Source organism: Anabrus simplex, chromosome 2 (genome assembly GCF_040414725.1).
Source record: "Anabrus simplex isolate iqAnaSimp1 chromosome 2, ASM4041472v1, whole genome shotgun sequence".
Taxonomy (NCBI): Eukaryota; Metazoa; Arthropoda; class Insecta; order Orthoptera; family Tettigoniidae; genus Anabrus; species Anabrus simplex.
In genome coordinates this window covers 224,413,805-224,485,893 of record NC_090266.1, presented here as the reverse complement: position 1 = coordinate 224,485,893, position 72,089 = coordinate 224,413,805, and positions in this window count along the sequence as shown.

Genomic DNA, 72,089 nt, shown 5'->3' with positions numbered 1-72,089 from the left:
TTACCCATGAATCTTCTGCGCACGCTAACTTAAAAAAAAGCAAGGCGAAGAGCTCTCGAATAATGTACTTATGAAATGTTCATAACTTTGTGACGACTGAATACTTTATGGCATCGCAGGCAGAGGGAATGCTATATAGACTCTCTGGATGGCAGAAGGAAACTACATGCGACAAATTCTCTTTTGATCTCTTCGTTAAATATATCCTTCCCCAGATTGATACCATAAGACTTGTCTATCGATAGCAGTTCTCTGTACGGTACACAACACACAAGGAAAACAAGATAATCTGTTCTGATCTAGGGTCTTAGAGAATTCCTTTCGTTAGTTTGTATGAGGGATGTGGGACAACGAGGTCAGCAATGCCGAGTATATAGTTTGTATAAAGACTGTTTGGCAGCCTGTGTGGACACAGTGCCTCTGTTAATGCGTGAATGAGTAATTAATTGGTCCTATATTGTGACCTACAGCTTATATTCGTCAAATTTACCTTGAACTGAAGTAGAAAATGAAGGGAAATCACATCTAGGATAGCCTGACGAGGGGTTTTATTTCCCTTTGTTCCTCAGAGTCCTTTCACGACATGAGTTCTCGCTCCCGAAGCTTACACCAGTCTCAAATTCGTAATAATAATAATAATGTTAATGTTATTTGCTTTACGTCCCACTAACTTGTTTTACGGTTTTCGGAGACGCCGAGGTGCCGGAATTTAGTCCCGCAGGAGTTCTTTTACGTGCCAGTAAATCTACCGACACGAGCACCTTCAAATACCACCGGACTGAGCCAGGATCGAACCTGCCAAGTTGGGGTGAGAAGGCCTGCGCCTCAACCGTCTGAGCCACTAAGCCCGGCAGTCTTAAATTCATAGTAGTGCCGAAGTTCGAATTCGTTCCAAACGGTTGGGAGCTATTATTCTAGCCTGTAAAGTACGAAGGCAGGGGAAGGAAGAACTGAGTGCACTTTTTGTCGTGTCTACAACCACAATCAACAACAACAGTTCCTCCACGAATATACTCGACCAATGTCTTGTTTCTGGCAGACGATTTTTCAAATCTAAACCTCGATTATGAACAAGCGTGCACGTGTCTTGTGAACGGGGCAATTCTCGCCCCGCATCGATCATTTGGGAACAATTTATTGAACTGTTGTGAATAATTCTGATCTACAGGAATCTCTCTTGTCACTGTGGAAACAACAGGAAGGCGTGGAATTTTAATTTCGTGTGACTATTAATTCGGAAGTAGACCTTTATAAGGCACACCCGCCGATAAGGGTGGATGGCGTCTGCCATATACGGGAAACAGCGTATGAGGATAGGGTGTAGGATGGAGGATACTGTTGTGCATGGATAGTAAGTTGCGGAAATGTTGAGGACAGTATAAATATTCAGTCTGGAGATGGGAAAATTTACCATTTAGAATTAAAACCCCATGACCCAGCCGGGAATTGAACCTTAGACACCGAGGCCCAAAGTCAATATGCTGGACACTCAGCCAAAGAACTCGTTCCTGTTTAGAGTAAACTCACCCCTTAGATTCCTAACAGTGTGCCCGTAAATTATATTTCATGGAAGCAGCGTTAATGCCAGCCCCGCGGTGTAGAGGAAGCTTACCTGCCCTGGGTTCGATTTCCGGCCAGTTCAGGGATTTTTACTTGGATCTGTGGGCTGGTTCGCGGTTCACTCAGCCTACGTGAATACAATTGAGGAGCTATATGATGATGAGATCGTGGCCCCGTTCCAGAAAGCCAAGAATAACGGCTGAGATGATTCGTCGTACTTATGGAAAAGATTAATCTCAAATCTTATTCAGTCCAAGACAAAGACAGGATCTGTGGCTAATTAATGTTTCCCATATTTTCTAGTCTTAACCAGTTCATTGTTTAATTTTTAGAAACTTTAGATAAACAAGCAACTAACACTTTTTGTATGTCATCTGCTTCAAGCTATAGATGCATGTTTTTTGAGCTGATGTCCAATTATGAGGCCGCATTCTTCCACATGCTCAACATGTCTATAGCAGTAGCTATAATCTTGTATATCAAGTTCTGCATGACGCATCTGAATGGTGGATCAGAAAACGCACAGACCCTTCCTTTGTGAGACTTAATGGGTGATCCCATTCTTCGCAGTTTGAATCCCCGCCAATGCGTGAGGTACAACGGAAATGAATGGTCATACTGAGATTTGAAGAAGCAGAAATGAATCAGACTGGACGGGTGTATTCAACAATCGATAAGATACAGGAAACGTAGAATGCTCTGAGGGCATTTATATCTGTGATGCCAGAAAACCTGTAGTGTAAACCAAGGAGTGACATAGCACGTGAGGTGACGCTATTCAGGTGCGGGACAAACACAATTTACTGTCAAAACGGACTCCTAAGTCTTCTTGATTGTCAACAACTACAATCGTTTGGTACAGTAGAACGGAGGTTTACGAAGTGTAAACGAAGTGGTGGACCATTGCAGTGATGAGGTTTAAGACGCTATGTAGTACAACAACCTGACAGTAAATCAAGTGCAGTTTGCAGTTGGATTGTATCTGTGCGAGAATCGATCTGCTTGAAGAATTTACAATCATTGCGTAGAGTACAAAAATATTTTGAGGTATTTTAACTGATCAATATTCGTAAATAGAACAGAAGTAGCTACTTACAGTGTTAGTTAAATTGAAAATTACCTGGAAAGAATAAAACCATTCCCTTAATACTCAAATGAACATTCCCAGTTCATTGATTTTCGCGGCCTGTGACGTAACCACAAAGTTGCTGTCGCGGAAGCACACACATACTGATTGCTCGCCCGCCCACTTACAGTATATAGTTCCTTAAGAAACAACACAGCGTATCTGACATTGCTCTTCGTATCCATTATATACCTCAAGACTGGTCACGCCTCACAGCCACATATGCATATGCAGTCCACCAGAGCAATTTTCGTTGTGCTCATTTTCCTATGGTGATGTATAAGGTAAAATGAACCTCAAATACATTTTACTGTAGGAGTGCTGGGGGAATAAAATGTACCCGATGCATTTACTGGACGTATTACAAAATGGCGCCTACGGAAGATAGAGGCCAGCCAAGGCAAAGAAATGTGTAGTAGGATATCGATACTTATATATGTCAGAAGGCCATGACTAACTTAAACCTACCACTATGAAGGCGGTGTACAATGGTGTAGAATCGATAGAATTGTTTTAAAAAAATAAGAAGGGTCAATCAGATTATTATAAAAACTGACTTAAAAATTGACCTCGTAAGGATAAGACTTCCTGAACATCGCTCTAAAAAAATAAGCAAGATTTGCAGTATCTAACGTGAATTTAAGCTCAGAGGTCGGTAATATTGAAGAAAACGAAGAGATAAACGTTGAAATACACTAAAGAAGAAATAAAATCCAGAAATTTCGAAAAGGTCGTCAAAATACTTAGACGCAAAATCGTTCGGAAACAAGAAGTTGATTGAGTCGCGAGAGCTTGAAATTGAGCTATATTAAGTGGAAATAATAGCAACGTTAGCCTAAATAAAGAGGCAATCGTTATAAAGTATATATATACTTCGCAGAACCATGATGAATTCACATTTTCCAGTATCGATGGATATTGTCTACTGTGTTCCTGAACAGATAATGGCTTGCTAAATCGGCATAGACCAACCTGGAGGGAGATGTCATCCTAGCAGTTAAAACCACCCGACCCGTGTGGAGGAGGTCACTCTACCCGAGATACCAGTGATGGAGAACCTGCCCAGTTCTCAATCCAAGGCCTGTGACCAGACCGAAGAGCAACTAAGGCCCGAGATATTGAATGGCGAGCTAAGTAATAGTATTAAGTAGTATAATTTCTTATGTAGAGTATTACCAGTATATGCAATAGATCTGAATAGCCTAAACGTGAGATAATTAAGTGTGCAGTGAATACAAGAAAGTGCAGTGTGAAATATTTAAGACGATATCTAGTGACAGATTGGTAACGTATTTACTATATCATCTTATCCAAGGAAGTAAGAATACGATTTAAAAGTGTGACGTAGTGTAACATATGTGTCATAGAATCCCGGTTAGTTAGAAAGATCCATGAATGATGTAATACCAGTCAAACCCAGTTTGCGTCACAGAGGGACGCATGTTTGAATTGGTTAAGTTAAATTACCATACTCTTTGCTGTGTTATTATATTGAAAAAAAATAGATACTGAATTTGGGGTTATATGTTAAATTGTATGACAAAATGCGTTTTGAGGGACGAATTCTGCGCTATTGGAGTGATACGTATCGTTGTGTTTAATTAATATTGGAGGTTAAACGCGATAATTATAGATGTTAAATGAATTAAATATGGGTTGAAACGAAGGTTAGTAATGAAATAGTGAAGTATATATGATACTTTAAATGTATTATTGCGCAGATTAACAGGAAGTAAAACGTATATATATATCTAATGTGCGATATAGGAGCACAAGTAAAGCGACTACGGAATATAAGTATGCCCCAGGGAGGAACTATAGTAAGGTATGGACAATAAAATTACGCATATTTTAATGAAGTGAGAAAGTGGTTTGACTATTATAACAACCGGTGATGGGTATATGAATGCATGACTGTGTCGTATTCTGAATGAATGTTAATGGCGTGGAAGATCAAACTAGGACGTAACTAGTATGGTAATGTAGTGTTGAAATATCTTAATGTAGGCACTTGCACATCCATATATGAAAAAATGCTTATTGGTTACGTGAATATTGAACTGGAATACGTTACATAAGAAATTATATAGCTAGAGTAGGGAAATTATTTGAGATTTACGTAGGATATCATCGATGCTTTGTTAATCTGAAATATTATTAGAGCGAATATTTAGCTAGGAGCCATACTTAAGTGGCAATTGGACCGAGAAGCTTAGTGCGTCATTCAATATTTCATTTTCTTCACTGTAGTCTGCACCAACGAACTCAGATAATTTTGAATGTAACTTAGGTCACTGATATTAGTATTCAGAACACTTTTATTCATATTCAGTTCATTTCCACGATAATTTGAACAATGTAATGATGGTATTTTTGATGACGGTGTATAATTAACACCGTGAGTGATGGAATAATTTACTGATATACCGAATTTTGACCGTGATCAGAAGACTATGATATACTGTATACTTAAATGACCAGATGTAAATTTTAATAGGTAGATGAAACAAAGCAACAATTCATTTCAGGAATACGCGACCCAGAATGTTAAGATATGAAAACTTAGTTTAGGAATAAGTCAGCGCTGACTTAGAATATTTGATTTAGGAATTAGAATATTTATTTATTAGGTTGACAATTGGAAGATCATGAGCAATATTTGACATTAACCATTTCTTTCGCAAGTCTTGATAATTTAATAAATGTGTTTCTTGATTGATTTTTTATAGAATGGAATGAGTTTTCATTTGTAATGGTAGTCTGTAGTTATACTTAGTGAGTAAGGTTCTCGTTATGCAGATGTGTTTGTCGAAAGGTTGACTGAAGTTTGCGTACGCAAAATCCACTACTGAGCGTTGAATTACGTAATGCTGGACCGCAAATGGTGTCATTATTTTCTCTTTGAACGCACGTTAAACCAAAACATAGAAAAATTAACCATTTTTCTGGAGGCATGAATACCCTGAGATATGTAACTGACTAGTTGGGAAAAATACTGTGGTCACCCTGACCCGTAGGGTGCAGTATTCCACATGGCAACATACAGTACGGTATGGTACGGTAAGATTGATTTTCCCTTAAACGACAGTATAGGAAAATGAACTTAACGAAAATTGTTTTCATAGACTACATATCCACATGTGGCTGGTAGGCGTGACCAATCTCAAGGAACATAATGGATAGGAAGAGCGCCGGGCTGAGTGGCTCAGACTGTTAAGGCGCTGGCCTTCTGACCCCAACTTGGCAGGTTCGATCCTGGCTCAGTCCGGTGGTATTTGAAGGTGCTCAAATACGTCAGCCTCGTGTCGGTAGATTTACTGGCACGTAAAGGAACTCTTGCGGGACTAAATTCCGGCACCTCGGTGTCTCCGAAAACCGTAAAAGAGTAGTTAGTCCGACGTAAAACAAATAACTATCATTATTATTATTATTATTATTATTATTATTATTATTATTGGATAGGAAGAGCATTGTCAGATACGCGGTATTAATTCTTAAGGGACGATATGCTGTCAGTGCTTAATTTCTAAATTTTCAGGTGCCGGAACACATACCCACACATTTTGCACCCTTCTCGACCACACGCCGTCGCACACACCCCCCTTTCCCCCACTAATAAAAGTCAAACTTCCGATATTAGAAAAATTATGAGAAAATTGTTTGAATCATGTATGAACATACATGTTCCCATTACTTTTTAATTCAGCAATCCCATTAAGAAAACTGCAAGAAGCATCCCTTGGAGATGCCGGAACGCCGTTCCGATGCTTTCCGGCCAAAATTAAGCACTGCATACTGTGTGCCAGCGAGACAGGAAACCCAGCGTGAGCACCTCTAGGATATTTATTTGTTGTACAGCCAGGATGTTCAGAACGATTCACATTGCTTGGTGTATTGAAAATCAATCGCATTTCATTCATGAGGTACACAAGTTCACCATTCATTGTGATTAACTGGTCATACTTTTGAACAAGTGGACTTGAAGGCATTCATTTCAACACACTATTAAAAAATATACATTGTTTAAGGTTCTTTTTAGTAGTTTTAACCGATACAAAGATATCAAAGCATTCTCGAAGGTGCTCTTTAATGAGCTGGAAACAAACGATACGAAGTTGCTGCATATCAACAAACCCAGCTTCCATCAACTTCAAAAAGAAAACAAAGCCTGTAACACATATACAACTCATTTAGAGTCTTGGGCGGTTAAGATGACGGTCGTGCTGCCAGATGATCTGGAATGTACGTTGTCAATGTGATGTTATCATCAACTCCATTGCGTGATATTTGTAATCGTGACCGCAGCATCTCATATAAAACAACGGCTTAGTTATTCTTAAAGGCTAAGTGATCTCGTTGAAGCCCTCAGCTCAGAAATGAAATACTTTTCATTTGAGTATTAAGGGAATAGTTTTATTTCCAGTGGACATAAATCCAGGTCATTTTCAATTTAACTTACACTGCAAGTAGACTGAGAAAAATATTCAGGATCTCTGAATAAGAGACGTATACGTTGCCCATCTTGGAGCTGACTAGCACTAATATTAACTGCGTTCGAATCCACTACGTTGGTCACAGTTATCGAACGTGTAAATAGACTAGAACCAAAATGTTAAACCCTTTAAAACAACAATCTCATCTTCATCGTCATAATCAACAGTCACCTTCTGAGCTATTTTTTCTACTTTCTTTGTCATCCCCTAATTACCTAGAGTTGGCAATAATGTTAATTAAGTCAGAGTTACGGCCGGATGCCCTTCGTGAAGCCAACCCCATGTGGAGGGGGTGTATTCACACCATTGCGTATTTCTGGCAGGGTGATATGTTGTCTGTAAATGAGGATGTGTATTAATAGGATCAAAAATGCCCCTACCCGAGTCACAATATGTCACTAGACGCAGTTAAATCCCCGACCTGGCTGGAAATCTAACCCTGGACCCTCTGACCGAAGTCCAGTACGCTGTTCTTCAAGCCACGGTGTCAGACAATCATCTTCTGTTATATTCAAGTCAGAATGTTCGAATTCAAACCTAAGCTTGTTATCATTTGAAGCACTATATTTATTCTCCCGTTAATTAATTAAAATTAACTTTACCTCTCCTTTTTCTCGGAATTATCCGGATCACTTGGATTGGCACTATATTTGTCCAGTTTTGCGGTCGTACGCTCATGCTGATGTTAACCGTTTTAGGAGAGATGGATTCACCATTACCCGTATTTGTGATAGTAGTGTACCGGGCGAGTCGGTCACGCGGTTAGTGGCTCGCAGATGTGAGCTTGCATCCGGGAGATAGAGGGTTTGAGCCCCACTGTCGGTAGTCCCAAATATGGTTTTCCGTAGTTTCCTATTTTCACACCAGACAAAGGCTGAGGCTGTACCTTAATTAAGGCCACGGACTATTCCTTCCTACTCCTAGGCCTGTCCTCTCCCATCGTCGCCATAAAACCTATATGTGTTGGCACGACGTAAAACATGTCGTAAAGAAGTCAGTAGCGTGAGTTTTGTTTGAAAATGAATATGATTAGAATATGTGTCTTCAGGCGACTAGGAACATCCAATTCATCGATCCAGAGGAAGTAACGAGACGTTTCTAAAATATCCTGAACCCAAGACCTTCAATGCCTAAGATTGGTTTGGCAGATTTTTCTGTCAAGGAGATGACAATATATTATAAAAGAGCTCTTGGAATATATAAAATTCTTAGCAGATGTTAGTTCCATCTGTACTTCAATATAGGACATTCCCATCGTGCAGTATTCTTCCATCCTCATTCTGTAACAGGATCATCTTGTAAAGAAAGTATTCTGTTTCGCAAATGTCAACAAAGAATATGATAGGCCGCCTTTCTACGAATATAGCTGGGGATTTTGTCCCCCGTTTTTTTATCCGCTCCGTTCTTCCCCTCCTCGCCCCTCTCTCTATAATACAATGTGACACATCCCAATATCACTCTCAACACCTTCTTCAACAAGCCTGTGGTGTGGATCTTGCCTCTCCCCCCAGTTCGAAACGCACATACATTGGTAACGAGCTCAGAATTCCATACACGTTTCTTCAGTTTACCGAGCATTATGATATGCCTCTTTTTATCCCCGCTGTATAGACTGAGATTTCCAAGCCTACAACTTTCTTTGTTCTCCACGTAATATCAGTATCCCGTCGTGTTATTCACAGCTGTGAAACGTAATACTTCAGCCCTCTAGAGGCAGAACAGGAGAAGTCCACAGCTTGAAAGCGGTACACAATAATTGAGACGTTTGTAGAAGAGCTGAGTCGCCTATAGAATTCATGTAGGGATAGACATCAGCCAACTTCATGAACAATTGCGTATGATTCATATCGTGGCTTGCTTGTTACTTCGAGTGGGAATTAACATTTATAAATAGGAACACAGTGAAGACATTTATACAGACACAATATTATTTTTGTCCTACAGAATTTAAAAATGTTTATGTTTATGCTTCATGATGTATTCGTAGTACATACAATATATCATTTTATTGAATTTGTACAATAACGTTGGGTTGTTAGAGTTTGGTGCTTGTAACGATTAGTAACCGTTATTTATAAAAGGAGAATAACAGTTCCTTGAGAGTACTCGTGACTTACGACGATGCATGATGGGCATCCAGAGTTTCCAAGGATAGTAGGCCTACATGGGTAACGAACGTTGAAGCAAATTAGGAAAAGGGATCAATTTCTTCCAAACCGTGATTATATTATTTTGAGAAAATAAGCTTCTATAAAAAGCATTACATGAGGAAAGTCAGGTAATACATATTGTTTTATAGAGAATATGCACGGTGGTCTAGAAAAATGTGAACGGAGTATATGGACGTTAGAGCGTTGGTCATGCTGATAGATAATTGGAAAAAAATAATTAGATATTACGCGCCGTTATCATTTTATTAGCTGCTGAAATTATCCAATCAGATCGCTTCGCTGGTTACTTCAGTTGGGCTTTGCGGGACGGTGTTCCTAAATCTGCACGTGGCTTATAACCGGCTTGAGAGCACCAATAGAAATAAACTTCTCCAGGGGAGGGACTTGAACAAGGACCTGCTTGCTGATGGGTGAAGCGATCTGATTGGCTAACTTCAGCAGCTGATAAAAATACAACGGCGTGAGATTTCGACGTAATTTTTCAAATTACTTATCAGTATGATCAAAGCTCTAACGCTCATATACTCGGTTCACGTCACTTTCGACAATCCTGTAATGATTCCTGTATCGAACCTCTGACAAAAACAAAGACACAATACCTAATCGAATCAACAAAAAAGCAGATATATTTCTGTTTAAACAACGTTCCTAGACCACTCACAGTTTCAGGACCCAGATTAATTATAAAATCAAGATTAACAAATATGCATATTAGGAGATTGGTAAGCCCGCTGAACTTGATAGACAAAAGTTATAAAAGGACATATCGTGGGTATACTGCAGAAAGTGACGAAAGAAGAATTTGACGAAAATAATATTAAATGACCATTTGCCTATAAAATGGTAGAACTATGCCTAGAAAAATGTCCAAGACAGTATCTCAATCAGAAGACTAGGAATAACATGTCGGTGTTCTGACCAAGTCTGAACACCCACAATATTGTTCAAAGAAAATTGTCTGAGTCAACTTAGTCACTTTTATATGACAGAAGACAACTCACAAGTAGTTCTGACAACATCACTTCGGTTACTTTTACATGTGAAATATTTCCGTTTCAATAGGTGACTACCGTGACTTGGTATTTTTTTCTTCAGATCTCAAATGGAGTTTTGAGTTTGGCATTCGTGAATTGTAATGAGATGTTTTTGTAAGCATGTGTGAGAGTTTGTTTCGATATGTTGCAAGTGTTCGAAATAATGTTAAAAGTAATAACAATAGAATACTATGAGTGGGGTATTAAGAATTTAGACACTGCATTACTGAGTGTAAGTACGACATAAATAATTACGCTACTCCTTTAGAAGTTCATTCTAGGTATTATACAAGTACAAACATGAAGACTCTGAACTGAAGTGTATTCGAACTGCTGGTCGAGGTCGTCCTAGAATTATTACCGGCGGAGTTGTCCAATTTGTACAATATCTACTTACCTATTTCTGTTTCCAAAGAAGAAAAATCTGCTTCGATTATCAGCTACCACACTTTTTCCAGCAAAACTCCATCGCTGGTACAAGTCGTTAACAGTTGACACCAACAAAAAGTATCATGCTACAAAATCGTTAATTATCTCAGACTATTCTGATGAATGAATTTTTTGATTAGGAGTGTTCTTTCAAAATGCTTTTGTGTTTGTATTGGGTAACTTTCAAAATAAAATCTTAAAAACAATTACATTTTGATATTCATGTTTTTTCAAGTGTGAATGAACTTGTATTATTCAGTTGTGTTATGTGTTAGGTCTTCGTTTAGTAATAAGCTCCGTTTTTGAAGCACAGCAAGTATCATTAAACGTTGTTCATACGTAGAAAATTTGACTAATTATGAAATTATCTTCACCAGCATTATTGCATTCTCTGTTTCTCATTTGTATTATTAACCGAATGTATTTAAACACCTCAATTAATTTTCTTTAGAATGCACTTATGTGACCAAGTCGCGTTACCTGAAAAATCAATTGATGACCAATTCGTTACCTACGCCCTCATCCTCAAATCCATCGTCGTACGATTTCTTTAAATTTCAGCCTTGAAATAGTACATTATGCAAGAATCCTATAATAACAATAATTAAGACAGGAGTATGTTCATGAAATGAGCGAAGCGAGTTTTAAAATTTTGCATACGAGTGTCTTAATTACCATTATAGACGACTGTTTATGCTCGACGATAATTATAACTCTATTCCTTTAACATTCATCAATTTCTGTCGAGATGTCGCTTGACAGTTGAGTTTACTGAACAGGCGCAGCGCATGCACTGGGTTATTGAGTTTCCGTGACTGGATCAGAGACCTTCACAGCGCCATATGTTTTTAAAGCTTTGATAGACGGCTATCATAACCTAGCTTCATTTCAGATAGAAATTGTTTATTTTACAGTTGGTGAAAAGAATTTGCGGGAATGTGCCTTACCGTTGTGGAATATTGGAAGTAGAAGGTGTATTGATGTTAATATGTGTGTCCTATATGTCTGATTTTGCTATCCTTACCTAATTGGTCAGACAGTTGTATCATAATGCAAATCTAAACTCTGGTTGGTGAAGAAGCTGTATCATAATGAAACTTGAACTATATTGAGCCTCATTAAGATTCAGTTTTCTGGCATATAATACTTACATTCCTGCATCGTAGAGCAACGATATACAGGCTGGTTGGAAACAACAAGTATGTTAGCGTTAGAGCTTTGATCATGCCGATGGGTAATTTAAAAAAAAAAATTATCACCTGATGAAGTTAGTCAATCATATCGTTTCGCGGGCGAATTCAAATGGGCTTTCCGAGGAGCTGTTTCTATATCTGCACATGGCCTGGTTGGGCTTGAGAGCCATGCCGAAAAATGAGCAACAAACACTAACACACTGAATGTTTAACGGAATGCCACCGTAGAGTGCATGCTATGGGCCGTGCCGATCAGTAGGGAGATCCTTGTTGAAGTCCCTCTCCTGGAGAAGTTTGTTTCTTCTATTGGCACTCTCAAGCAACTGGTAAAATGGCAACGGCACGAGATATCTGTTTTTTCAATTATTTATCAGTATGACCAACCGTTTAACGCTAATATACCCAGTTCACGTTGTTTCCGACCGCCCTGTATAACATCTAGGACAAAAGTAAAAAGTGATAATTAGTAGAAGAGGCAATACACACCATTGGATTTAGGTATAATTTAAGGTAGTAATAGATACAATATATCTGTTACAAGGAAATTTCAAATGCATGTGCAAAATAAGTATTGCAATAAATGCTCTTTCCACTCTTTCACTTGATTCGGAAAGTGGGGTATGGGGATATTCTGTTCTAATCTATGCTAGGAATACATCCCTACGCATAGATTTAGGGTCAGAAACTGATCCATATTCGTATCAAGTGATATTGACATTTCCTATCATGTAAATCACGAGTATGTAATGTGCGTCATCAGTAAATTGTGAGAAAAGCCAGGAAAACGAATTAGAAAAATGCATTTTTCAAGGCCAGCGAGTCGGCCTCTTATTCAAAGGGTCGAAGATTTCGTTTCCCAAGCGGGTTGGGGAATTTAGCCGCGTCTGGTTAATATTCCATCCCTAGTAAGAAAGAACAACAACAACAACAACCATACGGAATTGATTGAAGAATTTGAAGACTGTACTCCTCCGCACGCCAAGGAGCAGGCAGTTATATGGTTGAAAACAACATCTTACGTTCTATCAGATAGCAGAGTCCAAACATCTTTTGCTCAACGTGTGAACTCTCCTTAGTGAAGCAACAGACTCTTCATCAGATTAGAGAACTTGTCGTGGAACACTTTTGGAAGAATTAAATTAAATTAAAGTCACCGTAACGTATTAAATAGTTTTTTTCGTTCTCAGTTGGTGCGCGTGCTAAATGCTAACAGCTCTGTCCTGGACCTTAAGGCCGTAATCTCTTAACTAATTATAGAACCAGAACCACCTCGGATTAAATTAGCTTCCCTACAGTTCACAAAGTGAATCTCAAGTGAAATTCTAGATGAGTTGTTCTCATCCGGGAATATCCATTCCTAATGAGAAATGAAAAAGTATGGAATGCAATGTTTGGTTATTCTCTATCGTAGACATAATGAAGACATTAACTTTCCATATCAAGAACAATTATAAATGCCAAGGAAACAATAAGAATATTGTAACTCTTCATCTCCCGCTGCTTTTTTCTACAGGTTGGCGAGTTCGCGGGAACGATATGTCTCCCATATACGTCCCACATATGGCCGCAAATCGGATCTGGCGCTGACTACTCAGCTAAGGAGCCGGACAGGAGTACTTCAACAATATAATACAGTGAACTGGTTAGATATTTCCAGTTCCTTATCTTAGTAGTCCATAAGTCAGAAGTGATAAATTACACAAGGGATACCATTTACTGTACTTTGCAGGTTTTTAATATCCAATCATGTGCATCAAACGAGATTTATTCATAAAATTCTTACTGCTGGCGTGATTCAAGGGAGCAGTTACCAGATTATTTCGCAACTTCTGTGCTCACTTCAGTGTAAGTAAAAGAGTAGTTTAAGACGTCTGAACGACTCTCTTCGGAGTTTGACAAATCATTTGTGCACTTCACATTATAGGACTATGTAAATCACAGTGTAAATATTCAACCTTTAATCTTAGTTATGAAATGTATTTAAATATATATTTGTATGGTATGGTTTGTTGTAATGGCAACCCATAAACTGGGAAGTATTTAAATTAAATATCTGTCTTATCAGTCATCATCAGTCAGTCAGTCAGTCAGTCAGTCAGTCAGTCAGTCAGTCAGTCAGTCAGTCAGTCAGTCAGTCAGTCAGTCCATGCAATACAACAAGGTCAAAGGGTAAATTGTCACAGTATTCCAAACAAGGAAGCCCAGAGCGATTTTAATCCCAGCCCAATCATGCGGGATCTTTGAAATAAGTCGCGTTCCTCTGGTTCAGATTCCATGGAAGTTTGGACTACACGCGGCGATAATTACGGCATCACCTCTCATGTAGAACTACAGGGTAAAAGAAAATCGAGGGTATCTCAGCCAGCTTTCACTATGTTCCTGTTGTTTAATGTCATAAAATCGAATCATATTATATGCTGCCTCTCCCCGTGTCCTTTCAAATACCCCGGACGTGTCAGAAAGGTTATTCCCATGCTTTGTACTCGAGTTATTTAATTTTGTGGGGGTGAATTAGTTCCTGGATATCCTCGTCCCTATTACTAGTAGTTATCGTCAAAATACCCAATTACTCGGATGGAAAAAAGTAGTTTACCTATTTTACTGATGCCGTATACAACACTGCCTTGGTTAAACGTTTTCATTTTTCATCTTAGTTTCGTAAGGCAGAAGCGTTAATTGACATAATACATTCAATTTTCAATGTTATTAATTGTTTGTGAATTCGATCGTGTGAATCGTGGTATTTCATTTACATAAAATAAGTGACAATACAAGTTCGTTTATTTTACATTTAATTCTGGAGAATATAGAAATTTGTTTGGTAACTGAAGAATCTAGGCTAAGATGCATAGTGCATTCTGTCTGATGTTTGTTAATTTTTAAAATCATTAGCATTTACCAATGAAACCTTTGACTAACCATTGGGCTACGTAGTTGTGGAGAGTACGTAAAATGTTCGTATGGAAGGTGTGTTGTCACACACGAGAAGACATGTAGTTAGAGCCCTGAGGGCTCCAGAGACCTGTGCGGGTTCCTTGTCAACCATATCCTGCCGGTCTGGTCGTTGTGGAGTAATAAACCTGTATTTTCGATAAATAACTATCCCCTAAGAGAAAACAGCTCATGTTTCCCGGTCATGATGGGAGCCATTTTATGTCAAGCCAGTCTTATAATATTATCTGTATGTTACTAGTCTTTGATCACGTGTCAGTGGTTGAATGTTGTCATGATTTCAGACAACCTCCAATGCTCATATCCTTTGTGCAGTTCATTTACAAAACAATTACACCAAACTCAGGCTGAATCTGTGGAATGTGTATCTAGTAACTCATTCAGATTCACACCTGTCGAAACAAAATTTAAATGAATTTCTGTATGGACAATAAATGTTACATTATTATTTCATAATGTAATATCGTCGCTGTTGTGCCAAGACAGCGAATGTGATAATACGCTTCCTATATATTATTTTCCTTAAGGATGGTCGCGCCTCCCATCCACATATTGATACGCAGTCCATTAGAACAACTGAGTTAATTTGCCTATGCACGCTCGTAAAGAATAATGGACCTTACTGTACCGTACTGCAGGGTCCGACTCGTTGGCTGAATGGTCAGCGTACTGGCCTTCGGTTCAGAGGGTCCCGGGTTCGATTCCCGGCCGGGTCGGGGATTTTAATCGCTTCTGATTAATTCTTCTGGCTCGGGGACTGGGTGTATATGTCCGTCCCAACACTCTCCTCATCATATTCAGACAACATACTACACTACCAACCACCACAGAAACACGCAATAGTGCTTACATCCCTCCATAGAGGGTTGGCGTCAGGAAGGGCATCCGGCCGTAAAACAGGGCCAAATCCACATGTGCGACGCAGTTCGCACCCGCGACCCCACAGGTGTGGGAAAAGCGGCAGGAAAAGAAGACTGTACCGTACTGTAGGAATGAATGATTCCCTGACATATTTACCCACTCTTAGACTATGATATATTTACTGTAAGGTTCATTTTCCTTTACATACGTGCAAAGGAACTCAACTAAAATTGTTCTGATGAACTGTATGTCAATATGTGTCAGGGAGGTGTGACCAGTCTTAAGGGAAATAATGGATAGGAAGAGCATTGTCACATTCGCGGTTTTGGCACAGCAGCGACGATGTGCCCTGTCTCAGTCTTTAACGCACATTTGTCCGGTGCACACTTTGTCAGCTAACGTGAGTTGTTTTGCTACCTTAGGAAAGTACCAAGCAGTGTTAAAGTAAAATTGGAGCGAATATTATCATTTAAAATAGTTCTAAAAGCATCGATATATCTACAGGGTTGATAAACCTCTGTGTATTAACTGGCCAAGGAATCTCCACGGTAACGTGGTTCTTACAGTTAATCATGATAGTACTCGAGGACTTAGAGATTTTCAGAAATGAACTTTTGTGTGTACTAAGAGGCACCAGAAAACTACGAACCACCAGAAAGTTTCTTATCAATGACATCATATGCAATATCATTTCGCTTGTGCCTAGTAACTTTTAACACACTTTAGTCCTGACAATTAAACACGTATTCACCAAAAGTTATGTCAACTTGGATGAGTTTTTTTTTTGCTAGTGAAAATTGAAGGTTTTCGGTGACGCAGAGGTGGGAAAGGGTTAGGAAAAGGAGGGTAAAGGTCTTGGTCAGCATATCCTGGTGGGTAAATGGGATGCTATCGAAAACCACTTCAAGGCAGCCAACGATGGGTTTTGAATTCACCCTCTCCCGAATACAATCTCACTGCTACGTTACTCATACCCCGAGGCCAAGTCGCTCAGTTTAATAAGGTGTAATTTGAGGTAAGTATTGTTCGCTCCATAGCTAAATGGTTAGCGTGATGGCCTTTGGTCACAGGGGTCCCTGGTTCCCTTCCCGGCGGGGTCGCGAATTTTAACCATCGTTGGTTAATTTCACTGGCACGGGGGCTAGGTGTGTATGTGTTGTCTTCATCATAATTTCACTTCATTACGACGCGTACGGACATCAAATCAAAAGAACAGCACCTGGCGAGCCGAACACATTCTCGGACACTCCCGGCACTGAAAAGCCATACGGCATTTCATTTCATTTGAACCCACCAACTCCCGAATGCAATAGGCACTGACTTCTTTCCGAGGCGATTGCCGTTGGAATCTCGGTCGCTGTATGTAGGAATTTTGAAAAAAAGTGGGGATGTTTGGGAGTCTACGTAAAACTAGACGTCCTTTGGCTATGATCACAATATCAACAGTTACGCAAAACTATTTGTTTGCTTTGCGCGTTTCTATCACCACATGTGACTCTGGAATTTGGGACCTATTTCTCAGCATTCAGGTGGTTCCATGTAATTTGACCAGCCATTCATGCGGCGCCACTGAAGAACTTTCTACGGGGATGCAGGATGGTCGAGATTCAGTGCTAACTACAACACCACGATATCCTGAATCGGATGTCAATGATGTGTCTACATTGGCTAACCAGCTAGGGCATGTTCTAAGAACGTAATGTTTACAATGATGCCTTCAGGGCCCATTCACGCGTCTTGGCTCTTTGCCGTACGAATGAGACCACCTAGACAGAAACTGAACATTTCGCGAAGACTCAGAGTGAAACTCGTTCGACCATGGAAATCCATAGCCTGTTTCCAGTAAATCGACCGTGTCAGCGATGGAATGAATGAAGTCTCATCTAGGGACGAGGATAAGAATTGTGGCGGCCGCCGAAGCATATCGCACTCTTCTGGGGCAATGGTTAGTGACTGACGGATAAAATAAAATGATATTAGAGAGTGTTGCTGGAAGGAATAAATCGGAGTACTCCGAGAAAACCCTATCTCACCTTCGCTTTGACCAGCAGAATTCTCATATGGAGTGACTGGGATTCGAACCACGGAACCCAGCATTCAGAGACTGCCGCTGCCGCCTGAGCCACGGAGGCTCTTTAAAATTACCATGACCGTCCTAATTCGACCAACCATAAGTATTCTAATTACTAAAACTCGATTTGTTAAGTAAATGAGTTACTTAATAGTTTTTAGAACTAATAGTTATTAGAACTAAATATGTATTTAGCAACATATTTCACGTTGCACTGACACTGACAACTCGTAATAATAATAATGCTATTTGCTTTACGTCCCACTAACTACTTTTTCGGTCTTCGGAGACGCCGAGGTGCCGGAATTTAGTCCCGCAGGAGTTCTTTTACGTGCCAGTAAAGCTACCGACACGAGGCTGACGTATTTGAGCACCTTCAAATACCACCGGACTGAGCCAGGATAGAACCTGCCAAGTTGGGGTCAGAAGGCCAGCGCCTTAACCGTCTGAGCCACTCAGCCCGGCACTGACAACTCGTTAAGAAGACGACGGGATAGGCAAGGACTAGGATTGTGAAGGAAGCGACCGTGGTCTTAATTATGTTAGTACCCCGTGTGTTTTTCTGGCGTGGACGTGGGGAATTACGGAAGAACACCTCCAGGGTTGCTGAACGTGGGGTTCGAACTCACTATCTCCCGAAAAACAAGCTCAGAGCTACTTGGCTCAAACCACGTAATTAACTCGCTCGGTAGTAATTAGAATCTTGACGATTGTAAGAAATATGTCGTATTAGTTAAGAGACTTTCTTCTCTGAGCGCGGGGTAAAATCATCGCATAAAGCACAGTTTCTTTATAATTTATTTCTTACCTTCACACTACAAAAATGAAATGAAACCCTAAAGATATCGTGACTATGATAACTTAATTGGTAAAGGAATTTTACAGTGTAACTCCAGGTAAATATTACTTTTCCAACTGAACGTTAATCGAGAATTCCCAGATCCTTTATTCTGTTGTGTCATAATAATATTTATTTACCCTAATATTACGAGAAGAATCACCGACATGCGTTTCGTTCACTGGAGAGGTTTCCTTCTGCTCTTACAAGGCAATAGATATATTTCATAGCTAGGACTCGAGTTGTATGTGTATTTACCGATTTGTCCTGCGGTCGCTATAAGGGAGGCTCCAAGTGGCTGTCTAAAGCTAAAGGAATCCTATATCATGGGGAGGTGCTCGAGGGCTAATCTCTTCCTCGAAGCCTTAACGACAGGAAACTGCACACCTACACCACTCTCCCGCTTTCTTTCTCTTGCTTGCCTTTTGTCTTCCGTCATCCGCTCTTTTTGTTCTTCACTTCGCGGCTCTCCTATCTATTTCTTTCGTGCTTGATCGGACTCACTCGTCTACAGGTCCTTTCTTCCCTCATTTCTCTCAACCTTTGTAAATTTCATTCTCTCTATTCACGTGATATTCCTTGGAAGTAGCTCCATGCGCTGTCACCGCTGTCTGTGGAGGTCTCTACTCTTATCTGCATATGTAAGTTTACACCTCCCTGAATAAAAGTATAACGATCAAGTGTCACGCAGAGGGGGACGCAGATGAAAAGATCTGTCACACAATTGACGATGAATGTCTGCAGTTCCGTGATGTTTGCTGCTAGAAGCACATTTATCACAACCTTGTAGGTTTCATATTTACACATTACTATACCTCTGCTTCTATACTAAAGGTCTAGAGATAAGCGATATAGGCCTATGGTGTGGTTCTTCAGACGATTAGTTGCATCTACAGAGCACTAAAGGCACTCGATGTGAACTTTTCAGTAAATGTCACATTTAAAAATAACATTTGGCTATAGGAGTAAGAAGTTGAAGGAGTATCCGGAGGCCCCGGGTTCAATTCCCTGAAAATTAAAGGATTATTTATTTATTTATTTATTTATTTATTTATTTATTTATTTATTTATTTATTTATTTATTTATTTATTTTATATGTGGGGCCTCCTGGGGGTCATTCTACTTGACACTCATGGGTAGGGTGACCAACCGTCTCGCATTTTAGGGTAGTTTGTAAATGTCCCGCAACTGTCTAGTTTTCTACCTGAACGAATTTTCGTGTTATTGTCACCGGTACGAATTTTCAGAATACGCAACTTTCCTGCCGTCTAGCTTCAACTAAACATAGCTCAACCGCTGCCAACAGTATGATTTTAGAAAGTGCAAAGAATTAGGTTATAGCATCTTTGGAGAAGCGTTCCAGATCTACTGAATGACAAAGAAATTTCGGCTTGTGCAAGAAGTGCCGATAAATACAGTTTCAAGTAGAAATAAATAATGCAGTTGTTTCACTTGCGTTGAGGTTTTCAGTATTTCTCTACTTAGTAGTTATAACTAGAAGTTGAAATTTAGAACAAGTGCTTATGCTTGTTTCCTTGTTGTTTAAATTAGCCTAATATCTAGGTCATCGGCCTAACAAGTGCTGTTAGAAAGTGTTTAATGTAACTGATAAAATTGCCACGAATATCGACGGCTTCCTTCTAAGACCTCGTATGTCCCAACGCTCTTCCTACCCATTATATTCCCTAAGACTGGTCACGCCTACCAACCACACATTGACATGCAGTCCATTAGAATAATTTTAGTAGTGTTCATTTTCCTGTGCAAATGTGTAAAGAAAACTAGGCCTTACCATAGCGTGATGTAGAGATGTTGTTTGCAAGCGAATTTGCGCACTCCTACAGTATAACATATTTTAGGTTTATTTTCCTTTACACTCCACCATAGGAAAATGAACACAACAAACATTGTTCTGATGGGCTGCGTATCCATATGTGGCTGGGAGGCATGACCGGTATTAAGGAATATAATGGATAGAAAGAGCATTGGGACATACGAGATTTTAGATGTAAGCCATCGACATGTAACTTTTCCTCTATTTCCAATTTAAAGAACTTTGTGATTACATTTAGGCTATAAAATGTTCGATGTTTATTTTATTCTTCCAGAATTTGTTGACTTTTACGTTTTCATTTTAATGAAGGGTCTTTAACCCGCAGATTGGAAAATAAATTGTACAATAACGGTGAGTGACATGTATTTTTCTATGTTATTACTTCAGTATGAGTACTGTTTGTCAAAGGAGAGGGATCTGGCAACACAATGCTTTTGAAAAATTTTTAAAGAAAGGTTGGCTTAAAATCAGAGGTAAAATTGTAGCTGTGTTCCAGGATTGTGGAATATCCCCATTTTTTAACATATTGTCCATCATTCCTTCCCGCAACAGTTGATCACTCTACCCATGGATGACGATCACGTCTGTGTGTGAGGTGACGGTAATGTGATAGGGAGAGGAAACCCAGTGTCGGCACCTGGCCTACTCTTGTGGAATAACACTGAACGGTTTGCCCAGTGCTTAACATGTCCGGCTCCATGGCTAAATGGTTAGCATGCTGGCCTTTGGTCACAGGGGTCCAGGGTTCAATTCCCGGTAGCGTTGATAATTTTAACCATCATTGGTTAATTCCGCTGGCATTGGGGCTGGGTGTATGTGTCGTCTTCATCATCATTTCATCTTCATCACGACGCGCAGGTCGCCTACGGGTGTCAAATCAAAAGACCTGCATCCGGCGACCCGAAGTCCTCGGACACATCCCGGCATTAAAAGCCATACGCCATTTCATTACCAGACAAATGATGGGGCTGTACCTTAATTAAGGCCATGGCCGATTCCTTCCCACTCCTAGGCTCTTCCTATCCCACCGTCACCATATGATACATCTGCGTCGGTCCACTAAAAGCCATATGCCATTTCCATTTCTAGTGTTTAACATCTCCATCCGAAGAGAAACACCATCAGCAGCTCCATATGCCCTCACTCCATGTCATAACTGTAGAAGGTTGTGGAATTAAATCTGGGCATTTGGCACTCAATTTTGTGATTAGAAATTCTGTACCACCATCTGTCCTACCCTGCTGGCTAACATTCTAGTGGTGAATTTTTGTTTCCATACCCCAACCGGCTAAGCACGGTTTCAGATCATCGAGATCTGACGCCTTAACAACCAGGGCCACCATATGGGTAGTCCAAGGATTACCTTGTCTCAGTGTTAGATTGTAGTTCACTCAGCCTTCTGAGAGCAACTTTGTAAGTAGCTGTCCGATATGGGAGGCAGTGCACCCGTCACGAAAGAGAAGCAATACGGATTAGGATGTCGTTACGTGGCACTGAAATATCTAGATGGAAAACAGTCGTCCTGGAAAGAAGAAGCCCTTAATGGACTGTATATACCCCTTTTGCAATGATGTTAAGTGGCAGTTTTTCTAACTTCAGTTCCTTTCTATTCGAATCGCACCGGGCGAGTTGGCCGTGCGGTTAGGTGCGCGCAGCTGTTACTTTGCAACTAGGAGATGGTGGGTTCGAACCCCACTGTCGGCAGCCCTGAAGATGGTTTTCCGTGGTTTCCCATTTTCACACCAGGCAAATGTCCGGCTCCATGGCTAAATGGTTAGCGTGCTGGGCTTTGGTCACAAGGGTCCCAGGTTCGATTCCCGGCATGGTCGCGAAATTCATCCATGATTGGGTAATTCCCGTGGCACGGGGACTGGGTATATGTGTCTACTTCATCATCATTTCATTCTCATCACGACTTGCAGGTCGCCTACGGGAGTCAAATCAAAAAACAATTAAATCCACGGCCGCTTCCTTCCCATTCCTAGGCTCTTCCCTGTCCCATCGTCGCCATAATAACTATCTGTGTCGGTGCGACGTAAAGCAACTAGCAAAAAAAAAAACGTTAACATGTACGCGTGCCCAATTTTTCCGAGATGACAAATATGGCGATAGAGTTGAGCTTCTTATCTTAATTCGCCTTATTTTGATGTACGTTTTCACGCCTTGATGAGTATGCTCGGTCAGTTCCGACTACTCGGTTTACCTTAAGTATAATTAAAGGAAATTGAAAGTTCTGACATTTGATAAATGTTGAAAGAACAAGAATCAACTCCTGTGTTTCATTTCGCACTTCGTTCCTAGACTGATGTCTTCCAGGAAACAGGAGATCATTCCGCCTGGATGTAACCACACTGGACGGAAGAGAGTCTTACTCAGTTCTGTGCCTTACGACATGGACAAATTCGTGATGTGGTCCTCATATATTTGTCACTAATTTGATTTTTTTGTAGTAAAGGAATATGCTTCAGCGACAACCGGTGGAACTGCTGGGAGCAACCTCCAGGCGTGGTCCAGCTATTGATCTAGTGGCTGGTGCGTGCACACTGAGGGTGGCCCGCTCGCCATTACCAGCAACAACAACAATAACAGAGCAGAGAAGCAGTAGCCCAGTCACTTGAGGTGATGGATCAGCTCTTCTCGTGAGCTCTCCGGGTGTGGGAAGATCACAGGTGACGCCCAACATCCACCACCTCTTCTTGATATTCAAGATGAAAGTTCAGGTTACCTCCGACCTGGTGGTCATGATCATTGCCATTATTACCTGTCTATCTCTATTTTCCGTGAAAATAAGAGCCCTTCACAAGTATTTCTACCAGTTTGTGTCCTAATTAATCAAAAACCCGATTAATTGTAAGCGGGAAGAGCTACAATTATTTGAGAATAAATATGGTTATAGTACGGTATCTTTATCTTTCCTTAAGAATTATAACATGATATCTCAGTGAGTAATAAATGAAATGTCGTGTGGCTTCTAGTGCCGGGATATCCCAGGACGGGTTCGGCTCGCCAGGTGCAGGTTTTTCTATTCGACGCCCGAAGGTGACCTGCGCTTCGTGATGAGGATGAAATGATGATGAACACAAGACATACACCCAGCCCTCGGGCTACTGGAATCAACCAATTAAGGTTAAAATCCCCGACCCGGCCGGGAATCGAACCCGGGACCCTCTGAACCGAAGGTCAGTACGCTGAGCGTTCTCCAAACGAGTCGGACATCTCAGTGAGTTAAATTCGTCCAACAGCTACCATGTTTTCTGAGATTCAAGGTGAAAGTTTGCTTACCTCCGACTTAGTCGTCAAAATGATCCTTTCTCTCTTCTTTCCTTGAAATTTAGTGCTCTTGAGAAGTATTTCTATCTTCTCGTACATAAATGAATCAACTAGAACTCTAACACTGCGAACATCATCGGAATTCGAGACCTAAATACAATGCCTAGAAATTGCTATTTGTCCATCAAAGATCCTGGTTTGTTTTTCAGAGAATAAAATTTGTTTAAGAGGAGCTAAGTAGTACACAAGGTAGAGCCCAAGTTGGTAGGTACAATCTCAGCTCAGCTTATTAATATTTGATGGAGTCCAAAAAAAACAATCTCGCGTCGGTAAATGTACCGGCACATAAGCGAACTGAGGGACAATATTTCCGGCATTTCGAAGTCGCCAGGAAACAATAAGATTAGTTATAGGGGCGTAAAATCAATACAATTTTCATTATAATCATTCTACCTGAATATTTCCCTTCATGAGCACTTTGTCTGAAAACCAACAGGTATTTCCAATTTTAAGTTACTTCTTGACACCATGTAGCAAAACACACGGAAGCAAGATGACTAAATTTCACAGCAGGAAAAATTAAGAGTTCATTCAAGGCCACTAATTAAAATAGTGTCGAGAACGTAAGATAAGATCCCATCAAAGATGTTTTCGTAGGAATAATGAAACAAAGTAAATAATTTAGAGTAATTCCAGATTCAGATGGGAAGTTTTGATCGCTGCCACACACTCCAAATAATGCAAACCTGCATATGTGTGAATATTGCTGAGGTGATTCCTTTAGTGGGCCAAAGAAAATCACTTTCGTGGCCCGGATGCAACTACCATTGTAACATTACAAATCATGAATTATACTGGTATTTTCTTTAATTGATACTGGTATTTAGTTCGCAAGTACTTTCAATTGCTAGAACTTAGTTGTTTACAAATTCATAATTCATCTTATTTAATAAGCCCAGCCCCAGCCTTTGAATTGAGTGCGTTAGTTGTTTGATTTAGCCCTGATACAACTAATTTTTCAGTGAAATAGAAAAGAGCTAGAATTGTCATTAGGAGAGAATATTATAAACTAATAAAGAACATCTTCAGAAATGCGGATGATGGTGAACGAACCAATCTCTCCCGATTGCTACACAGCCAAATCGCTCCATCACAGTGATCTGTATTGATAGTGATTCTTTACATTGCTTTTTAGTTGCATAAACATTAATGGAAGCCAGTAGCGGAGGCTGTAAGCGTGTTTGCTATCAAATGACCCAGCGATATGTACACCGAAAGCATAAATTACTGGGAGAATTTTCCACGAAGAAACTGGTTGACTCTATACATAGAAACTGAAAATTCACAATTCTCCTGTACCGAAAGTGACGACAATGATTTAGAGTAAGTTTTAGTAAGATTTCGTGGCTTTCCTGCTGCGATCAAAAATATAAGCTTAATCATTCTTATTCTCAGATTTTGAAAAGTCAAGAAGCTAAAGCATAGATGGAATATATTTCTACACCTGTCTTACGAATATTTCTACATTAGGTCGCACTCTCTAACGGTAGTTAGTCTGCCCCTTACCCGGAAATTTCCGGTTGAATTCGCGGCCATGTCATGGATTTCTACCTGGATCCGAGGGCTTGTTTGAAGTCTACTCAGCCTACATGAGAACAATTGAGTTGCTACACAGCGTCCCCGGTCTAAAAAGCAAAGAATAACTACCGAGAGGTTTCATTGCGCTGACAAGGAGTGACTTCGTATAATAGAAGACTTCGGACTGAGCCACGGCCGCTTGGTAGACCAAAAACTCGTCGACGATGTTGGGCCATGGCGTTAGTAAATCTTGTAATCTATGTTCCGTATCAAGGACCTTCAATATACTGGTATTAAATCAGTTTTTCATTACAGACGTTTATCGGTGCAATAAATAAGGAGTGAACATGTTACTTACATGTAGTGAAATTTTTTAAATGCAACTTAATCTTCTTACAATGCGATGGCTTTCTTTTAAAACCTCGTATGTCCAAATGTTCTTCCTACCCATTATATTCCTTAAGACTGGTCACGCCTCCCGGTCATATATTTGTATGCAATCCATCAGAATAATTTTCGCTGTGTTCATTTTCCTTTGCCGATGTCTAAAGGAAAATGGACCTTACCGTACCGTATTGTAGGGATGTTGATTGCACGGCGAATTTACACACTCCTACAGTACAATGTATTTAAGGTTCATTTTCTTTTACAGTTTGGCAGAGGAAAATGACCATAACGAAAATTATTCTTTTGGACTGCATATAAATATGGGACTGGGAGGCGTGACCAGTCTTAAGGTATATAATGGATAGGAAGAGTATTCGGACTTACGAGGTTTGTAAAGAAAGCCATCGAATGTCAATGTATTTGTCAATATGTTCCTTGAAATGTTTTTCATAATTCCCACCAACTGCACATTATAGCAATTTATTCTGATTCTTTATCATTATCCAGTTGACATTCTTTAGTTTAAGAAATAGCTTCAGAAAAGTAAGCACAGAATAGTGAGTCGAGTCCCTGTAATTCGTCTCTGTTCGGTCAAAAGGTCATATCTCACACTGCCCTTCCTATACATTATTTCCCTTAAGACTGGTCACGCATTCAAGCCACATATAGATATGCAGTCCATCAGAACAATTTTTGTATGCAAATGCGTAAAGGAAAGTGAACCTTAAATACAGCATACTGCAGGAGTGCGTATATATATCGTCCCTGTTCTGCCAAAACGGCGAATGTTACAATGCTCTTCCTATGCATTATTTCCCTTAGGACTGGTCACGCCTTCAAGCCATATATTGATATGCAGTCCATTAGAACAATTTTCGTTGAGTTCAGTTTCCTATGTGCATCTGTAGAGGAAAATGAACTTTACTGTTACCATACTGAAGGAAGGCATGTTTGCATGGCATTTACCCACTCCTAGAGTGTGATGTATTTAAGGTTCATTTTCCGTTACACAACCGCATAGGAAAATGAACTCCACGAAAATTGTTCTGATGGAATGCATGTCAATATGTCACTGGAAGGCGTGACCAGTCTTAAGGGAAATAATGGATAGGAAGAGCATTGTCACATTCGCCGTTTTGGCGGAATAGGGACGATATTATTTACACATATATTTCTAGAGTGCAGTACGGTGAAGTTCATTTTCCTTTACACGTAAGCATAGGAAAATGAACTCAACGGATATTTTACTGATGGACTAAATATCCATAGGTGGCTGTGATGCGTGACCAGTCGTAAGGAAAATAACGGATAGGAAGAGCATTGTGAGATATGACCTTTTGCCCGAACAGCAATGAATGAGTCACATTCGTGTTCTGCATTGTAAGATGTACAGTTAGGTGTTTTCAGAATGGCAAGACAATCATTTATGTGAGGCATTACTTTGAAATAGCTTTGCATGGGAAAAGAAGCCAAAGAGGTCGTATTCTCAACTTCCTTACTCACTTTTTGTCAGTGAAAACGGATCAGGATGAGAAGCTCCGGGTAACAATACGAAAACACAAGAAGTTGACTGGACTGATAAACGAGCAGAAAGGTTTTGTGCCTCACATTTGTCTTCTATTAAGCAGTTGCTGACAATCTCTACCAATTTGTCGTCTAGTGCTATCAATCTCAGCTGTCAATCCTTGGATCACATTCGATGCTAATCTACAGTAGAATAAAGAAAGCGGAGCGGAACCTGTGTTTTCAACACCTCGTGGATGATTCCGGTTGAATTCGATGCTGAGAACACCTTGCTGGTGTATGATGCGACTACAGAAGACACTTCATGGTAACGGGCACGCTAACATTGCAAGAAAGTGTTCCATTAGTTAATTTTTTAGTACCGAACTCGATAGCTGCAGTCGCTTAAGTGCGGCCAGTATCCAGTAATCGGGAGATAGTGGGTTCGAGCCCCACTGCCGGCACCCCTGAAGATGGTTTTCCGTGGATTCCCATTTTCACACCAGACAAATGCCGGGGCTGAACATTAATTAAGTCCACGGGCCCTTCCTTCCATTTCCTAGGCCTATCCCATCCCATCGTCGCCATAAGACATATCTGTGTCGGTGCGACGTAAAGCAAATAGCAGGGAAAAAAGGTATTTTAGTGGCAGAATATGTAAAGATGGGGACCATAGTTTACATCTTTAACTGACTTCCTTGAAGTGGTATTTCAGAGTTATAGAAATATTGTAGGGTTGCTTACAGATTACAGTACCTATGCTTAAAAATTGTGATCCCATTAGAATAATGAATAATATCAGGGACGTAACGAATGTGATACGGGACCACCTGCCAAAATAAAAATTCGGGCCCCCACGTATGAAATATAAAACCTACGAATAACTAATTCAAACGTAATTACAGCAATTGGAACTAACGCAATATATCACCGAATTATTGATGAACAAAACGATTATTCATTATAGTAAGATTACTAAACATCAATGGCCTAGAATGAAAACCTCGTATCTCACATTACTTCCCTTGAGACTGGTTACCCCTCTCAGCCACACATGAATACGCAGTCCCTCAGAACAATGTTCGTTGTGTTCTTTATTCCTATGCCGACGTGTGAAGGGAAATGAACCTTACCGTACCGTACTATAGGAAAGTATGTTTGCGTGACGTATTTACTAACTCCTAGAATATAATTTTTATAAGGTTCATTTTCCTTTACGCATCAGCATAGGAAAATAAACCCAATGAACATTGTTCTGATGGACTGCATATTCATGTGTGGCTGGGAGGCGTGACCAGTCTTAAGGGAAATAATGGATAGGAAGAACTTTTTGAGATACGAGGTATTCAATCTAGGCCATCGACATACTGTTTTAATAGGTTTTACTCGACTCTCTCTGAGATCCGACTTTTTGGATGAATGGCCAGCGTACTGGACTTCGGTTCATAGGGTCCCGGGTTCGATTCCTGGCCGAGTCGGAGATTTTAATCGGTTCTGATTCATTCTTCTGGCTTGGGGACTGGATAATTGTGTCCGTCGCAACATTCTCCTCTTCATACACACTACACTACCAACCACAACAGAAACACGAAATGGTGATTACATCTCTCTATGTATAGGGTTGGCGTCATGAAGGGCATCCGGCCGTAAAACAGGGCAATATCCGCATGTGCGACGCAGTTCGGACCCGCAACCCCACAGGTGTGGGAAAAGCGGTAGAAAAGAAGAAGAAAACTTGACTCTCCCTGAGGTTTAACAGCTAAGCTGCTGAACTGCCAACGCAACCGTACACCACTTAGATATCCGTACTTAAAATTGGTTTCATTTTCCAGTAACTACGGAACTACACCCTGTAACCGATACTGAAATCACAGTTATAATACAGTTTTCGATTACAACCCGGAGAAATGCCGTACACGAAGAAAATTAAATCAAAAACTCTTCAAATAAAGTTTGATCAGGCTAAGGTGTAAGTACGCTATGTATAACCTTCGCCCAAAGAGAGTTCGTTCGAAACTGAGTTGAATGACTGTTACTATCGCAGTAAATGCAGAGATGGAAGATCCGCCTAGTCGATACTATGTGTTAAAATTTTTCTTTTATATTTACATTTCACATTTACATTATATCTAGTACATATTTCTAGAATATCGTCGTTGCCGGGACGAAACCTCCTATGTGATAATATTTTTGGAGATATACTGACCCACAACACATACATTATGAAGAGCGAGAATGCCTTGACGATATTCACACAATATTGCACCTTAGATGACAGAACCTTACCGGCCAAAGTTCTAAGCTAAAATATTTCACATAGGATGTTTTGCCCCGGCAACGACGATATACACATTCTCTTCTTCAGCTAATTAGGTTAAAATTCGTGTATAATAGAAGAGCTAATGAAAAGAAATGAAATGGTGTATGGCTTTTAGTGCCAGGAGTGTCCGAGAATAAGTTCGTCTCGCCAGATACAGGTCTTTTGATTTGACTCCCGTAGGCAGCCTGCGCGTCGTGATGAGAATGAAATGATGATGAAGACGACACATACACCCAGTCCCCGTGCCAGTGAAATTACCATTATGGTTACAATTCCCGACCCTGCCGGGAATTGAACCCGGGACCCCTGTGGCCAAAGGCCAGCACGCTAACCATTTAGCCATGGAGCAAACCTAACGAAAATGGGTCATTATGGCCATTATGGTCAAGATTATTAGTAGTGACTTACTGTGTTAAGTTTTGTAGGAATTATACATTGTCGTCAAATAAATGTGTGATAAAAGTTAAATGATAAGCAACTTTTGTGCATAATATGATCTCAGGTACACTACACATGAAGAAAGTATCATTTTATAACTAAAATATTATACTTCGATATCAACTTCTATTGCTGTAATTATGTTTGTTTTATTTGGTGCAGGTCTCTTGTGAGGAGAATGTCACGGTGTTACATTAACACAGTTACGATAACTACTGCTAGATGCAACGGAATGTCAATTTCTCTATGTACAAATGTAAAAAAGAACCCTTTCATGGTGAACATGAACATTTCTGTGCGTATGTATTATTTGCATGTTTTTGTGAGGAGTCTGTGAGGCCCCTTCAAGGTCCAGGCCCTGCAAGCCCTTACGTTACGCTCCTGAATAATATGACTTCCAAACAGACATTATTTGGATCATTTCAACTACTGGTACTCACCTAACTGATTAGCATTTTCGCATGGATTCACAGGGGTGAGAGTCTGTTGTCATTTTCCCAGAGTTGGGATCATCTGCTAAACGTCTTCACGTCTGGTAGTGGATCTAACTGTTGGAGCATGGGTCCCATAGGATTAATAAACATTAAGTATGCTGCGAATTTCGCTCACGGAGCACTTTTAAAGGAGTCACAGTTTCATTCATGGAGTAATTTCCTCCAGTTACTTGTACGTTTCGGGAACGTTTCAAGGTGTTACTCTTCCATTTCCATTCGGCTGAATAAACACATGTCCAAGTAGATTACGTTTACCAGAATATCTTACAGCGTACTCATTGCACGGATGAATGGCGTTCATTCTACATTCACCATATCGATGGCTTGCTTCTAAAACCTCGTATGTCCCAATGCTCTTTCCACCCATTATATTCCTTAAGACTGGTCATGCCTTCCAGCCACATATTTACTGTATATGCAGTCCATGAGGATAATTTTCATTATGTTCATTTTCCTATGCGAATGTGTAAAGGAAAATGGACCTTGCCATACCGCAGGGATGGCGAACCTTTCCCAACTAGTGTGCCACTTTAAGTCTGGTTTATCATTCTCAACTGTCTACTGTGCCACTTGTTATTTTCTTTAGAATGGCTACATCCCCCCCCCCCGAATTCTGTCCCTAATTCCACATTATGTTTCATAATACGTTCTTACATATATATTGTAAAATAATACATTTGATTGCATGTTCCGTGGTCGTATTTAGCCAATACCGCAAAAATACATTTTTAAATATGTAAGTTTTAAGAATACCTACCATTATTTGTAAAAAAGATATATAATAAGCGGCCATTGTAACACACTTCGTCATTAAGTATTATCAGATATAGAAATCAAAAATACTAATATTGCCAAGGGATATTAAGTGAAATACCATTCTCAACTTTAGTGTGAAACTTGTTGCTGAATCTTAGTATCCATTGTCGTTTATGTTAGGTTCACAACTTGTCTTCATTAACACACAAGAAGCACTTAGGTCTGAACCAAGACAGCATCTAACTGTTGACTTCACAGTGTTCATTGTAGGTAATAACTGCTCGCAGGCGTACGATGACCAAAACAAAGTAAGTAGCGTCGTAGTACGTTTCTTCATGGCCGCAAACATTTGTGGCAGGCTGTTCCACTGAAAATATGTTCTCCGGCTTGTCGATTCGATTTTCACGAATGTACGAATTTGTTCACCCATACACTGCTTTCTTGAAATTCAGTCAACTCTATTTGTAAGCTGTCAATTTTTAACCACTCAAAACCACCTTAATATCACTCATTTGTCCAATATGAGGTATTGAAATAAAGTGAGATATTTTCTCCAAATCTGGAAATTGGGATAATCTCTTGGCAACTATTTGTCTTACAAAAAAAAAAAAAAAAAAATGTTACATACTAAGAATAATTAAGCGCTGCTGGCAACCACACACAAGACAAACTTCACTAATTGACTGGTGTGGGTGAGCGAATGGCTCGCCGGGCGCATTTGACATTTACTTTACTTGGCTTCCGGACTTTTCAGTGTTGCAATGTTGCCATAATGCACTTCCGAATGGAACTAGAATTTAGATTTTCGGTATTAATTTCTTAAAACTGAAACACTATGACTATACGATGCACGAGATATGTATTGTCTATAGTATACGACGTACATAAAAACGTCAATATGTGCATGTGGTGTGCCACCGAAATCGTGTTCGCGTGTCACCAGGTGACACGCGTGGCATAGGTTCGCCATCCCTGCCCATACCGTATTGTAGACGTAATATTTGTCGGGAGAATTTACGCACTCCTGCAGTATAATGAATTTAATGTTCATTTTCCTTTACAAATAGCCATAGGAAAATGAGCACAACGAAAATTGTTCCGATGGGCTGCATATTCATATGTGGTTGGGAGGCGTGACCGGTCTTAAGGAATATAATAGATAGGAAGAGCACTGGGACATACGAGGTTTTACAAGTAAGCCGTCGATATAGCGGAAACCTTCACCTCACTTAATATCCGGCCAATGTTCAGTTTTCCCATTACCCACCTTGATGTGACATAATATATACGACATGTTCCACGGGACTTGGAGTAAAAATCTACTTTTTAGTAATAATCTGTGTTATTATCCGTCGTACAATAAATACGTACATGGCATAAAGGAACGGAAATAACACATTCTTAAACGTTTGTTATATACAGTCTTTCGATAGACTTAATATTAACGAAAATATTTGAGAAAATCTTCCTATAAATACCAACTTCAAGTACGTAGTTTCGTTGAAATAAGTCAAGCAGTTTTCCACTTTGAGGAAATGACCAACATATAGACATATAGACAGACAACGTTCCTACGATACTACACGGTAAAGTCTGTTTCCCTTTACATATTAACAAAGGAAAATAAATACAACGAAAATTATTCCGATGGACTGTATATTAATATGAGGCTGGGAGGCGTGACCAGTCTTAAGGCATATAATGGACAGGAGGTGCATTGGGCCATACGAAGTTTTAGAAGCAAGCCATCGATATGGTGAATGTAGAAAGAAGGCCGTTCATTCGTGCAATGTGTACGCTGTAAGATATTCTGGTAAACGTAATCTACTTGGACATGTGTTTATTCAGCCGAATGGAAATGGAAGAGTAACACCTTGAAACGTTCCCGAACGAACGAGTAACTGGAGGAGAAGCTGAAATTAATGTTCCAGCAACTGTTTTTGTAAATCCAGACATTACCTCCGGGCTATTGCGATGGGAAGGTGACATTAGTCAGGCAAGCGTACTGCGTATTCTAGACCGTCATTGGTTCCATCTGTACCACGTCCCTCTCCATGAAAGGTAGGGAACGGTTTTTAGAATCATATCCATTTTTGTGAATGGGTGATACGACACGATACATCGGAGTTGTCAAGTGTGTTGTTTACGAATGAAGCAATGTTTACAGTCAAGTTTAGGAACTTGGTCAATTACAATTGGCTCCGTCAGGTGGAACGTGAGTGTTCAAGGACTGTAACTGTGTGGTGCGGAATAGTGGGCCATATTTCGTTAGACCATTCTTCATAGACGGGTCTCTGAATGCCATCTTTTTATCACAGGAACGTCCACAGATGTTAAATAACACCCCATTGCAGAGCAAGAGGGACATATGGTATCAGCATGACGACTAGTCAGCTCTTCGTGTAAGACGCAGTACATCTTGTTTAAAAAATTACTTCGGATCCGTGGATTGGGTGAAGAGAACTTGTAAGTTGGCCGGCCTCCTCTAACGATTTGACGCCTTTATTTATTTTCTGTGGTAAATCTAAAATATGATGTCTGCAAGGACATACCGACCAGACCGGACGACCTGAAACGCCGTATTTGAGCAGCCCGTACTGGCATTTGGTCTGAAATGCTTCGTCATGTGCAGTGACCTCTGCGGAAATGTTTGGAAGCATTCATTTTGGATAATGGCCATCATTGTGAACACGGCTGTTATAAATACATATACGGGCAAGTAACCAAATATACGGCCCAGTAGAGGCGGCTCGACTGGAACATACAGTACTCACAGATGAAAAAGACTGTTTGGGATACCTTTGTAAAGATCGATTCTGTGAAAACTGCGCATTAATTACACATCTCGTATCGGCAATATTCTCGGTTGTGTTTGTAGGTGATTCGCTCTGTATACAGTGTTATTCACCTAAGATATAAAACCAGTTTGACTTCTAAATCATTGAAGAAATAGATCATTTGTTTTAATATCCTTAAACGATATTCAGGGGCTGGTAAAACATTGTACTACTCGTACATTTTCCGCGGGATTATTAGTAACGGAGATATCAGTAATAACTTCGTAGTTTTAAATGGAACTACATTTCTGACAATAGCATACAAGTCCGTAATGTTAAAACTTCAGACCTGTAATTAATTAACACAATGACCGAGCTCGATAGCTGCAGTCGCTTGTGTGCGGCCAGTATCCAGTATTCGGGAGATAGTTGGTTCGAACCCCACTGTCGGCAGCCCTGAAGATGGTTTTCCGTGGTTTCCTATTTTCACACCAGGCAAATGCTGGGGCTGTACCTTAATTAAGGCCACGGCCGCTTCCTTCCCACTCCTAGCCCTTCCCTGTCCCATCCTCGCCATAAGACCTATCTGTGTGGATGCGACGTAAAGCAACTAGCAAAAAAAAAAAAAAAAAAAATTAACACAATGGACATTTACTTTTGAAATAGCAATGATATTCCGAATCACTATTCTGTAGGCTGAGAGCAGGCACTGGTCTTGACGTATCAGACAGCGTCCGGTGACGCAAGCTGTTTTCCTTTTGTGATTCCAGCCGAAAAAGATTGTACTCGACAGTACCGTCAAACACCTCTAGTAAATTCAATGCACTGCGTTCCGTGGATCATCAGTGTGTTTGCGACAGGCGAAATAAAGACGGGAAACGATGGTTTATGTTTTTAAAAGAAATTGCGTAATAGGGTTGGTTGGTATAATGCAGCAAGTGTAGCAACATTGAGGTAATGGCGGCATCCCTCGAGAAAGGATATCAAATGTGCATTGCCGTTGATGGTTAAGGTTTCGAGCACATAATAGTACAAAAATATCAGTGTGAGAGCACCAGTTGAGGAGCTCCTTTTTGAAATATGCTCTATGCCATTTGTACCCTGCTTACGTTCGGGAGATAGTGGGTTCGAATCCCACTGTCGGAAGCATTGAAGAGGGCTTACCGTGGTTTTCCATTTTCGTGCCATCTAAATGCTGGGACTGTACCTAAATCAAGGCCACTGATGCTTCCTTCCTATTAGCCATTGCCTATCCCATAGTCCCCGTAAGACCTATCTGTATAGGTTCGACTAAAAGCGAATTGTAAAATTAAAAGAAAAAATTGTATCCATTGTTTCTGTGGTAATTCCGCCTACAATCAACCAACGAATGACAGCGAGAAAGGAATCATTGTAGGGGCTTCAACGCACAAAGAAAAAGTATCGTTGCCTACAACATCTCTATAAGCAAAACTCCCGCCAATGGCATAACAATTAAGCAGGCCATACTGTAATATGTTCCCGTTCCCGATTTTCACCACCAAAGTCTAACTCGTATATTATTAATTTGCTTCCCTGAAAGTAGCTGCTCCTTTTTGCTACGTTAATTTCTTTTTTCTTTACGTTTACATGTGCTGTATTCTCAAGACAGAGATAATAAATCTTGAGTTACATTCCTTTGTAACCAACATTCTTATATTTCTTCTTCTTTCTTTCTCAACGAAGGATCCCACCTCTACTGTCTCAAGGGCCGTGTCCTGGAGCGTGAGACTTTGGGTCGGGGGATACAACTGCAGAGGAGTCCGACTGGTTGGCTGAACGGTCAGCGTACTGGCCTTCGGTTCAGAGGGTCCCGGGTTCGATTCCCGGCCCGGTCGGGGACTTTAACCTTAGTTGGTTAATTTTAATGGCATGGGGGCTGGGTATATGTGTTGTCTTCATCATCATTTCATCGTCATCACGACACTGGTGGTGAGAAACCACGAAAAACCACATCATGGATGGATGGTGGTGAGAGTCGAAACTCCGTCTACTCAGCTGAGCTCCGGAGGCTGAGTGGGCTCAGTTACTGACTTCGTACCACGTTTCATATTTTCTGGCAGAACCGGGAATCCAACCCGGGCCTCCAGGTGTGACAGCTAATCATATTAACCACAACACCACAAAGGTGGTTATTTTATTATTTTAAAAGCATGAACCTCCCCATCCACTTTTCAGTTAGTTATGTTTTCATTTTCTATTTTACTTGCTTTTCATTATGATGGACTTATTTGAGTTGCTGTCCTCGCTGGCTCGGGATCGATTCCCGGTGCCGGCAGAATTCTATGAATGGCTAGGGGGCTGGTATGTGGTTAAAGCGGTACATGCAGCTCACATCGATTGGGGGTATGCCTGAAAAGAGCTGCACCACATCAGGACGTGGGCACGAGTTTACTTTATCCGCCTCTGTAGCGTAACGTTTAGTACTGTTAGTTGTCGTCCTAGGTGGTCCGGGTTCGATTATCGGTACTGTCAGAGATTTAAGATATCAGGAGTGCTCGTATGTGGTTAAGGACATTGCTGTATAAAACCTAAGGACGAGATAGATAAAGCAACATATCAACTACTCGGTGAAAATGATTGTAGCATGTCCCCAGTCCCCAGTATTCTCCCACACATGCATAGAAACCTGGCTTGAAATCAGTGCGTCTTTAGCGCCAAATGAGTCTGGCCCTAAAAAGCGAGGCAGTTGAAGGAACGGGACAAGAGAGTGTGGGTCAATCAGTGAGTTGTTGCGGTGCACTGTGGTGGTGTTATTTATTACATTATGGCCCGGAGACAACATTTGAATGACTTCACACAGGGAAGAAACGTTAGGAAACTGGAAGAAGGGCGAAGTGTGAACAGTTTAGTCCGAGAGTTTGGTATTGCTCACAGCAATGATTCACGGTCATAGAGAGCATTCTCTACTACATGCACTGATGCCCGATGGAGAGGTGATCGATCACGGTCAATTACAGAATGAAGTGACCGCCACATTATGCAACAGGCAAGAAGTGACTCACGTCAAACAGCGGGTTCAATTGCAACAACATTTAACCCTGAAACACACGCGTATAGGGTGGAATCCACCCCAGGTCATTTCATTTCCTAGTGAAATGTAACAAATAATTTTTCTGTGCTCTTCCCGCTCATGTACCTTTCTGGCTGGATCCCCGAAGAAAGAGCTGTTTTTTACATAATCTATATTAAAATCTCCAATATATACATCAATTCATATTTTACAATACAATGATATGTGGGGTGGAAAGAACCCCCACGCGTGTGTCTGCGTCCGAAGATCTGGCTCGTGTGCATTAGGGTTAACAGGACTGCAAGGCGCTAAATCGCACGCTCCACAGTGGCCCGGCGACTATTAAGTTGTGTTCCGTTGACACCCGCACAACCGCGGCACCGTTTGCAATGGTGCCAAGAGCATCAGGTCTGGACTGACGAGTAGTTGGATCGCGTGCTCTTCTCAGATGAGATCAGATTCTGTCCGAGTAGTGATTTTAGACGTGTCCTCATTTGGTGAGAGGAGGGAACACGTAATGCACCCAGGAACAGCGTCGACCATGATCATTTTGGTGGTTCAAGTGTTATGGTATTGGGAGGCATAATGTTGCATGGGCGTATCGACCTCCAAATCTTTGAACGGGATACACTCACAGATCAAAGTTATTGCGACAGTGTATTGCTTCCGCATGTGCATCTCATCAGTGGTGCATTAGGCGCTGACTTCATTATTACGGATGACAATGCACGACCGCATCGAATACCGTAGGTGAAGGAGCTCTTGAATCGATAGGATATTCGGCGAATGGACTGGCTTGCCCGTTCTCCCAACTTAAATCCCATCGAGCACGTGTAGGACATATTAAGCAGACGTACTGCAGCACGTCCACATGCACCAACGACCATCCAGCAGTTGTCAACCCAGCTGGTGGATGAATGGAGCGCCCTACTACACGAACTCCTTACCAATCTTTTGGCCAGCACGGGAACACGCTGCAAAGCATCCATCGCTGATCATGGTGATCACGCACACTTTTATGAACCGTATCCCTTCTTTTGTGATGTCCAGGGGACTATCAAGATTCGCACTGACACGTGCAATTTATTGTCTGTGTATAAAAGTGTAATTTCTGTTCGTCACATCGCATTTTCATTTTATTGCCTGCCGTACCATACTGTAGCAGTTCTTCCTATGTAGGCCTATGGTTCAAGTTTCATCGATCTTTGTTACTTGGTAGGGACACAACATACGAAACTTAATTTCGCCTTTAGGTTTTACACAGCACCGTAGAAACACGCAGCTCACTCACCTTCAATGGCGGGGTTGGTGGTGGTGTCCCTGAAAAGAGATTCACCATTTCGGGATGATGACACGAATTTACCTATTAGTCTAACTCCTTGACTGAACGATCACAGCAGTCGCCTTAGGTTCAGAACACCCCGGATAATTTAACATTGAATGGTTATTTACCCTGGCTCTGGGGCAGGGCGTTGTACTGTACCCAACATATCTGCAACTCTCCCATATTACACAAAACGCTATCCTCAATCAGTATAACACGCAATTCCCCACACACGACCGATACCGCCCACCCTCGTCAGAGCGTCTGACTTACAAGGTCTACTACACCAGGCTACAAATAGCCACACAAAATTAGTAATGATTGACTTCCTTCTCTTTATTCAGTTATGCTTGGGATTTCTTGTGTTGGTTAAATTGTCTTCTTTATTTTTTCTATCTTAATTAAGTGATCTCCAAGTGTATTACCTTCTCTTTTATAGTAGGGTATTTTTTACTTGTAATTTATGTGGTTAAGTGCAAGAGAAGGACACGAACATCAGTTTCGCCACTGCATAAATAAATAAATAAACAAATAAATAAATAAATAAATAAATAAATAAATAAATAAATAAATAAATAAATAAATAATTTTAGACATCGGGGTAAACTTGCTTAGGTATTTAGCAAATGTGATGTCTGTACCAAAACCTCTGATGTTGTGATATCCGTACTAGTGTTTTCATAATTAATAGGGACTGAGGACTAGGCCGATTCAAGAGGAACTTGGAATGGAACTTTAAACCACTTTTTTCTGATTGTGTTATATCATGCCGAGTACAGCACGTTCGAGTCAGCTTTACGTGACAGTTCTAGGAATCGAACCCTAGGCAACTGGGTGGAATTTCCCAGATCACGGCAGTTGACTTCAGTTTAGAACAGTCCAAATCACTTAACAGTTTTTTACTTAACTGTTGCTCTCGTAAGACACACTCTTATCGAAATAGGAAGACTGAGTTTTGCTATTGCAGATCTTCTAAAATATCAAAAATTATGACCTAAAATGCTTTCCCAGCTAAGGTCAGTTTCCAGCCCTTATACCACGAAGTGCAGAAATTGCCAGCAGAGGTAATTTATGAAGTCAACAATTAGGAGATAGAGTGACTATATTATACCCCGAAGGTGTTTTAAAATGTCAACTATTGTGCCACGGAGTATCAAGATTTGCCAGAAGAGATTATTTGTAATGCCATCAATTATGCCATGGAATTCCAATATTTGCCAATAGAGGTCTTTTTAAATGCCTAATATGAAGTTTCAGGACCTTTCCCTTCCTTCAAAAATCGACTAATTCTACCACTATGAACCCGTGTATTTGGGCTAAGGTGCCGGATACACAGATTCCAAAAGATGGCTCTCGCACAAAGTGAAGTTATTTCTTTGAATCTGAATTTCATTCGTCTTGGATTAATTATGTATGTTAGAAATAACGCGAAGATTCCTTTCAAACTTATTTCTTAATTCTGCCTTTGTTTCTTCGCGATTCCTTCATACAGTTCTCCTTTAAATAGAAAACAACAACAATAAAAAGGCATCACGGGTACGGGCGGATGAATGCAAATAAAGAGTCCACGGGCTAGGAGAGGGGAGACGGCACGAGGAAACCAAGAATCCAGTGCCTTCAGTTTGCGACGTCATCCAGGGTGGGAGAAAATAATGTTAGACTGGCTGTGGGAGGGGTGAAGGGGGACGGGTGGAGGGCAGAGAGAAATGAGAAGGGAGGAAACCAAATCATGCCGAATTCAATTTGAATGCTAAAACAGCTTGACTGATTACACTATACAGAATGTTACAATATTCCCGCCCTAAAGATGATACAAAACTTTTGGAAATTGCATTGTACAATTCCATGGCAATTAAACTCATAAACAAGATTAGTAGGGCAGCCGAGTAATATTCTATACTGCCAGCTCTCCTCAAGAGGGCAATAATAGCATTGGATTTCTGGGTTATTTCTCTTAACTAATGGTTACTGCAATACCTATGTTCCAGTTCGTTATCTTGGGTATGACGCACAACATATAATGTCTTGTTCACATTGTAGTTTGCCAGAATGATTTAGATTTAGGTTCTAGGAATGGCACATTTATAGATGATATTCTGGAGGCCACTTTTTAACAAAATTACTTTGTATTGTACTTGCAACATTACTGTACCTTTCGTGTGATATAATTGTACTGTTATTAATGTTTGTATAAGAAGCTCTTCTCATATGCTGCACTCTGTATGTTATTAGCTAGTCAGAAGAGTACTTTTCTATCAGTGATTTGTCATTGAGTGGCTAAAAAAGTCATTTTCATTTGTATTTCTTGTTGGTACTCTTACGAATCATGTTGACGAATATATGTATATTACCGTGTGATCGACTTGCCCCTGGAGAACTAGTTTTATGAAACCCGCCTCGTTTATCACAATAATTCTGAAATGCATCGGTCCCTCTCCCTAAAGCAGGGTAATATAACGTGATGTGTGGTTACGAGCTAGAAGACACCAGGAATCGTGAGCACCCGAATGAACCCATAAAACGTGCACCGATACGAAGAACACATGCATTGCAACAGAAGATGCACCAACACAGACCAGAAACAGGTATTGTATAGGCTAGGAACTGCACGCTGTACGTCAAAACTCAAAATAGCTGACTTGGCAGGGGAGCGTACGGAGATATGGTAGTGCACAGTGCTCTAGGGTACAGACCAAAGAATACCTCGGAAATACTTTCTTGTTTCCAATTGCCAGGGAGATGTATACGCCGCATACTTAACAGTTTCCACAGACTGATTTGTTTATTTCATCCTGAAAATGGCCGTTGGTATCGTGACAAGAGGTATGTAGATGGGTTGCACGAGGTTGTGGTAGCAGCTAGGACACAGGCAAGGAGTTTGCTACGTCGTATGTGTTCCAGGTTTCGTAAGCACTGGTAACGTAGAGTGTGTGCCATTGGAACGATAACAACATGCGTTGGAAAAGAAGTATGAACATTTTACAGACTATAGAGACTCTGACTCTGACTCTGACTCAGTGAAACACGGTTACAACAGGAGGTGCACACACAGACTCGCAATAACTCACTCGTCAGGGCGCAATCGGAGATATGATAGTGGACAATGCTCCAGGGTATGGAGGATCGAAAGCCATGAAGGTATTGGCTCGAAGGTGAAATCAGAAGCCGAAAGAAGATATGGGACAAAAGGCAAAACTGTGTCTTTTAATAAAGTAATACCAAATGTTTTAGAAAATTAAACGGTGGAGATACTAACCTTGAAGGTAATTCCCACTAAGGACGATCTTCAGATGTATGCACTGTGTGAGAAGAACAAACTTTAGCCATTACCCATGAATTGTAAAATTTTAAAGACAGGATTCCAACGCATCTCTCTCAACCCGATATGGGGCACGATAGTTGGTATGCCGATCTCTGTAAACTGACCTCAAATTAGGACCAGTGACGAATTGAAATGTACTAACAACTTTCGAAAAACCCCGTGGATAATGGCCATGCATTGGACGCTGAATTCTACTGTGGGCGACTGGATCTCATGTATGGGCATTTACAATTTCCTCACTCAGCTTTAATCAATTTAGAGGGTGCTAGACTGCAGCAAAACAATGCTCTAATAATGAATAGGATATCTAGGAATTAGATGATATATGATTCATTCAGTGTACGCTGAAGATATTGCTCCTTCTAGCTATGGTTCGTGCTTGTCCGAAACATTATCTCTTCAAGGAGGCTGGTTTGATAATCATGAAATAAATTAGGCCACTAAAACTTCAGAAGTGTGATATTGTCAACAATTTCGTATACTGACCGAGGGATGGGTAAAGAAATATACTGTATTCTTATTCAAACAACAGCTGCTCATACTAAGTCCTTTTCCTATGCAGGAATACTCTTAAGCCAACTCTCTTGACTCACTTCGTGTGTTCTAATTTATCATGCTGCTGCTAATAATTTTCATAAATTAGCTGCGTGATCCTATTGGTTGGTTGCTCACGTTATGAGCCTCACTTCAACAGTAAACTCGTACGTTCATTGCAGTCATTCTCCGCTCTAGCCGTCCGTCACCAAGGCTCAATTAATTTTGTCCGGTGTGATCTTTCTGGAAGAATGGGTCCATGAGATCACACATGATTGGGAACAGGACGAGTTGGATTACTTTACCCAAGCTGTGGGTGGCTGGGGCGTGCTGATCATGACGAAACGTTTTCGGCTATTGTGGTACAAATGCTCCCCTTCAACCCAATTCCTGAGATAGAACCTTTGTGTCTCAAATTGATACACGGTACCAGTTACCGCGTTCCAAGTCAACGTCGCACATGCCTTCGACGCTAAATACTATGGATCAACATACCTCCTCCGACCTCGTTTTCGGCACCAATACAAGCATGCTCTACGGTGGGTAGGGATGTGCGATGGAGAACACACAAGGGATATGAGACTGAATGATTATGAACAGCGAACTTTGTGATATTCAGGCGGGGATTCCGACCACAATCACCGCCCCAAAGTGATAACAAGATCTGCAGTTGCAATCAGGCTGATGTGCTAGCCTTCACGTCCTGTGGTGCATGGTCCCAATAGGCGCACCTGAAGATTATCTCTTTGAGCCTGTACACGCGTTCGCTGTGTCCTCGAAAGAATAAACGTACTTAAAATAGTGCACAGATGAACAATCAAAGACTGCCGCAACTCTGCAGACGTGAAATATCGGAAAGTCCACTTCCGTTATGTTAAGCTTTGTGCAGTAAGCTGGATTCGTTGTGAAACACGGTCTGTAGTTCCTACCCATTTTGTCAGTCGCTCTCACACTCCCCTCTCCCCTATCCACCTCCTCGTGACATGCACTTGCACACAGCTCTATAAAATTATGAACATATTTCACGCTATCACGCAGTGCAGCGGGTCAGTTGAAGGGCACCTACAATAACAGTTATGGTTTAAATCTCGGCGTGAACAACCCTTCTTTGTTTCCGAATGAATACACCGTGATGACGTCAGATAACGAACACCACGTTTGGCCGAGCTGACTTCAATGATAAATGCTTCACTCAATTCTGACACGACATATTATCCACATATTATCCGACTCTCATACAACACGGCAATTTTATCATTCGTGAGGCAGCGATTCGGTGTGGCTTGTCGTCTAGGGCTGCTCAGAAATGGATACAGAAGTAGCGGATGTCAGGGGAAATTGGACGTCTACCGGGCATTGCTTTAACGCGTGTTTCTACCAGGGAAGAAGACAACAGCTTAGTTTAAATTTTCCAGGAAAACCTGTTTTAAAACTTGGTGGAGCGCATGCTCAGTTCTCCTTGATTTCCATACACGGTCCGTAAATGATTAAGACAAGCCGGACTCTATAGCAGAGAAGCTGTTCGCATAGAGTGTCTCTTCGACGAAGGGATGGTAGATCGGTGTGCCTTTGCAGAGATGGAGTTAAATCGTATTTGGGATCATGTAATCTTCTATGGCGACACTACTTCGGTACGGTGGTCAGGCTGGTTCATTCTTGCAGGCCACAGGCAGCCTGATTAGCCAAAATATATAACTTATAGCCGAGTTTTCAAACAGTGCGCCCATACGAGGTATCAATGTAGCGTTGGGGTAATATCGTCGGATGGTGATGTAGTGCTTCATCGGATAGGTGGCCGTCTCACATCGGACCAAGATTTGAACATTCTTCAGGATATTATGGTTCAGAGTGTGCTGTCCAGATTAGGTATAACAGTTTATTCAAGACAACCCCTCAATCCTCGCGAGCAGTCGTGTTCTCTGCAGGACTCCGTTGAACTGTTCAATTTGATTCTTCATGTTCCAGACTTGAACCCCATTGAACATGTTTCGGGAAGGTGGAAACACCATATAAATAAATACTGACCTCCCCATGGCATGGTGTTTTGTGGGTTGATATGTTGGATGCGTGTGAAGGACCGACCTCGAAGAAGAGTCAATGAGTCATTGAGCCATTGCCACGTCGGCTCCGACAAGTTGTTCAAATTGATGGATACTGTACGATGTGTTACGTCATGTCTAAATAGTCTTTCTCATGGTTAACATAATAAAAAGTTCAATTCCAAATGTCGCAATGTATAGAAATACACACGTATTTGGTTGACGCAACACTTTAAATGTTTTAAAAATCGCTCAATCAGTCATCAGAGATCTGCATTTTGGGCTGTCGCCCAGATTGCAGATTTCCTATCAATTGTTTACCTAGATTTTTCTTAAACGTTTTCAGAGAACTTAGAGATGTTCTAGACCAGGGCCTCTCAAACGTCCAAAATCTCACGCGTGCAGAGCGAGGTGCAAGAGCTCCGTGCACTGTGCATCGGTGTTGCTCGGCATGACTCGGATCAACGCTTCGTCTCTGGGCTACTCGGCTAAGCTCGGCTCTACTCGGCTATACTCGGCTCAACTCAGCCCGGATTTGGAGCGCTACGGCGCAAGTGGGGCGGAGGGAGACAGGCGGAGCGAGCGAGACAGGCGTGAGGAAAGAGAGAGTAAGCGCTATTGCTCCAAATCGAGGAGTGGGGGGTCTGCACTCTGGTCAACCAAGCGAAGTCGTCTTTTGCACCGTGCACAGTGCATGCACCACTCGCATGCACCCTGAGAGGCCCTGTTCTAGACAACTCCTCAATCATCGTGAGCAGTCGTGTTCTGAGCATGACCCCGTTGAATTGTTCAATTTGATCCCTCGAGCTCAAGACTTGAACCCCTTTGGACACGTGTGGGTAAGGTGGAAACACCATATAAATGTCCGGCTCCATGGATAAATGGCTAGCATGCTGGACTTTTGTCACAGGGGTCCCGGGTTCGATTCCCAGCAGTGTCGGGAATTTTAACCTTAATTGGTTAATTTCGCCGGCACGGGGGCTGGGTGTATGTGTCGTCTTCATCATCATTTCATCCTCATCACGACGCGCAGGTCGCCAACGGGAGTCAAATCATGACCTGCATCTGGCGACCCAAACTTCTCCCCGGACACTACCGGCACTAAAAGCCATACGCTACTTCATTTACCATATAAATAAACACGAACTTCCCCTTGGCATTATGTTTTGTAGAGTCTTCCCAGTCCAAAGTGAGCAACATTTCTGCAACACTACCCCTGTATCGAAAATCACCCAGTCGTGCTGCCTTCCTGCGTAGAGTAGAACTCGAACCCTGGTTCCCACATTGACAGGCTGGAACGCTTTCTCGCAGCTAACTGGCACTGGCATATGCACGCTTGTTATTGTAAGGCTATTTCCCGCAGTGAATGGCACGTAGCCTATTTACACCACTATCTTTCTAGGGCCAGTGATAATGAACTACGAGCTCATTACAAGCATTGAAGTGTAATAATAATGATGTTATATTTTACGTCCCGCTAACTACTTTTACAGTTTTCGGAGATGCCGAGGAGCCAGAATTTTGTTCCGCAGGAGTTCTTTAAGGTGCCAGTGAATCTACCGACACGAGGCAAACTTATTTGAGCACCTTCAAATACCACCGCACTAAGCCGGGATCGAACCTGCCAAGTAGGGGTTAGAAGGCCAGCGGCTCAATCCTCTGAGCCACTCAGCCCGGCGTAAAGTGTTTCACACCGAGCTTCACTTGCCGGGCCTAGCCCTCACCATTCTACCATTACGGCAGTCTCGTCCATTTAATTTCATTCGTTTTATGTTATTCTTATATGAGGACATTCGCATTTCGTCAGAGACTTGTCTTTTAACAATTAGCGATATGCACCATTTTTTGTCGCTGTGGCTGTACCGCCTCACGCGAAGACGATGATACTCGTCACAAATCTTTAAACATTCACTTTTTATTGTTGAATTGTACCTGTTCCAAGGAGTCGAAGTTCTGTCTTCATGACAAGGTATACTATTCAATATGTTCGCAACCACCTCTGATAAATACCCACTGTTCCATAATTGCCAGGTAACTCCGTTGAAACCTGTAGTGCACGTATATTCCCAGTGAACTTACACAAGAATTAGATTGGACTGGTTTCACAAAATCACGTTAAGACTTGATATTACTGATAGATGGCAGCACTTTTTGACCCCCACTTTTATTACTCATGTTCAGTGGCATTACATCGCCGAGTGAATTGAAGATGATTGGGTGCCCACAAATATATTAAGGATCGTTCTATAGGTAAAAATAAGAGACATGAAACCAGAATAAGACAGGACAGTGTTACGTTAAAGCAGTATAATAACAGTGGAGGACTGACCGTGCTGGTATCCACCAGACGTGGGGTGATATGAGCGCTGTCTTGTTCTGTATTAAGTTCTTTGAAATTACCACTCTCCACTAGTGGGATCCCGAGCAACCATGCTCCTGCAGATATAATCATTTATTTTAATTTAAATCTCCTATCACATAGTGCATCTTGATATTCCTAGCTTGTACTTTTTCCACTATCCACCCATGCATATAAATCCTATTACGGCAAAATTTACTTCTCTGATATCTGAAGTAGACTAATGTTACTTTATTAAATGAGAATTCCTGGAATGAAAGATTCAGAGAATTATAAACCGTTAGTCTTTGGAACGTTACGTAATATTTCGTGTCCGCATCGTCTGGAACTTGAATTACTGTGACCTGGCAAAGGGATTATATGAAATTAGTTAGGTAGTCCATGAAATCCTTTAAATACAAGAGTGTCCACTATGGCTTTCCGGTACATTTGTTACTATACGCTGCAAGGAAATTAAGAGGGAGCCACATGATGGGAATAGAAAAGTGGTAATACTCGCATTCGCACCACCGATCATTAAGTCTTAAGTATTTGTTTGGAGTCGGAATGAGTGGTTCAGACTGTTACGGCGCTGGCCTTCTGACCCTAACTTGGAAGGTTCGATCCTGACTCAGTCCGATGGCATTTGAAGGTGTTCAAATACGTCAGCCTCGTGTTAGTATATTTACCTATACGTAAAAGAACTCCTGCTGGACTAAATTCCTGCACCTCGGTGTCTGCAAAAACAGTCAAAGTAGTTAGTGGGATGTAAAAGCAATAACATTATATTTGTTTGGGTTCGAGATAAGGAGGGCACAAGGATATTGTTCGGAACCAAGTACGAAACTATGCTCCGTCATTGTGCTGTGATGTCTCAGAAAAGAATTTGATGAACGACTGGTTATCATAAAAGCCCGTCTAGCCTAGGTGATAAAGCTATTATTGTTTGTCGCGGAAGACATGATGAGATTCCCTGCTAGTAATGGAAAAATTAACTAAAGGATACTCCTGGAGAGGTATATGATTCTAGGTTTGTCTCAGTCAAGGGGGGAAGTCAGTTATCATATTATTTCTTAGTCACAAATGCGAGAGAAACGGAGAAACTAAGCAGTTGCTCGTGATTGTTTATATTGTAATCAAGCGACTCCAGTTTTTCGTGGAAACATAACCACTAGGATAAGATTTTTACTTCAAAAAATCCACAGGGCATGGTAAAGATCTGAGACTGACTGTTCAGTGTATACTACCCTGACTCCAAGAGAGGACGTCTGAATTAGAGGCAGATACACACTTTACTTGATAGAAACAGGCCCTTGCGAGCTAAGTATACAGACGATTTGCAATTAAGGAAACAGACGATCCTTTCAACAAGTTTTAATTTATGGCTAACGCACTAAACGCCATTGACGATTATCTTCCGTCTCTGGAACCGTCATCAAAACCCAGTGATGACACTTATTGAACAGACTGCTGCAGAGATCGTGCTCCGTAACTATCGCCCGAGAATTGCCACCCTATAACAGAGGGTAGTCGTCGTCTTTGTGCCAGATAACCACACCTGCAGTGCATACTAGAGTCCTGTATGACCGAGACGACAGATCAAATGAAATAGTCCGACGTCCGGCTATATCGGCAGACCACCAAATGTCTCTGAGAAGTAGTAGGCCTATTTTACAGCCTACAGAAACCGAGTATAAACGATTCCGTCAAGTCTCTTTATGTTCGGGCCTTTTTGACCGTGATAAAAGTGCCAATTCTGGCAGTTCCCTTACCTGCCGTAGGATCGTAATATCACCACGAACAACAAGAATATAATCACAAGGTATGACGATTTTTTTCTATCACAATTCCTATTACATGTGAGTTTTCTTTTTACAAGCTGCCTTACGACGCACCGACACATATATGTCTTACTAGCGAATGTACCCGTGCTTCGCTACGGTATTCTACATTGTATTCGAATATCGAAGTAAATAGTGTACATGCAGCAAATAAGATTGTTTTAAAATTGCATGTTTCTTAGCGTTATCCGAGAAAGAGCATGGGGAGGTCCCCGTACGTTGTTTCCAATGTAAAGTGTTTGTTACGGATTTGTGATATAACGGCAGGCTCACTTGCCTACTGGCATTCACAATCGAGCTGGGAAGTTTACATTATAATTGCAGGCCCCATTGCCTACTACGCGGACAGAATCGATTTGGGGAGTTTTCGTTAAAATGGCAGCCCCCTTTCCTACTTCCAGACAGAATACAGTTGAGGAGTTTCTATTATAATGGTAGGCAATTACCCTACTATCACTCGAAATTGAGTTGTGCAGGTATCACTATAATGCCAGGCCCATTTTCCTACTGCCAGCCAGCTTACTGCCAGTCACACCAAGTTGGTGAGTTTCCATCAAAATAGCAGGCCACTATGCCTAATGCCAGTCACATTTTAGATGAGGACATTTCTTTAAAATGGCGGACACCCTTGCCTACTGCCAAACACAATCGGGTAGGGGAGTTTTAAGCAAAACTGCATGCTCACTTGCCTGCTGCAAGTCAAATCGAGAAGTGAACTATTCATTACGATTTTAGGCCTTCCTTACTAAAGACAGTTACACAGGAGTTGGAGAAGGAACCCTTTCATACTGCCAGTCAAAGTCGGTGTGGGGAGTACTGATTACAATATCACACCCACCCTTTCTCGATCGCTACAAATCGACATCAGTGAATATATATAGATCGACTTACGAAAGTAAGTGTTAACAATATTGAAGGCCTTCATTTACAGATTAACTGCTACTAAACGTACGTCATATCGACAAAGGATTATACCATAAGACACGCCGGATTTAGTGGCCTAAACGGCTGGTCCTATGATAAGTCATCTATTATTGGGTCAGATTGAGTTATAAACGTGGAACAGGATAAAGTTTTTGTAAGATTATCTCACATTACATTACTTTTCGGATAATTATGTGACAGCTACATACATAGCATTTGGCTCACATATGGCTACTGGGTGGGCCAATTTTCGTGAAGAGTATGATGATTCTGTATTTCACATAAGTAATTGAAAGTATGAATTATGCATGTGATAATTCCAAATTGACTTGACATCGATTAATAGAGAAAAATCAAACGTAAAAGGGATACAGATACGGCAAAAAGTCATAAGACCAAGGTTGTAGATCATTCCAAATTGAACGGAGATTGCGCAATCCGTTATGTGATAGGAATTTCCGAAGGTCTGCACCATCATTAAAATTGCCTGCATATTTCGATATTCTTCGGGGATAAAATGTGAAAAATTTAATGATCTAGGATGTTTTCCGTTCGTTACAGGCTAAAACGTATAATTATGTCAAATTTCAATTATCTTCTTTTTCTTCTGGCAGATTATGCCGCAATGTGGATTTTGGGCGAGGCGGGTAAAAATTAGGACTTTCAGGAAACTAAACCAAAAATTATGGAGATGGTCATTATTACCCCTTAAGCGGAAAGCGGTGCGAAAATTTCGCCAAAATAGTCAGTGTAGAGGCACACAGTCGTTACGATTTGATTTATATAGATAAGGAATCTGCTTCATGTAAAACACCTTTTGGGCTATGTCCGCTGGACTTAACCTGCAAAAGTGACCATTCATGATATCTCCCTTATTAATTCCCCTGACGAAAAAATGCACATGAAAAAAAAAGGTTTAGAGGTGGAATTCCATCACGTTCGGTCGATTTCCAGTCAGGTTGGTCTTGTTCTGTATATATTGTGGAAGAGTAAAATCACTATTTGTGTTCCCTATAAACCGCCAGTCCATTCCGGAACATGAAATGTTATTTACGTTTAAAACTAACCTTTGGACAGGTGAATGCTAAATATAAATTTTGGTTCGAATGTCTTCAGTAGTTTTCAAGTTGTAAGGAATACGTTTTACACGCACCCGCTCGTGAGTCAAGTCCGATGGGACTTGTACAGAAAAACGGTCCGTTAATGGTATCTCCCTTATTAATCCTCTATCGAAATGATGCACATGAGAAAAAAAGTTTAGAAATTAATTTCTACCAAGGTAGGTAGATTCCCATTAAGTTAGGTTGTGTATATTCTGTGTATGTGCAAAATCACTGTTTCGGTTTCGTATAAACCCCCAGTCAGTTCAGGGATTTAGAAAAAATATTTGCCCTAAAACCTATCAAGGACAGGTGTATTCTAAATATGAGTCTTGGTGGAAATACATCCACTCGCGTACATACGGCGTAATTAAGGAAGAAAATAATACAGTTAAGAAAGTTGAAAGTAATAGAAAATGGATTATAACAGAGGACAGCCGGATAACGACAAATATGGAAATGCCAAGTGAATGTATTGGAAAATCAAATGCCCCTCAATAAATTATGCTAGTGTGAGTTATGGATATAATAAAGCGGTAACAGAGGAGAAATTTAGGTCCAGTGATTTTTAGGTAAACAAATAATAAGAAGATGACTAATGGTGTTATTACTTAATCTATTCGAGGGCGGTTATAACATCCAACGATATTCCGCCAATATCCCGCAGATAGGCCGATTGAGGCCTCTCTTGCCTTCTACCCAAGGAACGACCACGAATTTAAAAGCATGATGAGAAAAATGGCAATACGTTACTTCCCTACTGGCATGCAGTCAGAGACGTTGCCATGGTAACCTGTAGGTTCGTTGTCGGTCTGTCGGTCACTCAATGCAGAGAATGATACCAGCGGAAAATTGTAAATTTCTCCGTCATGTGAAGAGTAAGGTAAATTATGAACATAACGAAAGTTGTTTATAATGAAGAGACGTTTCACGTACGGTAAATGAAGTTTACAGAAAATCAATAGTATAAGAGAAAATGGAGGAAAACCATCCTTGTTTTCCTATAAACCCCCGTCTGTTGAAAGATTTTAAAATGATATGCATATCAAAACCTTCCCCGGGATGAGTATACTCTAAATATGAAGTTTGGTTGAGATCTATCCAGCTGTTTCGACGTGATGTTGGAAAAACCATTCAGGTTTCCCTGTAAACCCCCCGTCTATTCAAAGATTTTAAAGTGATATGCATATCGAAACCTTCCCCGGAATGAGTATACTCTAAATATGAAGTTTGGTTGTGATCTATCCAGCCGTTTCGACGTGATGGTGGAAAAACCATTCTGGTTTTCCTATAAACCCCCCGAGTATTCAAAGATTTTAAAATGATATGCATATCGAAACCTTCCCCGGGATAAGTATACTCTAAATATGAAGTTTGGTTGAGATCTATCCAGCCGTTTCGACGTGATGGTGGAACAGAAAAACAGACAGACAAACAGACAGACAAACAAACAGACACGAAACGTAAAAACCACCGATTCGGTCTTGAGTTGACCTAAAAAGGATAAATATCTGAAAAATTGGCAAAACAAAGGACATTACAGACAGCGGACCCCCTACAATTTTATTTATATAGATGAAAATGATGGGATAGGTAAGGGCTGGGAGTGGGAAGGAAGCGGCCGTGGCTTTAATTAAGATGCAGCCCTAGCATTTGTCTGGTGTGAAAATGGGTAAAAACAGAAAACCATCTTCAGGGGTGCCGATAGTGGGGGTTCGAACCCACTATTTTCCAAATGAAAGTTTACTGTTGCGCGCCCCTAACCGAACGGCCAATTCGGCTCGTTATTTGTGAGTTTTTAAATTACTAATCACTAGCCAATAATGAATATAATTATTGTCCTTAACACAATGATAATACAGTGAGAATACAAAAACTGTAGAGATACTTTTACGGCAGAAGAAGGAATAGGTATATTGAACTGTAAATGTAGCCCAAACGTCTGGAGGATTCGTCTCTTATAACGAAATAAAAACTCATTTAATTTGTAAGAGAAAAAAAATCACTTCTGTACGTATCTTTTCATGTTAATTACGTGATATTGAACCACATTTTGGTCGTGATCGGTTAGCTATGCGGTGTTGTTTCTTATGTGACCGTATTCTCAGGGGCAAGAGCGGTCCTCTGTGAAATGTTTGGTCGAGTACAACCGTCGCATAATGTTTGCTGGCCGTCGGAAGTCGAGCCAACTCTGAACTAGTAAATGCAGAAATCTAGCGTGCGTACTGTAAAGTCTCTTAACTACAGGATTGCGCTATTCGATAGCCACTGGTTGAATATGTCCTTTTAGAACACGTGTAATATAACTGTTAAAATGTGTGTGTACAGGAGGGTTATTTTTAATGTAGTCTCATACCTTGCCATACGATCTCGCTGTTTCACCTCTCGTTAAACAAATTAATTTCCCAAGATTAAGTTTAATCTTGAATTTTTCACACTAGTTGAATTATCTCGTCGCAGCATATACTATCACACGAATAACTATCGTCTGTGGCGGTCCTCGACGCATTGTACACAGGTAATTAGGTGCCCCTACCAATAGTTTGCTATACAGTACAACAAACATGTGAGATGGCCGTGAGGTCGGTATTTCTCTGCTGGCGTATTGTACTAATTCACAGCAAGCTCATCCTGCAATCGATTCAGAGCACTATATATTATCCTTCCCGCCATGTGATTATAGACCACTCACTTAAATCACTTATTGTAAGTCAATCTACCATGTAACTATCTTAATATGTCCTGTCAGATGACCGGGTAGAGAAAAACGCGGAGTTAACCCTTTAAAATACTACGGTTACGACTGGAGGAGTAAGGTGATCTATTGCATTCTTAATACAAGTTACAGCTGCGGTCAAACGCAAGCCTGCCAATAAATGGACCTTAGTATTGATAGCTCACATCCTACACTATGCAAATATTTTTACATCGATATGAAGCTTCAATGACCGGGCGAGTTGGCCGTGCGCGTAGAGGCGCGCGGCTGTTAGCTTGCATCCGGGAGATAGTAGGTTCGAATCCCACTATCGGCAGCCCTGAAAATGGTTTTCCGTGGTTTCCCATTTTCACACCAGGCAAATGCTGGGGCTGTACCTTAATTAAGGCCACGGCCGCTTCCTTCCAACTCCTAGGCCTTTCCTATCCCATCGTCGCCATAAGACCTATCTGTGTCGGTGCGACGTAAAACCCCCTAGCAAAAAAAAAAAAAAAAAAAAAAAGAAGCTTCAATGATTAAATAGAGGCCAGTGTGTGACACATGCTAGCAGTAAAACGCCGCTATTACTGCTGTGTGTGCTGCGTACACTGCACTTCTCTACGGTCTTAATAAAGTCGCTTCAGTTATTCGCCCTGTATTCTAAGGACGAACACGTTGATATGGTCCATATCTACTGGGGAGCAAGAGAAAATTCGTTGCGAGCTCTACGTCTCTATTAGGAAAGGTATTCGAAAAGTCGACATCCGCTACAAGGACTTTTCACAATGTTGGAAGTTGTTTACGAGCATCAGGGTTACTACGAATACTACACGCGCAGAAAACATTACCCCTATATCTACAGCTAAACCAGGATGGAGCTCTACGGGTGGAATTTCTAAGGTCCAATTAACTTTTCAGTGGCTGTTAGAAAATCTGGAAAATGATCCTGTTCTCGAACGAACCACAAATCCAAAACAATGATGCCATCAACCGCTACATGTCCTATTGGAGAGCTGACAATCCCCACTGGGCGTGACATGCAGCCTATAAAGTGCAATGGGGAGTGAATGTACGGTGTGAAACCGTGGGTGATTTCCATATTGTACCCTATTTCTTTGTAGACCATTTAACAGGAGCACACTACGTGCACTTACTACGCCGTGAACTCCCATTTCTGCTGAAGGATGTGCAATTTGGGGAAAGTTGAACGATATAATTTTAACAGGCTGGAGCTCCACCACTTTGGATGTTAGCGCCCGTAACCATGTGAATGACACACATCCATGAATATGGTTAGATAAAAGAGGACATGTCTCTTGGCCCAACAGGCCACCGGATTTAACCCCGTTAGACTTACTCCTGTGGGGATATTTCGAAATAAATGTTTACACTCAGGAGACCGGAAATCAAGAACAGCTTCGATAACTCATCGCCGAAACCTAGAGAACAATTACACCGGCTATGCGTCATTGCGCTGAATATCTATTCATCGTCGTTCAAATGTGCACACACCATGCAGGTCATCACGCCCGACAATTTATAATGTAACTCATCATTGTCAGTGCAGTTTTATTCTCCACGACCGCTAACTATCCCGTATTCGTCCGACCATGATGACATTTAGGCGCTTCTTAGGGTCCCATACACTTCATTCACTGAAAATGTGCATGAAGGGGTATATTTCACATATATTAAGAGTCGGTAAAAAGTAAGAGAGTTTACCTGATCCAGACTCGAACCTGTCACACGTAAGACTGGTGTGCCGTAGCGTTTGGCTTGTTCTTGTTGGCTTGAGATTACAGCTCATACGATAGTTTCAACACAGTTGCAATGTCCACTTCATGTTTCACAGGCCGAAAATAGTTACATTATTAGGTCACAGAATATAAGTCATTTTCTCCCTTGCCTTTTGTTTTCGAATTATATGGGATCGGCACTAATTTAGATTAAGCCCAGGTTTACGGCCGTATGGACTTCTTGACGCCAACCATATGTGGAGGGATGTTTTCACAATGGCGTCTTTCTGCGGTGGCTAGTAATGCTAAGTAGCGAATGTAAATGGAGATGAGTATTAAGACGGACACAAACACCCAGACCCCAGGTAGAAGAATTAACCCTTGCATCCGGGAGATAGTAGGTTCGAATCCCACTATCGGCAGCCCTGAAGATGGTTTTCCGTGGTTTCCCATTTTCACACCAGGCAAATGCTGGGGCTGTACCTTAATTAAGGCCACGGCCGCTTCCTTCCAACTCCTAGGCCTTTCCTATCCCATCGTCGCCGTAAGACGGTGCGACGGTGCGTGTCGGTGCGACGTAAAGCCCCTAGCAAAAAAAAAAGAAGAATTAACCTGACGTGACGAAAATCCCCGCCCCGGTCTAGAGTAGAACCCTGTGCCATATGAACCTAAGGTCTCTATGCTGACATTTTAGCCATGTAACAGGATTGCCCTTAGAAAATAAACAACCTGCTAAATTGTAGTGCACATTCATTCCTTAAGGCTATTGTACGTCCCTCTTGTACACATTTGTGTTGTGAATAAGCAATCTTTTCGTACATTAATATAATCTAAAGTGTTATGCACTGATTATTTTCCGAGAAAATATGAATCCAATAGAGACTGACAACATCGAAAGCACCATAATTTTGTTGTATTATTCTATAGGAAGGTCACATTTTTAGATTCAATGTGTAAGCATTTATCAAGTATTCAAGAATTGTGTTCTCTGTATCGATATCTAACACACTGGTCCGCTATATTTTTCTGCCATTAACACGTACGCTTGAAATTGGATGTGCACCACACCAAATATTGGCATCCTAGTGTTATAAATAGGCGTGCAGGTTTCAGGCTAATCAAGGCCAGCGCGCTAGCTCGCCGTTGTATTTCAGCTCGATGATCTGCGATCCGCGCGATGGATTGAATTACCTCAAACGATCCGACAATCCACCATCATGTGAGATGATACGAGTAAACTCGTCGAAAGCGGGTTGTCACAAGATGCAAGAGCACGATGCATGCCTCGGTCCCAGGCATCTATCTGAGTGGGTCAGAAGTATCGGCGTATTATACCGAGTTCGCAGACTCTATTCCATCCAAGGAAATCAGCGGATCGCTGAAAAGGTGGAATCTTGACACTCTAACGTGTTAAAGAGCTTCGGTGGCGTACTCTTTCTACCCGACAAACATAAGCGGGCCGTGGGAATCGTCCATTCAAATTCCAATTAAAAGGTAGATGACACCACTTCGGAAGGTCTATAAAAATGCTATTAGCTTTACGTCGCACTAACTAATTTTTAGGATCTTCGGAGACGCCGAGGTGCCAGAATTTTGTCCCGCTGGAGTTCTTTTACGTGCCAGTAAATCTACTGTCATGAGGTTGACGTATTTCAGCACCTTCAAATACTACCGGACTGAGCCAGGAGCGAACTTGCCAAGTTGGGGACAGAAGGCCAGAGCCTCAACCGTCCGAGCCTTTTAGGCCAGCAGTAGATCCGTAAACCGGTAGTGGAAGTCATACGATTCTTATTCTTATTCTTATTCTTTTCTCTACATTTCATTTTCGGAGAGCGTTATTGGTAAGTTCTAAACAACTGATGAGATTAACGTGACCAAGAAAGCTATGTGTTTCCTCGTATCTAACATGTGTTTTAAATTACCACTCATCCAATTAATTTGAAAATTTATATCGTGATGATCGACTGAACAGCTCAACTTATAAGAACCTATGGGTCGAAATACAGTTGAACTTCGATATGTCGAAGTGCTTGCGGAGGCTGAAAATAATTGGAGTTATCGAAAATTCGACTTAGAGGAAAACGGGCATACTACTTCGGCTCAAATAAATTCCGGCTCCACCCTAATTTACTTCCTAAACTGCTGTCACCAATGTTACTATATTTCCCTACATATACAATTTTAATATTATTAAGACAGACCTATCGTATTATAAGTCGGTGTTTAAAAACCAATGTTATTATGCATTAGTAAGGAGCATTCTCATTTTCGGATACTTATAAATCCACATCTTTGAAAAGAAAGTCTTCGTTTTCCTATTCTCGTTTTCTGTGTAGTACTGCGGTGGGGTTGTGCGGTAGCCTGAAGTGTGGATTTATGCCGCAATAGCATACGGCTATTCTAAAATTTAGAGAATGCTAATTTTTCTATAACGAGACGATTTATGTAGAGGTTCATTCCTTTATCAGGAGACAATCGAGTACGCATCAACATAGTTTTCTACATAACTTCGAATCACGGAAAACGCATTTTATATCTGGGATTGAAATATCTTTCAAGATATCGTAGAATTCTAGGAAGAGAATTTTGAGTAATAGAAAATACAAAACAGTTAATATATCGACGGCTTACTTCTAAAACCTCGTAAGTCCCTATGCTCTTCCTATCCATTATATTCCTTAAGACTGGTCACGCCTTCCAGCCACATATTGATATGCAGCCCATTAGAACAAGGTTCGTTGTGTTCATTTTCCTGTGGTTGTGTGTAAAGGAAAATGAACCTTAAATACATTATACCCTAGGAGTGTGCAAATTCGCTTGCAAACAACATCCCCACAATACGGTATGATAAGGTCTAGTTTCCTTTACACACTAGCACAGGAAAATGAACACTAAGAAAATTATTCTGATGGACTGCATATAAATGTGTGGTTGGTAGGCGTGACCAGTCTTAAGGGATATAATGGGTAGGAAGAGCGTTGGGACATACGAGGTCTTAGAAGTAAGCCGTCGATATATAAGATCCCGTTGGGAAACGACAATTCGAGTTATAGACGTCCGAGTTATGGAAGTTTGACTGTACGTCTAAACATGACTCTTATCGAGTTAGCTGCGTGGTAATCGCCGAGTTGTTGTAAAATTTGTATTCGGGAGATGGTGGGTTTGGGCCCCACCGTCGGCAGCCCTGATCATGTTCTTCTGTAGCTTCCAATTATCCATTTAAGTATATACCCTAATAAAGGCCAAAGCTGTAATTTTACGTATTCGTTTTCTTGTAATATTGAATGTAGAAGTGACAATTTCACTCTACTTTGCGGCAACTATTACATGTTTACTTCACCAGATGCGAACTGCGTAATCTGTAACTGTCCACAGGTGAGTGAACCAAGGAAGTAGAAGAGTGATGGGAATCAGCCAAAAGACAGAGAGCGGAATAGCATGAGGGAAATTAAAGCTATTTATTGCTTTCACCTCCATACGAGGGGAAGATTAAATGGGTCGCTACACTCCTGTAACTAGGTCGTGAGTTCGATCCTGATAGATTTATGAACTCTAACTTGGCACGAAGTTATAGTCCGTAGCTAGACGCGTAGTAAAGAACGATTTCATGTGGTTAAGGTGAATTTCTAGTGAACAGAGCGGTTACTGTCTGGAATTTGGCTCTCCTTTAGGCTATATTCCTACAATGAATACCATCCCTTCCTGAAAGTTACGTTGGGTACTGCACACTTTATGTCAGCAAAACGGTGCAGTACTTCAATAAAATCACAAATAGCACAACGTAAATTAACTCACTACTGCATACTGTTGCCGTTAGGCAACAAATAACTTTTCACCTGTATACATGGATAAATATTGAAGACAGAGGTAGTTTTACGGCACACCTTCAACTGTACGGTCAATTAAACACATATCCCAGTGATGCCTTGTTTTTTATTAATATTATTATTGTTATACGTAACATAAGACAAAACAGCCCTACAACCAAAGGTACTCCTTCCACCCCGTCAACATCCACGCGAACCAATCACCGTTTATTTTACGTGGGCCCTCCCCATTACGTTACCACAGGCTTCAGGAGTACCTCTGGCTCAACCTCAAAGACATTACCGACCTACGGTAGTGCAAGTTGTACTTGCGCCTCGCAGTACGTACCCATGGCCAGTAGGTAGTAATGTTCGGTCTTTGAATGTTAACAGCTTAGCGTAAAATCGTGAAAAATCGTATATATATTCCACTATGGCAATCTACATCACATACGAGTGTTAAGCTATTAGCCCCAGTTAAGAATTGCTGGTACACCACAACACTTAACGTATGTTGAACATTAAAGCTTGAAATTTTATTCTGGTGTATTCTTCATCTCACAACATTAAATTATTCACCATACATTTTTAAATGAGTACTTTATTTATTTATTTATTTATTTATTTATTTATTTATTTATTTATTTATTTATTTATTTATTTATTTATTTATTTCCTTCTTTATTCGTTCTTTCTTAATCCTCCACCGCCTCAAGCGCTGTGTCCTGGAGCGTGAGACTTTGGGTCGTGGGATACAACTCGGGAGGTGACCAGAACCTCGTCCAGGCACCCTCACCTGCTATGCTAAACAGGGGCTTAGCGGGAGATGGGAAGATGGGAAGGGGTAGCCAAGAAAGAGGAAAAGAAGTTGTCGTGGCCATAAGTTGGGTATCATCCCATAATTTGTCTTCAACAGATGTGGAGAACCACGGAAATCCACTTCTGGGTTGGCTGAGAGGGCAGTCGAACCCCCTCTACTTAGCTAACCTCCCGAGGCTGAGTGGACCCCGTTCCAGCCCTCGTACCACGTTTCACATTTCGTAGAAGAGCCCAGAATCGAACCCGGGCCTCCGGGGGGTGGCAGTTAATCACACTAACAACTACAAAACATAAGCGGACAAAAGGAGTACTTTCCAACCAAACTCGAGACATTACCATGAGGTTTGTCGATGATGGTATCATGCACATATTTAATCTAAATGTGGCTGGTACAGATCTTGTTACCGTCTGCTAAAGAAACTAAGTAATCTCCATATAGACCATGGACGCCATTGGAGGAGTTGTCATTCGTAACCTAGGCACTAAATGACATTGAGTGTTCGCTTTTACTCTCTGGAATTAATCCTGTACTCGGTTTTGGTTTAGGCTAAATGATTTTCAGGATCATGAGCCTCTAAAGAAGGGATATTTCCTTCCTGATGGAGATTCGAACCCGCGTAGTTGTGGGTGAGTACAGCGCACATTTTCTTCAGTCTCGGTTTGGCTGCCCCTTGCCGGAAGGCCCAGAGTTCGATTCTCAGCTTGTCCAAATATTTAAATTCTGAACTAATAATAATGGCGTTGGCCTCCGGAGAGGCCTGGTGCCGGTCTCCTGAGTTGATACCATAGAGGCGACCTGCACGTCTGTGAGGATGCTGAAGGAAACACCTACTTACATCCAGCCACCGAGTCATCGGAATTGACCAGTTAAGGTTAAAATCGCCAACCCAGCCGGGAATCAAAGCCGGGATCCCCTTGATCAAAGGCCAGCATGCTATCCATTTTGCCACGGAGCCGGATATTCCTGAAGTGAGGGCTGGAACGAGTTTCATGAAGGATCTTGAGCTCATCTGTGATGTGCTTTTTCTTTCACCCAAACCATCGGGTAGCCTTGTTCAAACACCGTAACCCATACAGCAACGTGGGTTAAGCATCACTGGGCGTGGTAACCACTTCCTTGAGTAGACCACGTACTGTTCACTGAAGAGAAGTCGAAAGGAACTGACTACCCTGCCGCAAGTAAACTCCGGCTGAAATTGCCTAGCCTAAAATGGAAGAGTGACAAGGCTGTCAACGTCGAGGTCTGACAATAACTTAAAATCGTAACGTACGAACACCACAGCCACAAAATTTAACAGCAATACAGAACTTCAGAAAGTCAAACCGACAGTGTGGTTAGCCCTATCCCTGGCCCACTTCGCTCATTATTTAAGTTGAATGAGTGAATGCCCTGGACCACAATATGCTGTTCCAGAAGTGGCAGACATGTTTTCTAAATGTTTCGACATCCTGAAGGAGAATAGAACCCGAATACCTCAGGCTGAACCAAGCACGCCTTTACGTTCTTGTATAGGCAGCCACAAAACATGTTAAGTATACCGAGTCGTTGATTTCACTGTTGGAGACGCTCCACGAAACGAGAAACGAAATAAAACATAGACTGTTTTAAAACTCGTATCTCCGAACGAGTTGGCCATGCATTTAAGGTCACGTGGCTGTGAGCCTGCATTCGGTAGATGGTGGGCTCGAATCCTACCGACGGCAGCCCTGAAGATAGCTTTCCGTGGTTTCCCATTTTCACACCAGGCACATGCTGTGGCTGTATCTTGATTAAGGCCACGGCCACTCTCTTTACAATTCTGGCTTTTTCTAATTCTTTCGTCGCCGAAGACCTTCGATGTGTTAGTGCAACATTATTATTATTATTATTATTATTATTATTATTATTATTATTATTATTATTATTATTATTATTATTATTATTATTATTATTATTATTATTATTATTAATGTCTTCATTAATGGCAAAGCAAGGGCTCCTGACTCTCTCTTACACTTTACCATAATATAAAAGTAAGAATATGATATACCTATAATAAGCAAACAAAAATTGAACATAACTACGATAATGCAGCTTAATGTATTTAATTACTGTAAGCATTGAATAAAGAGAAGTGGGAAGGAACCTACTACCCTACCGTAAGTAAACTCTGCTTGAAAAAGCCTCGCATAACTTGGAACATTCGTATCCCTTAAAGCTAACATGTTTGTCAAGAAGTTTCAATATTCTACATTATTCTAATTCATACGAATTAATTTTTCTCTTTGATACGCAGTCCTTAAGTAGATGGGACTCTTGGTAGGCCTATTCGTTTAGCAGTCTTGATCTCTAGGCTCCAAATAAGACAGACATGCTCCATATAACTCTAAAATATATTTCCTGCGCAAAATAGGTAAATTTCGTGGGGGTTCCAACTGCATCTTCTGATTTACTTAGGAGGACTATTACGGGTAGTCACAAATCTAACTTCCCCATTGGGGTTGGAAGTGACAGAGTCCTCCCTCCCACAACATTGGGGGGGCCACTGATACTAAGTCGCAGAAGAAACAGGTTCTGCTTGGTGTTTCTTGTTGCCGTAATAGGTGGGAGGGAGGGGGTTCTCGCAATATGCTTCATCATTCGTACCTTGGGGAGGTTGTGTTAGGGACTTAGCTCACTAATCTTTCTCGTACGCCTTGGGCTTCTCTACCCGTCTCCTGCGGCCGAGATTATGCAAACCACATGATGCGGGGAAAGAGGAAGAGGGGCACATTAAGATGACGGGTGAGGGGCGAGGGAAGTAGTGCTACTACTGCTACCACCAACAGATGGCCTGCCCGCTCTCAAACAGTTCCTACCTAATCCATATTTACATGGATTTGTACGCTGCGCTCCCGCCTTGGCGTTATTTTCCTTTGCGGTATGACGCAGAAACTTTTCCTGCTGGCAGGACAAGTGGCGGAGGAAGGAGGGTGGGAAGAGCCTTCTTTAACTTCAAGCCTCGAGGGGCCACTCGACCAATTTCTTTCTGTCGCCAGCTTCAAGTTGAGGACCACAGGAGAGTTTGAAGACTCTTCTGGCAGACGCGTTAAGAACGCCCTCTACTGACCAACCTCGAACTTTATCCTATTTTCTCATTGGCTTCCTATGTTTCTACACGGCTTTCAGTCTTTCTTCTTGTGATTTCTATTCTCTACACTATCAGTATTTTAAGGCAATGACAGCAACTAATTATTCTGAGAACCTGGGAGCGATTCTCGGTCGGCCCTAGTACTTTTATTGTGAACAGAGGGCTGGAACGTGTGTCAATCAGCCGTTCATCTGCCTGGTATGTGAGTAGGCCCGGTCCAGGAAGCCAAGAAATACGACTGAGGATGTTGTAACACGCACCACGCGAAACTTCAGTATGTGTTGGCCGTCTGGCGGGGCAGCAGCCCTTCATTCCTTAAAGTGCCATAGGTATATTTTGTTTGTTTTATGCCTGTTTACCAGTCTACATTAAGACTTACATATGTCAGTCATTACCAGAGTTGTTTTGCTTTCTAAGAAGCTATAATTTATATTGTATTCAGGGAGATATACTGTATGAATAGGAAAACTGTCTAATGCCAGAATTACAGGAAGCAGCTGGTGTTAAATAATTATCATACGTTTTCCGCCAGCTTCCACGGCGCTTTAGGCATGTTAAATTATCCAACAGTTCTATTCTTTGAAGTCAGAGAGACTAGCAGGCTTGTATTCTATTCAAATTCATAACATCCGAGTGCCTTTGGTTTCATTCGAGCAAAGGTGAACGAGTGCTTTTGCACTGCATATTACATAGATAACCTGGGTCCACTTGTAATTCATGTTGAAAATTCAGCCTTACCCTATAGGCTTAAGGGTAGAGCTGACAGAATTGACCGTGCATAAGCACAGTTGCCCGTACACGTGCGTGGCAAGAAATGATACAAACTCGTGTTAAACTGTATCAAATGTTTCCAAACACATACAGTAGTCAGAGAGGGATGAGCAAAGTTTCCCTGAGGACACTAACCATTATTCGCTTTAGGGTACCGGGGGCCATTATTGAAATGGGCGAGAATATGTGTTACCACATTTCCTATCTAGGGGTTAGACTTCAATTAGACAGAACATGGGCCAAACGTTTCCCTCTGCTATTACATCAAATTCCCAGCTGGTAATATCAACCACTCAGATCCTATACCAAACCTTGCCCTCTACAATACCAAATCACAATCCATTTTTATAGTGAAAATGAAAGCAAGCAAACAAACAAACAAACGAAGGAACAAATACACAGTAGGCTATATGTTTGGTTTTTTTTTTTTTTTTTTTTTTTTTTTTGCTAGTTGCTTTACGTCGCACCGACACAGATAGGTCTTATGGCGAAGTTGGGACAGGGAAGGGCTAGGAGTGGGAAGGAAGCGGCCGTGGCCTTAATTAAGGTACAGCCCCAGCATTTTCCTGGTGTGAACATGGGAAACCACGGAAAACCATTTTCAGAGCTGCCGACAGTGGGGTTCGCACCTACTATCTCCCGAATACTGGATACTAGCCGCACTTAAGCGACTACACCTATCGAGCTCGGTGCTATATGAATTCCCATCTCGTCGCTAATAATATGCAATGGTGCAGTGATAAAAAAAATATATGACGGGCATCAGCATTCATTGTAAATAAGCTCTTATATAAACAAAGCTAGATGTAATGCATGTTCTAGTTAGTAATTCAAGGGTGATTGTTAATCAGAACAGCGAAGATTGAGAGGTTTAATTACTTAACTAACGCAATAAGGAAACATTTGTTATCAAGATTTTACACCAGATAAAATTTCACTCATTGAAGTTCTATACGACTTTGGATACTTCAAAATTGATATGCTTACCAAGATATCAAGCATGCCGTGCTTCCTGTGCTCAGTTGTGTGTAAGGGGAGTTCGTTTAAAGCACGCCTCATCGACTGGTGAAATCACAATCAAAATATGTAACATACTTAACAGTACTGTCGACAATGAAGGCAATCACTCTAACTACATTTTTGTTACGTTGTGTCTTCAGGTCTTAAATCTCTTTATGTACATTAATATCTGTGTCCAACTCCTTATGGTACTAATTCCATCTGTAGACATAATGCTCTACAATATGATTCTACGGCAATCGACATCCCTTGCGCAACTCGGTAAGACTTATTACTGATCCATGGTTAGCACTTCGGGACGCGGTGAACCATTCAAACCGTAGACACGGTGGGATATGCATTTCTGTCACAAGCATGTGACATGGCGAAAATATTGCTCAATAGGGCAGTTCAACGAAATATTCAGCTATAAGATATGATTACAAAACGAAGCGAGACACTAGAAAGTCTTATGTGAAACGGTATCCCACATTTCTGAAAGAGTGAATGAAATGTATTCAGAAGTATTTATTTGAATATGCTTTAAAATGTTAATTTTTTGTCGTATATACTGTATGCCAGGTACAAGGAATATGTGCATGGTGTGTAGGTTAGACTTTGTCAATATCATTACTATTATTTGTATATTTCTTCTGTTCGCATCCTTGGCTGAATGGTCAGCGTCGGGGCCTTCGGTTCAGAGGGTCCCGGGTTCCACTCACGGCCGGGTCCGGGAATTTAATCCCACGTGATTCATTCTTCTGTCTCGGGGACTGGTTGTTTGTTATAGTCCCAACACTCTCCTCTTCACATTCAGACAACACACCACACTACCAACCACCTCAGAAACATGCAATAGGGACTACATCTCACCACATAGGGTAGGCGTCAGGAAGGGCATATGGCCATAACACAGGGCCAAGTCCAAATGTGCGACACAGTTCGTAGTAGTAGAAGAAAATGAAGATGATTGTTCTACTTATTTCTTTGAGGTGTAGTAACGTGTAAGCTTCCCGCATTTTATCTAATAGACCTTCTAGATGATTACTTAAAACATATCCTGCAGGGTGATCACTGGCTTACATTTTTGTTATTCTCAGTAAGAGGTGATGATACTAATTTGGCTCAAGAACGCTTCCTCAGATTATTTTTATAGTAAGTGATAGTAACAGGACGAGATGACATGGAATGGAATTAGCAGACGGATAAGTTTAAGTGGTGTTTTTAAAAGTAAGAACGACTGAAATATGAAAATTAAGTTGGAATTTAAGAGAACGAATTAAGACAAATATTTCCTTTATAGGAAGAGGAGTTAGGGATTGGAATAATTTACCGAGGGAGATGTTCAATAAATGCCTGAATTAATTGCAATTATTTAAGAAAAGACTAGGTAAACAGCAGATGGATTACCTGCCACGGGCCGAAATGCAGATCAGTGATTGATTGATTGATTGATTGATTGATTGACTGACTGATTGATTGGTTGATTGATTGATTGATTGATTGATTGATTGATTGATTTATTTATTTATTGATTGATTGATTGATTGATTGATTGATTGATTGATTGATTGATTGATTGATTGATTGATTGATTGATTGATTGATTGATTGATGTCAAAAACACACTGATTTCTCATTAACGTTAAATGCAAAACCTACTGGTATAATACATTTTAATTGGAACGTTTGTCCCCTTATACAATGTTTAGTGCAATTCAATACTCTAAATGTGTATCGTTTAGCTTTAGTACATTTATTTAATTCCCTTTCCTTCAGAACACTACAGCTTTGTATTGAATTACAGAAGACTCCGGGGTCTGGAACTAAACTGTAGATCTTAAGGTCTAGAAGCAGGCACATTACCTATTCAGCTACATTAACACACAGGGCGTAATGCCAGAGTATTCATATTTAGAGTGATGACTGTACTGGCTATCTGACTTCTGTATCTCCGAAACCAGATAACATTAGACATTTCCGTATTTTAACAACAGGACTTCGTCTTCGATGTGCAATGCCCCTGTGGTATGCTTCTTCATGAATTTATCTTCACCTTGTACCAGTTTTAGGAGCTCATAAGTGTTGGTGACCAATATTTACGACACTAAAGAGTAGAATGAAATATCCAGGGAAATACTAATTTCTTATTACTTGAAACAAGATTACTTAAAAAAAGTTTAATTCTAAAATTACAAACGTGTCTACTGTAATAAAAGAACAAAAAGTTACGTGAAGTATAACATTTCACATTCAAAGAGTGCGATCAGTGATCAAAACGAAGCCCTTCCTTCCCTTCAGTATATCGGCGCTTAAGAAAATACAGCCTATCTAGCAATGCTCTTCTTGTCTATAATTATCCTTAATGCAAGACACGCCTGCCAGCCTCTTTTCCATTGTGCAAATTTTTCTATGCTTACATGAAAACCTAAACGTACTATAAGGATGTATGTTTTCATGATCTATTTACACACTGCTACTCTGTAATGCATTTTAAGGTCCATTTTCGTTTGTGCACAAGCGTAGGAAAATGTGCACAACGCAAATAGTTCTGGGGGCTGCATATCCATATGTGGCTGGGAAGCGTGACCAGTCTTACGGAATATAATGGACAGGCAGGGCTTTGCCAGATAGGCTGTATTGTTTCTTGAGCGACGATATACCGTGTGGTTCAGTTGCCCCTATTCACTCAGTTTTATGCAACCGGCATATTATAGCCTAACCTAAATATTGTGGGATACGAGGTTTTATACCGGCAGCGACGATATACCTTCTATTTAGTAGTGACTATTGGACGTAGACTACGTATATCTACTCGTTAGTCCCGTTTCCTGATACAGGATCGGGGATGAGGTGAGATGAAATTATGTGAAATGTTTTTTACGGTCGTATGTACATCCTGGCGCCAACTTCAGACGAGGAGCTAATGAAAAAGATGGTGAATGAAATCGCATTAAGAGGTGGAAGGAATCTGCTGTGGCGTACGAATAGGAACTGTCCCGGCATTTGCATGGAAGTGAAAATGGAAAACCTCAGGGCACCATTCTCAGGACAGCCGACAATGTGTTAACCTCAGCTATAGTCGTAATGTACTTACGATGCTGAGATAATGTAGTTATAGAATTAGTTAATATATAGCTTAAGCATACACGTGGTAGAAGAAGAAGCACAAATAATAATAATAATAATAATAATAATAATAATAATAATAATAATAATAATAATAATAATAATAATAATAATTGAACGATGGAAACGCGCAGTGAGAAGGAACAAGGCCAAGAGAAAAAATATAGGTTAACACTATAAATATGATATATTTAACAATAAATAAATGATTAATTAAACATTTCTCAACAAGATAGTAAATCGCAGACAAGAGTTTGATAGACAGTGAATTATATAGAGGAAACCTCAGAAGACAAGGAAAATGTGCCACGTTTGCAATATAGATTATTAGAACCGTATGAATAAGTATTAAGCGTACAATGAAGAGTAATAAAAGTAGAATAATAGGAAGCGACCTGAAAGAAGATGCGAAAAGAAGGGAAAGGGGAATGGAAGTAGGGATCAAACTGGGGGAAGGATTCTCTTCGCCGGGTGTAGTTACGCTGCAGGATCTATTATTATTATTATTATTATTATTATTATTATTATTATTATTATTATTATTGCAGAAAGTAGCATTGGTCCTAGGAACCAGATAATGTGATTTCAAAATTCTATTGTCCGTAGTACAGTTCGTGGTTGAAACGTTTAGTAGAAATAATGTTTTGCATATTTAATGTTGATGCCGGAATGAGCTGGCGAAAGCAAAGTTTAACTGGGGCGGATGGCTCAATGAATAATTTAATGTCAAAATAACATTATGATAAGTCTTGCTCACCAAATAACTAGAAGAAATAACAGTCCAGGTGGTGATGACAATATAGAACGTAGCACAGTTGTTTCAGTGCTCCACCACTCCGAGACGAAGGCAGACTCAATTTTTAGAGCGGCTGAGCGAGAATATATAGTAGTACAGAAACGTCGTGAACAATAGAGAAGCTGAAAGCCAGCATGTTCCAGAAAGGTCATAATCACGTGTCCAATAGAGGTAAGCACAAGCACACACACAAGCGGAGAAGACGGTGCATGGAGAAGAAGGTGACGTCACAGTCACGTGATGATCGAAGTAGGCAGACGACAGGTGAGCAGATCAGTAGAATGAGTGAAGCAGGGGCGGCGTGATCGGAGAAAAAGCAGCATACCAAGGTAGGAAATATAAGTAGCATTAGCGGCGTTCGTAACAAGTGGGGTTCGAACTCACTCGTCTCTCGAAAGCAGAGCTTGTCTCCGTAGTCGTAGCGAGTTTAATACGCGTGGCCATTCCGCTCAGTCCATTAACCATTGTTAAAATTTTCATTACGATTTTTTACACCCAGCTTTATACATCACTACACTTCGACTTTCCTTGGTAAGTAAAGAAGAAATCGTGCTGCATTTATGACGACATGCACGTTAACATAAACGCACCATGACGAATGGATGTGTTTGTGTAAGAGATATTGTTATTCGTTTCATCAACTCTAGCAGCAGAATCCGGTAGCTCTGTTTCCTATGGCGTCACATACAACCGTTCTATGGTTCAGTCCATTCACAGCCGTACTGCTCAGGGCTTTTGAGGCTACGAATGAAGGAAAGGAAGGGGTGAGAGAGGGATTAAATGTTTAGTTCAGGACGGATATCTTTAAAACCAACCTTCTCACTCCCCGGCCACAGTGACCGTCAGCCGGATCTTCCACGTCACACACTCTGATCTGTGCTGCACCAAATGACCTGACCTGTCTTACAGGATCGATGAAGATTGTAGAATATTATGGAGAGATCAGTTCTAAATTTATGTCGCATTTCTGAACTAATTCCCCATATTCGATGCAGTAGAACGCTGATCATACACAATATACTTCACTGGACGACGACTGCAGAGTTATATTAATTCGACACTCGAAATTCGTAATCTGAATTGGTCAAATTTGATCCCTCTCATGGTTATACATGCACACACATATTTTCATTAGAGTCTGCTATACCTTCAACGAGCAGTCAAAAGGCTTCAGCGAATTCACTAAACTACTCAGCTATCCATCCTCTGTCGCCTCGTTTAACACCGCACCTCTTACCCACAACTCGTTAGAAACCAAATATGATAATCATCGTCTTGATTTCCCTGTGCTTCTCATACCCTCCATTACCGAGTCCACTAGTCCACTACACTCCTCAATAACCTAAGCGCATCAATTTCCCACATAATGACTACTCTGCCGTGGGTCAGTTTAAGGCATAGCTCCATCTACCGAGTTAATTCATACCATAGATTTTATGTCCTCAATTCGAGTGTCCTCTTGCGTTTGGTTCTACCAATTTGTACGGGTATTCATTCTCGTTACATTATCCATTTCTTCCAGCTTATGTATAAGATATTCTTCGTCCACGCAAATGTCACTCCCGTACAGCAAAGCAGACGGAAAACAAAGCGATGAAAGGAATACAAGGTTACTTTACACATAGATCACTCTCTTTTATATACTACCATTGATCACAAGAGTTGTCTCCACCTCTAATCGAGTTTACTTACTATCGAGGGAGAACATTCATCCTAAGAACATGAACGATCCACCTGTTCCAGTTTCATATTCTCAACCAACACATTCACCCCTTATAGGTTTCTTCTCATCAGAAATCACTTAAGTCTACAAAATGCTGCCATTCATATCATATTCGCTGCATTTCTTTTTGAGTTCCAAAATCAGACATTGTAACTTTGAAACGGTACAGGACCTAGTAACTTTTCTCCAAGGGAGCCATTTCATTCCTGAATTACACTTACAATGCACGATTTTCAGGACTAATTTCATCTATTCCTGTTGCTCTATGTCTCTATAGTTTATCCTCTAGAATTCTTCCTTTCTTTATTTCTTAATCCGTTTACCGTCGAGGGTTGCCTTTTCCCTCGGAATCAGCGAGGGATCCCAGCTCTGCCGCCTCAAAGGCATTGTCATGGAACGTGAGACATTGGGTGGGGATACAACTGGTGAGAAGGACCAGTAACTCACCCATGTGGCCTCATCCGTCATGCTGAACACGGGTCTTGTGGGAGGGGGATGGGAAGATTGGAAGGGATAGACAAGAAAGAGGGAAGGAAGTGGCCTTGGCTATAAATTACGCACCATCAGGGCATTTGCCTGGAAGAAAAGTACCACGATTCAAATTTTGAGGCAGAACCGAAAATCGAATCCAGGCCTCCGGGGGTGGCAGCTAATCACACTAACCTCTACACTAGAGAGGCGGACTATGACTGCATTTGTTGATTATAATAAAATAATCGTGTTGCTTTATAGAAAGATTTTCAAGACTTTTACATTTAGGAGATTTTACATCCATATGATTTTTCTCCTGATTAATTCAAAGTCCAAAAATGACGATGGAAATGAAGTAAAGTCAATTGTAATGTATTTAAGGGTAATTTTCCATTACACGCCCTCATATTAAAATGAACTCAATGAAAATTGTTCTTATGGACTGTACTGTATATCATTATGTGGCTGGAAGGCGTGACCAGTCTTAAGGGAAAAAATGAACAGGAAGAATATTGTCACATTCACGGTTTTGGCACAGCAGCGACGATATCGGAATATTTACGAACTTATTCACGTATTTCCAGGCACAAGTAAATACAAGTACGCGTATGAAGTAGAATGGATACTTCGTAGCTTTACAAATTGGAAAAGCTTGACATCACATGCAGCTAAGATCATGCCCATAAAATGGGTACTCATTGTCTCTGCTAGTTCTAAATATTATAAATGTAAAGCGTACATATAAGTGAATACATGCAGTTCACAGTTTCCATGATGTTGAAATTATATCGATGTTAAATTTATTGAGCCAACGACCGTAGCCGTGTTGAAACAGCGATCCCCTAAAGATCTCGGAAGTTAAGCAACATTGGGCGTGCTGAAGAATTGGATGGGTAGCCACGCACTGTTGGTAATGGAATGGAGGAGCGAAAAGGAACTGGCCGCCCTACCGCACTTAAACTCCTGCTCAGGCACACCTCTGCGAAGGTTCGGGCCTGCCTTCGGGCAGAATACACCCTTACCTTACCTTCTGAATGTATTAAGATCGTTTCTAGTTTCCTTTAGTATAGCCAGTACCTGTCGGTTCGTACGTGCGCTAAATACAAGTAATTCAATGACAGATACAGACTCTTCCACCGCTAAATTTTACGTTACCGTTATCGGAATAGTCTTCGATTTTAAACCCAATGATTAAAAGCACGGATGAATATAGATTGTGATTACTCAAGGAAGTTACACACTGCGCAATAACTTTAATCAATAACTGTGAGTTAATGTTAAGGTGATGATGGCATCTCTCCTTTGGACTGTTTGCTGACTGGGAGTATATAAAGCTTTACATTACCCACCCAATTCTTTACTTTCTAAATATTAGTAAGGGGAAAGAAAATTCGATACTGCAAATGAGTTACGTAAGGTAAGTTGTATGGAAATTGACCGGACAGTGAATAATATTGCGTTGTTACGATCTTTAAAAACAATGAACGTGTCTTCC